General features: G+C 36.3%; 5 protein-coding genes across 5 annotated transcripts; 4 read left to right on the forward strand and 1 right to left on the reverse strand.

The window, feature by feature from the left end:
* Positions 1 to 6,799: 6,799 nt before the first annotated feature.
* On the forward strand, positions 6,800 to 7,799 carry LOC124942484 (vinorine synthase-like). Its single transcript, XM_047483006.1, has 2 exons — positions 6,800 to 7,518; positions 7,601 to 7,799. The coding sequence occupies exons 1-2, from the start codon at positions 6,800 to 6,802 to the stop codon at positions 7,797 to 7,799; spliced, it is 918 nt and encodes a 305-aa protein (XP_047338962.1).
* A 6,746-nt stretch (positions 7,800 to 14,545) lies between these two features.
* Positions 14,546 to 15,733, forward strand: LOC124942504 (stemmadenine O-acetyltransferase-like). Its single transcript, XM_047483028.1, has one exon. It carries the CDS (start codon positions 14,546 to 14,548, stop codon positions 15,731 to 15,733), a length of 1,188 nt encoding a protein of 395 aa, XP_047338984.1.
* A 6,745-nt stretch (positions 15,734 to 22,478) lies between these two features.
* Positions 22,479 to 23,666, forward strand: LOC124942515 (stemmadenine O-acetyltransferase-like). The gene has a single exon (XM_047483039.1). The coding sequence runs from the start codon at positions 22,479 to 22,481 to the stop codon at positions 23,664 to 23,666; it is 1,188 nt and encodes a 395-aa protein (XP_047338995.1).
* A 17,493-nt stretch (positions 23,667 to 41,159) lies between these two features.
* On the reverse strand, positions 41,160 to 42,281 carry LOC124942526 (RNA polymerase II-associated factor 1 homolog). The gene is made up of 3 exons (XM_047483051.1): positions 42,215 to 42,281; positions 41,397 to 41,566; positions 41,160 to 41,324 (listed from the first exon to the last, which is right to left on the reverse strand). The coding sequence occupies exons 1-3, from the start codon at positions 42,279 to 42,281 to the stop codon at positions 41,160 to 41,162; spliced, it is 402 nt and encodes a 133-aa protein (XP_047339007.1).
* Positions 42,282 to 62,561: 20,280 nt separating this feature from the next.
* On the forward strand, positions 62,562 to 66,936 carry LOC124942533 (autophagy-related protein 8B-like). Its single transcript, XM_047483063.1, has 4 exons — positions 62,562 to 62,696; positions 66,429 to 66,451; positions 66,610 to 66,728; positions 66,820 to 66,936. Exons 1-4 carry the CDS (start codon positions 62,562 to 62,564, stop codon positions 66,912 to 66,914), a joined length of 372 nt encoding a protein of 123 aa, XP_047339019.1. The 3' UTR covers positions 66,915 to 66,936.
* Positions 66,937 to 72,089: the final 5,153 nt, after the last annotated feature.

Below are 72,089 nucleotides of genomic sequence, written 5' to 3' on the forward strand. Positions count from 1 at the left end.
CGATGCGAGCTAAGAAAATTTGAACTTACAAGTTCTCTTTAATTTATTTTTTTACAGAGAGAAAAAGAGTAATATTACAAATCTATATATAATAATAATAATGCTTAATTTGAACTTTTTTGTTTATACAGATTTAAAAGCTTGGTTAATTTGGATATATATATATATATATATATATATTAATAAATGGATACTTGGATCGGATCGTGAGTTGATCCACATATAAATTTGAAACAGTAAAAAATAAAATTAAAAATGCTATATATATATATATAATAATGCTTAATTTAAATTTAGAAAAATTTTATTTAGACGTTTGTACTTATACAACTAGATAGTTAAAGGTATAAACTAATAAAAGTTCATTTAAATGTACATACTATCAAAAATGGGTTCATCTAGTCTCTTTTAACTAACAGAGTTAATTTATTTTTAAAAAATTAATATTTATTAATTAAATATTTAATTTCTTCCCTCTATTTTTTATTGATTGAATACTCATTTTACTACTTTCTTTGTTCTTTTTTTATTTTATTTTTGATAAAAAAAATAAAATTAATAATTTTTTATTTAATCTTTAATTCAGGATTTAAAAATTAAATATTTATTAATTAAATATTTATTTTTTCCATCTTTCTTTTTTTATTAATTAAATATTTATTTTATCTCTTTTTTTGTTCTTTTTTTTTTATATTTTTTTAATATAAATTAAAATAAAATTAATAGTCATTTTATTTAATCTTTAATTCAGAATTTAAAATTTTAGTATTTATTAATTAAATATTAATTTTCTTTCTCTTTATTTTTTTATTAATTAAATACTCATTTTATCTATTTAATCTTTGATTCATGATCTATAATTTTTAATAGAACTAAACATTATACAATAGAATCTCGATAAAATAATATTTGATAAAATTATAACCTCAATAATGTAATAAATTCTTATAATCCCGACTCGGGCCGAATAGCTAAAGCAATAAATTTGATAAATTTATTAAGTAATATAATTTTTTGGCGCATATAAGTCCCAACCGATATATAAAATTATAGTATACTATTTTTTTTTTATAATTCAGAGTGACTTAGTAAAATATGAGTCCATCGTTGTCTGCTTTGTATGAAAATTTATATACATTTAAATCTCATCCCTCACTTTTTGCAAAATTTTATGAAGTCGTGGAGTGCTTCTATCATATTATAGGAGAATATCACTAAGTTTTATTACTGTTCTAATTTCTTTTTTTGTGAGAAACAGGCTCCAAAATACGACTATCATCCTCATTGTATTTATCTTGATTGTTTTCTCTAAGACCCTCAATGATTTCTTCATCACTTAAAATCTCGGTAGTGACGTTTTCACCTGGATAATCCAAGATTTGATGCACATTAATTGCGTTACGATAGTGTAACTCCTTTATTGTTGACCATAATTTCCTAATGCCTTCTTCTTCTAAAAGTTGTGAAGCCATATTTTCTACCGAACGAAGTTTATATTGTTGAAAGAAATTTTCAATTGTGATCTTATTAACATCGTTCATCCAATCTGAGATAGCAATTTTGATTGGATCTAGAACATTGATCTTCTATGAATTTGTTTCTCTAGCCTTAAAACCCTCTAAAATAGAATGACAAAATCTGCAACGTTAATGCATCTTAAATGATCTTATAATTCCTGCATCACATGGATGAATTTTTGAAGTTTTATTGGGTGGTAAGAAGAACAATTCAACATTTTGTAACCCTTGAATTACCTTTGGATGGACATGACAATGGTCAATAGCCAATAAAACCTTTCGTCCATCCATCTTTTTATCGAACGATCAAATATATTCTTCAAAGAATACTCCATTCATCCACACTCATTTATTGGCACGATATTGTCAATTTAAACTTTGTAAATTAACATTTTTGAAGCAACATGGTTTTATACACTTACCGTTGATCCATAATTGCATTTTCTCTCACGCATCTTCATTGCAACAAATGATTATTGTCACTCTTTATTTGTCCTTTTTTCTTCCCTTAAGTTGTTTTTTTGTAGCCAATGAATGATCAGTTTCTAATCTATAAAACACCCCAATTTCATCCATATTAAAAACATATTTCATGGTAAACAACCATCATTTCTCTCTTGTTGTTGGCAAGCTGTTATCCTCATCTCCCATATTGACAGACCCGCTTTCGCCAAAACGCCTAAAGGACTTGATATCATGTCGTTATTTAAACCTCTCCACCCAACCAAGAGAGTAATCAAACTCTAAACCATTATCACCATAAAATATTTTCATAAAATTTGTTTCCTTCTCTTGAATTAACTCCCTCGATATAGTTACCCGCTCTTGATGTTGAAGAATTCATCCATACAAAGCATTTTCTAGATTTGGAAACTTTACGGATTTGTGTCGTATGTTATTAGGTTTCGTCAAATAGCCGAGAGATATTTCGATGACCGCTTAATTGTATTCCATATTGTCGCTTGACTAATCTGGATGTTAAATTTTTCTAAAACCCATTTTTGTAGCTCTTTTTGAGATGAAGCTGGATTCTCGCTTTTATACTCGCACAATGCTTTACGCATTTCACATGTCATGGTTGTATGCTTTACCCCTTTGAGATGGAAAGCCATTATAGATTAATACAATAAGAAATAAAAGAGTAATATAAGATTGATTAGAGAAGAGGAGAAGAAAGAAGATAGAAGAGTAGTAGAAGATTGTGTATTGTAAGTATGTACTCGAAGATGAATATTTTGAGATGAAAATCATCTTACAACATATGATATTACACAATTTACAGTACATATCAAATTACTTTGAGAATATAATTTTTTTTATAATTGATTATACTTTAACAACTTATACAATAAATGAACCCTACTATATAGAATTTGAATTTTAAAATTCAACAACATTCAATGAAATTATATTTTATTATTATACATGTAAAATAATAAATTATTACTTTATCGATTAAATAATATTTCGATAATATAATATTGTTTAGATGGTCCAACGTTATTACTTTATAGAGAGTCTACTGTAGTAAACATTGAACTACTCCAGCCATTACAATAAATCACTATAACATTTAAGTATTAGTCCCTAAAAAAATTAATTTTTTTGTAAAATAATCTATTTTGATATATAAATAGTCAAATATCAAATTGCCGACGTACATAAGAATAGACGAATAAGAAATAGATAAAAAGAGATAAATAAATTAATTAATTAATATAGAAAAGGAGAGAGAGAAAAAAAGAATATTTAATTAATAAATAATTTTTTAAAATTAACCATGTTTATTAACGAAGGCTAGATGAGCCAGTTTTTAATAGTACATATATTTAAATAACTTTTATTAGTTAATACGTCTAATTGTGCTAGTTATACAAGTACATATATTCAAATGAACTTTTCTCCTTTGAATTTACTTGGTTTGTTGAGTCTGAGATTCGTGGTTAATTTGGATATATATGTGAGAGTAAATGGATAGTTGAGTCGGATTATGGGTTGACCTGCCCATAAACTTAAAACAGTTAAAAATAAAATTAAAAATGTTATATATATGTTTCGAACTTTATAAAGAGACATTTGAAAAAAGTGTGAGTCACAAGATGTCGACTAAATAACAAATGGGTAATATATATTAAATACAAAATATATATACATACATAATATTATAAAGTTATTTCAATAATTTCAAGTGGTCTAGCGGTTAACGTGTGTTGATATTTTACGTTTCAGAACATAATTCAAATCCTAAAAACTGTAAATTTAAAAGTTAGTATTATAAATATTTTAGAGATCAATGATAAAGAATGCATTTTTGAGTATAATATATGGTGGCACAAATTTTAAACAAGGGATAAGAGGCATGTGAAAGTGTGAGGTCAGATTTCTTGGTTGGTTTGACGAACATTTTAAAATGTGAGGTCACGAGATGGAGGTCGGGTGGTGGGTAATTTATTAGCCCAGGAGATAAAGAGGCATATGAAAAAGTGTGAGTCACAAAATAATGTATAATTGGGGGTTAGTGATTGGTTTGACGAGGTATAAGAGGATGTAATCAGTTGGTATTGGTTGTTGATTTGTTGAAGTGGGGGTAAAACATGTCGTCTAAGATTGGTGGGTTGTTTGTAAAGTGGATAAAGAGATAAATGAAAAGGTGTAAGTCGCAAGATAAGGGTAATTGAGGATTAATGGTTGGTTTGAAGAGGGATAAGAGGTGTGTGATCGATTGGAATTGGTTGTTGATTTATTGAAGTGAGGGTAATGAGGTCGACAAAGATTGGTGGGTGGTTTTCCGAGTGTTAAGACATAAAAATATATTTAAGAAAAATAAAAGATTATATATATATATATAATGAGAGATAAAATATAAAAAGTAATATATTTTTATTATTATTATTATATATATTGTAGGAGAGAAAAAATAAAAAGTTAATTAGGATATCGGTAGTTAAAAATAATATGAATAAAATTTTGATTAACCGAAATGTGAAAAATGTGATAGGTCACGATACTAGAGGTCAATTGTTATTGGTGGTTGATTTGTCGAGTGTGATGAAATGCATGTTAAAAATATGAGGTCATGATATGAGAGGTCAATTGAGAATGGTGGTTGATTTGACGAAAAATAATAAGTGTATGAAAGTGTGTGTGGTCATAATATGATATATGAATTGTGTGATTGCTTGTTTGTTAAAATGGTGGTAAAAAAGGTCGCGGTAATAGATAAGATGTGGATAATAGTGTAAAGTACGTCTAACATTACTTTAAATAAGAGGAAAATTTATGATAAAATTTTAAGTAAATCTCTTGATCGATCTACCGTTATTAACAAGATAAACGGTGTAACTTGATTATTACGAAGAAGAAATCCATGTTTCTTTTAAGTATTTTTCAAACTCATAACATTATTTTTTTTGAACTTTAGATATTTAATAAATTTTAAAATATATGTTAACATTAAATTTTAGATTGAACATAATTTTTACAAACTAAAACTAATTTAAAATTAATTAAATTTAAATAATATTAATTTTATTTAAACTATTTATAAATAAATAACATTTTATTTATATTCTTATCCGTACAAACACATAGAATTCATGCTAGTTAAGTTTATTGACACAATTATTTGAGTTATATGTTCTTATGAATCTTAACAATTGGCTCAATAAATTGGATTGGAGGTTTGTTGTGGCCATCAAAATAGATTCCTAGGTAGGGGTGTTCAGTATTTGGTTTGAACCGAATATTCGACCAAATTTGAATTCACCGAATTCAAATAAACCGAATTCAAATTTCATTTTCAGTTTTTGAATCAAATTTCAAACCAATTCAAATTCAAATACGGTTTTAGAATTGGTTTTCGAGTTTGGGTTTCAACTCGAAGACTAAACCAAAAACCGAATTCATTTTTATTATTTATTTTTCCAAACTTAGTTTAAGAAAATTTTCAAAATAATCAAATTAGAATATTTTAAATTTGAAGATTTAATAATAAAAGAAAAAAGAAAGATAAGCACCAGTGGTCTAGTGGTAGAATAGTACACTACCATGGTACAGACCTGAGTTCAATTCCAGGCTTGTGCAATTGTTTTCGAACCGAATATAAAATCCGAATTCGGTTCGATTTAATTAGAATTTATTCAAATTCAGTTCAGTTTTCGAATTGGCTTAAAATGTAAAAATTTGAATAAATCGAACTAGGAAGAATGAATTCTACCCGGGATGTGTTAATTAGAAGAATGAAGAAGGATTTAATTCTCCTCCACTGGGTGTATTTTAAATATATCTTTGAGAAATTTGTAGTAAATAGTTAGCCTTAGCATTTTCTTTTCCATTTTTTCTAATTTTTTTGTCTCAATAATGTTTTTTGTGTGTGTTATTTTATCTGGAGATTTTTTTCTCACATCGGGCACGACCGGCACATCAACGCCGCCGGAGCTTTTAACGTCAGAATGATCTCAAATTTCTCCAGTAGGTGCGTCTCTTTCCCCCCTACAATCTGATCGAAGTAATTTCAATTGGAACGGAGGAATTGGGAGAAATCACGATTAAAGTTTCTAGATCGGATATTTAGGTCGTTTTTGGCACAATCGGCACGATCGGCACGATCGGCACAATCGGCACGAACAACACAAACGACACGGATTCTCGCCGCGACCGCGCTTCTACATCGGAAGTCGGCCGCCATCCTCCAGCACCTTCGATCGGTTTTCGTGCGCCCTCTGGAACGGGCTCTGTTGTGCAAGGAACGATCCCAGTCATCTTCTCTTACCGTTTACCGTAGCATTTCGTCAAACCCCCTTCTGCAGAGACTTGACGTCGAATCGGCGTCGGTGGCCCTCCTCTTCTCACTTTTCGTTTACAGGCTAGTTTGGACCTCGGTCGGGACATCAAACCACACCGCGAGGTGCGGGTAGGTCTCCATAAAACTTCTTTCTCGCCGTTTGAATCAAGTGTTCGGTCTGGAGGAAGCTTTCGTAGCTACAAACCGTTCCAAAATTGCTTAAACCCTTTCTTGTTTGAGCAATTATTTTCAAGCCCCTATTCCGGTGTGAATTGTTTCCAATCGTGCTATTTACGCCCACCCTTTACTGGATCAATTAATGCCTAGTTTCTTCATCCCCACAATTCTCTATTACCATCACCAGTTCCAAACCACTTCCATCGCACAACTTGAACTCATCTCTTCCCGCCTTAGAGAATCGCTCTCCCAAACCCTGACCATGTTCTACCCTTTTGCAGGGAGGCTCAATAGATGCGACAACTCAATAGACTGCAACGACATGGGCGTTCGATATTTGGAGGCGAAAGTCGATTCAATGATCATGGACGTGATCGAGTGCCACGAAACAGAAATGGTTGACCCGCTCATACCCATCTTGATGGGAAATGGTGAAGAAGAAGATGAGATTTTCGCAATCCAAGTTAACTACTTTAACTGCGGAGGTATCGCAATTGGCACCTATGTCCCACATAAGATTGCAGACGGGGTCTCATTTTTCTCATTCATGACATCGTGGGCTACCATATGTCGTCAACATGATAACACGATTAATACCTTGAAGCCGAGCTTTCCCTCATCATCCCTCTTTCCGCCAAAGGAGAAACACGACTACAATCCTCAATCCGAAGACTGTAAAGAGACCCTTGTCACTAGGAGGTTTGTTTTTGACGCAAGTAAGATAAGTTCAATGAGAGCAAAGGCGAAAATTGATCATGATCATCCCATTCCAACCCGAGTGGAAGTAGTATCGACTTTCATATGGAAGTACGCTACGGTCGATAAGCCTGACAAACCATACATCACATTTCAGGCGGTGAACCTAAGGAGCCGAATGGTGCCTCCATTGTCGGAGCATGCAATTGGGAATCTCGTTGTGCTGGCATATGCATATTGCAGCTACGAAGACTCGAATGATTTAACAGTGATGGGAAGGAAGGTGAGGGAAGGGATCCGGAGAATTGACGACGAGTACATAAGGCGTATTCAAGGGGATGAAGGGTATGCAGTGATGATGAAAATTTGGATGAAGGTAGAGGAGCTGAGAGGATGCCAATATCTTTAAATTTAGCAGTTGGTGCAGGTTTCCAGTTTATAATGTTGATTTTGGTATGGGGAAGCCTGTTTGGGCGAGCTTAGGCAGTTTGATCAACAAGAACGGCGCTATTCTACTGGATTCAAAATGCGGAGAAGGTATAGAGGCGTGGGTCACTATGAATGAACAAGACATGGCTCGTTTTCAGCATGCTTTTGTTAGAGCTAATACATCATCATCAACGTAAATTAACTTGCATCAACTAGACATCATTCCATCTAATCTTTCAGCTTTGAAATATAAATTTGTTGTTATGTATTTATATAATTAGTTAATTTACATATTTCAAAAAAATAATATATATATATATATATATATATATAATTAAATAAAATAGAATTTTCTTTTATAAAATATTAATATATTTACATGTAAAATTTGTCTGAATGGTATATAATATACTAAATTTCGATTGGTAAACAACTATTTTCTCACCTCAAAATTAAAATAAATCTATTTCGTCTAGTATGATAATACTTGATTACTAAACCAATAGAAAAAAAAAATCAGAAATAATTTTAAAGATCGACTTTAAATGATCATTTGAAACCGGTTTACATATCAATTTTTGAAAATACTCAGAATTCGGATAACCCAACACCTTCAGAATTATCAATTTGGATGATCATGAATTTTAAGTATAATATTGCTATTGGGAAAATTGTATATAACAACAATTACAAGGCTTGTTTACACCCAAACATCATTTTTCATAAAAGTCGGAATTTGGGAAATTTAATACGTTTAGATTAACCGGTTTGGAAAATTATGAACTTTAAATATAATATTTTTCTTTTCATGAATTTTGTGTAGAAGACTTTCAAAATGGCAAAAGAGTCAAAAATCGAGTCAAATCGAGCAGTTCAAAGCTAGGTCAACGGAAGTCAACGCAGCATTCTCGCACACCCAAAATTTCAAAACGCATGAGTGACTTCATCATGGCGTCAATAAGCGCCTCATTTGAAAAACTCTCAATAAGCGCAGCATTTGAAGTTTCTTTGACTAAAGGAAGATCAACAAGGATCCTTAATTTCAAAAATTCACTTAGACCTCTACACTTAATGGTTTTGGGTGTTTTGGGAAGTTTTGGAAAGCCTAAAAAGTCCTCTACAAGATCCGTTAAATGTTAGGATTTGTATCTCCCAAATCCGACCTGCTTGAAAACAATCTGTAAAAACAAAAGAAAGAAGAATACAAGAACACACAGATTTATAGTGGTTCACTCAAATTGAGCTACATCCATTTCAGCCACCATCAGATTTACTATGAAGAAGAAGAAGGAATACAAAGTTTTTGCCTCACACTTTATCTCTCTATAATTCCTACTTGACAATGTAAACCCTTAATAATCATATATTTATAGGGTAAACATTCAGGTAATAAACCTAAATAACTTTGGTCAGGCCCAAGCCCAAAACCAAAAAGAAAACCCAATAAACTCTAATTAACAATGTAGAATTTATTATAAGTGTAGGCTCCATAACTCAACACTCTCCCACTTGGAGACTAACTTCATAATCTCTCGATCGGTGGCGGCTTTCCATCCAATGTCTTAACGAAGAAGACCAACTGAAGTTGCACACAACTTCAGTTTCTCATTTGTCACAAATTTCGTCAACATATCAGCTGGATTCTCACTCCCGAGAATCTTCTCAAAAGCTAATACTCCATCTTCTAAAGCTGAACGGATGAAATGATAATGAACTTGTATATGCTTCGTCCTGCCATGATAAACAGGATTCTTTGCCAAATGAATGACACTCTAACTGTCGCATCGCAACACACTTCCCTCGTAGTCCTGACCCAATTCTCGCAAAAAGGGTTGTAACCACATCATTTCCTTAGCAGCTTCTGTCACAGCAACATACTCTGCCTCACAACTAGAAAGAGCAGCAATCTTCTGCAATTTTGAAACCCAACTGATTGCAGTACCTTCTAGAGTATAAATATACCCTATTGTGCTCTTCCTACTATCAACATCACCACCATTGTCAGCATCAACATATCCTTCCAAACCCATATTAGACTTTCGAAAACATAAAGCGAGACCGTGCTTCCTCTTAAGTATCGTAGTATCCACTATACTGCTTCCCAATGTTGTCTACCCGGATTGCTCATGAGTCTACTAACAACTCCCACTGCATGTGCTATGTCTGGTCTTGTGCAAATCATCGCATACATAATACAACCAATGGCAGAGGCATACAGAACAGTTGCCATGTAATTTTTCTCCTCCTCTGTTGAAGGCGACTGATCTTTAGATAGTCTGAAGTGACTAGCTAAGGGGGTAGTAACTGGTTTTGCATCATACAAGTTGAACCTGCTTAGAACTTTCTTCACATATTCTTCTTGTGAAAGCTTGAGAACTTCTTCATCCCTGAAAATTCTCATCCCAAGTATTTGTTTAGCAGCACCCAAATCCTTTATTGTAAACTTTTCAGACAACTCTTTCTTGAGCTTGTTAATCTCATACAAGCTTGCTCCAACAATCAACATGTCATCAACGTAGAGAAGAAGAATAATGTACGATTTATCAAACCTCTTGATATAGCAGCAATGATCAGCTTCACACCTCAAAATTGTTACTTTTCATGAAGCTATTGAACTTCTTGTACCATTGCCTTGGAGCCTGTTTCAAACCATACAGACTCTTCTGAAGCTTACACACAAGCTCATCTTTTCCTTTGATTTCAAATCCTTCTGGTTGTCGCATGTAAATCTCTTCATCTAAATCACCATGAAGAAAAATAGTTTTGACATCCATTTGTTGAAGATGAAGGTCTTCTTTCACAACCAAACTCAAATAGTTCTGATTGTGATCAATTTAACTACTGGAGAGAATATCTCATTGTAGTCAATACCTTCTTTATGTTGAAATCCTTTCACAATCAATTTTGCCTTGTACCTCATGATTTTATCATGTTCTTCTTTAATCCTGAAGATCTATTTGTTGTGAAGTGCTTTCTTTCCCTTTGGTAGCTCAGTGAGCTCCCAAGTCTGATTCAACATCAAAGAGTCCATCTCATCTTTCATAGCAGACTCCCACTTAACCGATTCATCAGATTGTATTGCTTCCTCATAACATTCAGGTTCACCTCTATCTGTCAACAATATATAGTTCAGAGATGGAGACCACCTCTCAACTGGTTTTCGATTCCTTGATGATCTTCTCAACTGTATAACCGGTGTTTGTTGATTTACCTCTGGGGCCACGTTCTCAACAGTTTCATCTCCAACAACACATTGTTCTTCTTCGACAGTCGGTATATATTTAGCTGAAAAATCTCTCAAATCGACTGTACCAGTCTCTTCTAACTTGGAATCACCATCTGATGTCTTCCCAACACAATCTTTGTAGAGAACATGTTCATTGAAGATAACATTTCTGCTACGAATGATCTTCCGATTTTGATTATCCCAGAAATGAAAACCAAACTCGATATCACCATAACCAATGAAAAAATATTTATTAAACTTTGGATCAAGCTTGCTCCTATCACATTCATTAATATGAACATATGATAAACAACCAAACACTTTCAAATAAGAAAGGTTTACCTTTTTATTGCTCCAAGCTTCTTCAGGAATTCTGAATTCAAGAGGAACATAGGGTCCCATGTTTATCAAATAAGCAGCAGTATTAATAGCTTCTGCCCAGAAGGTTTTAGGCAGCCCTGCATGCAATCTCATGCTTCTATCACGCTCGTTCAATTTTCGATTCATTCGTTCAGCTACTCCATTCTCTTGAGGCGTTCGGGGAATAGTCTTCACCATACTGATCCCATTCACAGCACAATACTCTTTGAAATCTGAATTGATATATTCACTTCCGTTATTGGATCTCAAGCACTTAACTTTCTGATTTGTTTCATTTTCAACCAAAGCCTTCCATTTCTTGAAAATAGCAAATTTTTCAGACTTATGCTTCATAAAATATACTCATACCTTTCTTGTCGAATCATCTATAAACGTCACATAGTATTGTGATCTGCCAATAGAAGAAACAGATGCAGGTCCCCACACATCAGTGTGTACCAACTCTAGTTTTTTTTTCTTGAGCTCCTTCCCAATCTTTAAGAAACTCACCCGTTTCTGTTTTCCAAGAATGCAATTTTCACATAACTGATGTTCAACAGACTTCAGTTCTGGAATCTGTCCATTCTTCAAAAGAATCTTCATCCCTTTTTCGCTCATATGGTCCAACCTGCAATGCCACAGTTCACTATTCTTCAAGTCATCAACTACAGCAGCAACTGTTTCTCTGCAAGTTGAAGTCGTGTACAACGTTCTAGTTTTGTGACCTCGAGCAACAACAATTGCTCATTTAGTCACCTTCCATGCACCATTTCCACAACTGAAATTGTGACCTTCTTCATCAAGTTGTGTAACAGAGATCAGATTGCGCATTAAACTTGGAATGTGTCTCACCTTATTAATCTTCCAAACATAACCATTTGCCATCTTCAATTTGATGTCCCCCATGCCAACAATATCTAGTGGCTCACCATCTGCGAGATAAACTTTCCCATAGTTTCCAGCCACATAATTCTCCATTAATTCTTTGTGGGTAATGGTGTGGAAAGACGCTCCTGAGTCCAAAACCCATGAATCTATCGGGCTATCAACAGACAGAAGTAACGCATCAGTGACAGATTCTGTAACAACGTTGGCTGCATCATTTTTATCATCACCATTTTTCTTCGGTGCTTTGCAGTTCCTCTTTAAATGACCCTGTTTACCACAATTCCAGCACTTAAATGTCCGCCCAGACTTGGACTGACTCCTCCTGCTCCTTGACATAGATCTGCTCTTACCTCGGTTGAAATTTCTATCATTATCTCTACCCCTATTTTCCACATTCAGAGCAGAACCTTTGAATATTTCACCAGAATCAATTTTACGAACCTCTTCAGCAAGAATACGATCTCTAACTTCAATAAATTTCAGTTTAGCATTTCCAACTGAATTACTAATTGCTGCCCTCATAGGTTCCCAACTATTTGGTAGAGATGCTAACAAAATCAGGGCACTAACTTCATCCCCAAAATCAATCTCAACAGATAGCAATTGATTCACAATTGTATTGAATTCATTCAAATGAGCAGTGATAGAAGTACCATCAACCATTCTTAATTAAAAGAGTCTTTTCATTAAGTGTACTTTGTTGTTAGCAGATAGTTTCTCATACATATCAGAAAGAGCTTTCATCAGACCCATGGTGGTATTCTCCTTTGCTACATTGTGAGCAACAATCTTGGCTAGCGTCAATCAGACAACTCCCAAAACTTGTCTATCAAGGAGTTTCCATTTAGTTTCATCCATCTTATCTAGTTTCGCACTCAAAGGAACATGAAACTTCTTTCCATAGAGATAATCTTCAATCTGCATTCTCTAGAAGGCATAATCTGTCCCATCAAATCTTCCAATCCCATGTCCTATACTGTTTTAATTTTCCATTGTTTCCAATGCTCAGATCTAGCCTAGCTGCTCTGATACCAGTTGTTGGGATTTGTATTTCCCAAATCCGACCTGCTTGAAAACAATCTGTAAAAACACAAGAAAGAAGAACATAAGAACACACAGATTTATAGTGGTTCACTCAAATTGAGCTACATCCACTTCAGCCACCACCAGATTTACTATGAAGAAGAAGAAGGAATACAGAGTTTTTGCCTCACACTTTATCTCTCTAGAAATTTTCTTGACAATGTAAACCCTTAATAATCACATATTTAAACCCACATAACTTTGGTCAGGCCCAAGCCCAAAACCAAAAACAAAACCCAATAAACTCTAATTAACAATTTAGAATTTATTATAAGTGTAGGCTCCATAACTCAACATTAAATTTATGTTTCAGATTGAAACTCTTAATCAAAAGAAATCGACGACACAAGACAAAGCGTCGGGAATATGATAAAACTTAACACGCCTACGGTTATAAATTCATTACTTGAGCCTCAAAGCTTCATTATCTTTTTTGCCTTTTGTGTTTAGGTTCGGCTTAAAAGTCTTTGATCAAGATTTTCAAAATAAAAAGATGTGTGTATGTGTTGAAAATCTTTTAATTTTAATTGCAATTTATAAATTTCATAATAAATTTGTAAGAACTAAAAATCTACATACCCAATTTCTAAATAAAAAATATTTTGATTTATTTTTGAATAAATAAAATTAAAATAATTAATTTGGACAGAATTAAAATAATTAATTAGTCTAATTATTGTGATAATTAAAATATAATTAATTAAGAAAAATGGCCAAACAAAAAATTAAATTATTTGGGATAAATGTTATACTTATTTTATCTTAAAATAATTTTAGAAAAATCAAGGATTAAAATAAATAATTTAGGATGAAATGAGGTACCCATTTCATCCCCAAAATTATTTATTTAACCCTAAAATATACAAAAACAAATAAATAAATTGGCAAAATATTTTTCATATTTATTTTAATATTTTGTGTATTTAAAAAGATCAAAATTAAATCCAAAAAGTGAAAGAAAAATCAATTTCAAACAAACCCTTAAAATTTTAAAATAAAAATAAAATTGTAATCGGGTGTAGCCGAAATCCTAGAAGAAAATTACAGGAAAAACCACGTTCATTGGATAAGAGTTGGATTTTCATCTAACGCATCAATGCACTCGCGGAGTAGCAAATCGACTAACGTGAGCGTTAACTCCGTCATCTAGAATGTGACGGAACAACTAAAATGTGGATGGAACGCTAATAGACCGCTCCATGTCAGCGTTCTCACCCGAAACGACGTCATTTCACGCCTTAATCGTCTTCTCCAACGCAATCACCGGAAGGATAAAGGATAAGAACAAATCCATCTTAGATTTTTCAAAGATGGAATTTTCTCCGCTGTCAACCAAATCAGCTAATTCGAAAGGTGAAATGATCACCCTATCATGGTGATCAATTAATGCCTAGTTTCTTCATCCCCACAATTCTCTATTACCATCACCAGTTCCAAACCACTTCCATCGCACAACTTGAACTCATCTCTTCCCGCCTTAGAGAATCGCTCTCCCAAACCCTGACCATGTTCTACCCTTTTGCAGGGAGGCTCAATAGATGCGACAACTCAATAGACTGCAACGACATGGGCGTTCGATATTTGGAGGCGAAAGTCGATTCAATGATCATGGACGTGATCGAGTGCCACGAAACAGAAATGGTTGACCCGCTCATACCCATCTTGATGGGAAATGGTGAAGAAGAAGATGAGATTTTCGCAATCCAAGTTAACTACTTTAACTGCGGAGGTATCGCAATTGGCACCTATGTCCCACATAAGATTGCAGACGGGGTCTCATTTTTCTCATTCATGACATCGTGGGCTACCATATGTCGCCAACATGATAACACGATTAATACCTTGAAGCCGAGCTTTCCCTCATCATCCCTCTTCCCGCCAAAGGAGAAACACGACTACAATCCTCAATCCGAAGACTGTAAAGAGACCCTTGTCACTAGGAGGTTTGTTTTTAACGCAAGTAAGATAAGTTCAATGAGAGCAAAGGCGAAAATTGATCATGATCATCCCATTCCAACCCGAGTGGAAGTAGTATCGACTTTCATATGGAAGTACGCTACGGTCGATAAGCCTGACAAACCATACATCACATTTCAGGCGGTGAACCTAAGGAGCCGAATGGTGCCTCCATTGTCGGAGCATGCAATTGGGAATCTCGTTGTGCTGGCATATGCATATTGCAGCTACGAAGACTCGAATGATTTAACAGTGATGGGAAGGAAGGTGAGGGAAGGGATCCGGAGAATTGACGACGAGTACATAAGGCGTATTCAAGGGGATGAAGGGTATGCAGTGATGATGAAAAATTGGATGAAGGTAGAGGAGCTGTCAACAAGAGAGGATGCCAATATCTTTAAATTTAGCAGTTGGTGCAGGTTTCCAGTTTATAATGTTGATTTTGGTATGGGGAAGCCTGTTTGGGCGAGCTTAGGCAGTTTGATCAACAAGAACGGCGCTATTCTACTGGATTCAAAATGCGGAGAAGGTATAGAGGCGTGGGTCACTATGAATGAACAAGACATGGCTCGTTTTCAGCATGCTTTTGTTAGAGCTAATACATCATCATCAACGTAAATTAACTTGCATCAACTAGACATCATTCCATCTAATCTTTCAGCTTTGAAATATAAATTTGTTGTTATGTATTTATATAATTAGTTAATTTACATATTTCAAAAAAATAATATATATATATATATATATATAATTAAATAAAATAGAATTTTCTTTTATAAAATATTAATATATTTACATGTAAAATTTGTCTGAATGGTATATAATATACTAAATTTCGATTGGTAAACAACTATTTTCTCACCTCAAAATTAAAATAAATCTATTTGGTCTAGTATGATAATCATACTTGATTACTAAACCAATAGAAAAAAAAATCGGAAATAATTTTCAAGATCAACTTTAAATGATCATTTGAAACCGGTTTACATATCAATTTTTGAAAATACTCAGAATTCGGATAACCCAACACCTTCAGAATTATCAATTTGGATGATCATGAATTTTAAGTATAATATTGCTATTGGGAAAATTGTATATAACAACAATTTCAAGGCTTGTTTACACCCAAACATCATTTTTCATAAAAGTCAGAATTTGGGAAATTTAATACGTTTAGATTAACCGGTTTGGAAAATTATGAACTTTAAATATAATATTTTTCTTTTCATGAATTTTGTGTAGAAGACTTTCAAAATGGCAAAAGAGTCAAAAATCGAGTCAAATCGAGCAGTTCAAAGCTAGGTCAACGGAAGTCAACGCAGCATTCTCGCACACCCAAAATTTCAAAACGCATGAGTGACTTCATCATGGCGTCAATAAGCGCCTCATTTGAAAAACTCTCAATAAGCGCAGCATTTGAAGTTTCTTTGACTAAAGGAAGATCAACAAGGATCCTTAATTTCAAAAATTCACTTAGACCTCTACACTTAATGGTTTTGGGTGTTTTGGGAAGTTTTGGAAAGCCTAAAAAGTCCTCTACAAGATCCGTTAAATGTTAGGATTTGTATCTCCCAAATCCGACCTGCTTGAAAACAATCTGTAAAAACAAAAGAAAGAAGAATACAAGAACACACAGATTTATAGTGGTTCACTCAAATTGAGCTACATCCATTTCAGCCACCATCAGATTTACTATGAAGAAGAAGAAGGAATACAAAGTTTTTGCCTCACACTTTATCTCTCTATAATTCCTACTTGACAATGTAAACCCTTAATAATCATATATTTATAGGGTAAACATTCAGGTAATAAACCTAAATAACTTTGGTCAGGCCCAAGCCCAAAACCAAAAAGAAAACCCAATAAACTCTAATTAACAATGTAGAATTTATTATAAGTGTAGGCTCCATAACTCAACACTCTCCCACTTGGAGACTAACTTCATAATCTCTCGATCGGTGGCGGCTTTCCATCCAATGTCTTAACGAAGAAGACCAACTGAAGTTGCACACAACTTCAGTTTCTCATTTGTCACAGATTTCGTCAACATATCAGCTGGATTCTCACTCCCGAGAATCTTCTCAAAAGCTAATACTCCATCTTCTAAAGCTGAACGGATGAAATGATAATGAACTTGTATATGCTTCGTCCTGCCATGATAAACAGGATTCTTTGCCAAATGAATGACACTCTAACTGTCGCATCGCAACACACTTCCCTCGTAGTCCTGACCCAATTCTCGCAAAAAGGGTTGTAACCACATCATTTCCTTAGCAGCTTCTGTCACAGCAACATACTCTGCCTCACAACTAGAAAGAGCAGCAATCTTCTGCAATTTTGAAACCCAACTGATTGCAGTACCTTCTAGAGTATAAATATACCCTATTGTGCTCTTCCTACTATCAACATCACCACCATTGTCAGCATCAACATATCCTTCCAAACCCATATTAGACTTTCGAAAACATAAAGCGAGACCGTGCTTCCTCTTAAGTATCGTAGTATCCACTATACTGCTTCCCAATGTTGTCTACCCGGATTGCTCATGAGTCTACTAACAACTCCCACTGCATGTGCTATGTCTGGTCTTGTGCAAATCATCGCATACATAATACAACCAATGGCAGAGGCATACAGAACAGTTGCCATGTAATTTTTCTCCTCCTCTGTTGAAGGCGACTGATCTTTAGATAGTCTGAAGTGACTAGCTAAGGGGGTAGTAACTGGTTTTGCATCATACAAGTTGAACCTGCTTAGAACTTTCTTCACATATTCTTCTTGTGAAAGCTTGAGAACTTCTTCATCCCTGAAAATTCTCATCCCAAGTATTTGTTTAGCAGCACCCAAATCCTTTATTGTAAACTTTTCAGACAACTCTTTCTTGAGCTTGTTAATCTCATACAAGCTTGCTCCAACAATCAACATGTCATCAACGTAGAGAAGAAGAATAATGTACGATTTATCAAACCTCTTGATATAGCAGCAATGATCAGCTTCACACCTCAAAATTGTTACTTTTCATGAAGCTATTGAACTTCTTGTACCATTGCCTTGGAGCCTGTTTCAAACCATACAGACTCTTCTGAAGCTTAAACACAAGCTCATCTTTTCCTTTGATTTCAAATCCTTCTGGTTGTCGCATGTAAATCTCTTCATCTAAATCACCATGAAGAAAAATAGTTTTGACATCCATTTGTTGAAGATGAAGGTCTTCTTTCACAACCAAACTCAAAATAGTTCTGATTGTGATCAATTTAACTACTGGATAGAAGATCTCATTGTAGTCAATACCTTCTTTATGTTGAAATCCTTTCACAATCAATTTTGCCTTGTACCTCATGATTTTATCATGTTCTTCTTTAATCCTGAAGATCTATTTGTTGTGAAGTGCTTTCTTTCCCTTTGGTAGCTCAGTGAGCTCCCAAGTCTGATTCAACATCAAAGAGTCCATCTCATCTTTCATAGCAGACTCCCACTTAACCGATTCATCAGATTGTATTGCTTCCTCATAACATTCAGGTTCACCTCTATCTGTCAACAATATATAGTTCAGAGATGGAGACCACCTCTCAACTGGTTTTCGATTCCTTGATGATCTTCTCAACTGTATAACCGGTGTTTGTTGATTTACCTCTGGGGCCACGTTCTCAACAGTTTCATCTCCAACAACACATTGTTCTTCTTCGACAGTCGGTATATATTTAGCTGAAAAATCTCTCAAATCGACTGTACCAGTCTCTTCTAACTTGGAATCACCATCTGATGTCTTCCCAACACAATCTTTGTAGAGAACATGTTCATTGAAGATAACATTTCTGCTACGAATGATCTTCCGATTTTGATTATCCCAGAAATGAAAACCAAACTCGATATCACCATAACCAATGAAAAAATATTTATTAAACTTTGGATCAAGCTTGCTCCTATCACATTCATTAATATGAACATATGATAAACAACCAAACACTTTCAAATAAGAAAGGTTTACCTTTTTATTGCTCCAAGCTTCTTCAGGAATTCTGAATTCAAGAGGAACATAGGGTCCCATGTTTATCAAATAAGCAGCAGTATTAATAGCTTCTGCCCAGAAGGTTTTAGGCAGCCCTGCATGCAATCTCATGCTTCTATCACGCTCGTTCAATTTTCGATTCATTCGTTCAGCTACTCCATTCTCTTGAGGCGTTCGGGGAATAGTCTTCACCATACTGATCCCATTCACAGCACAATACTCTTTGAAATCTGAATTGATATATTCACTTCCGTTATTGGATCTCAAGCACTTAACTTTCTGATTTGTTTCATTTTCAACCAAAGCCTTCCATTTCTTGAAAATAGCAAATTTTTCAGACTTATGCTTCATAAAATATACTCATACCTTTCTTGTCGAATCATCTATAAACGTCACATAGTATTGTGATCTGCCAATAGAAGAAACAGATGCAGGTCCCCACACATCAGTGTGTACCAACTCTAGTTTTTTTTTCTTGAGCTCCTTCCCAATCTTTAAGAAACTCACCCGTTTCTGTTTTCCAAGAATGCAATTTTCACATAACTGATGTTCAACAGACTTCAGTTCTGGAATCTGTCCATTCTTCAAAAGAATCTTCATCCCTTTTTCGCTCATATGGTCCAACCTGCAATGCCACAGTTCACTATTCTTCAAGTCATCAACTACAGCAGCAACTGTTTCTCTGCAAGTTGAAGTCGTGTACAACGTTCTAGTTTTGTGACCTCGAGCAACAACAATTGCTCATTTAGTCACCTTCCATGCACCATTTCCACAACTGAAATTGTGACCTTCTTCATCAAGTTGTGTAACAGAGATCAGATTGCGCATTAAACTTGGAATGTGTCTCACCTTATTAATCTTCCAAACATAACCATTTGCCATCTTCAATTTGATGTCCCCCATGCCAACAATATCTAGTGGCTCACCATCTGCGAGATAAACTTTCCCATAGTTTCCAGCCACATAATTCTCCATTAATTCTTTGTGGGTAATGGTGTGGAAAGACGCTCCTGAGTCCAAAACCCATGAATCTATCGGGCTATCAACAGACAGAAGTAACGCATCAGTGACAGATTCTGTAACAACGTTGGCTGCATCATTTTTATCATCACCATTTTTCTTCGGTGCTTTGCAGTTCCTCTTTAAATGACCCTGTTTACCACAATTCCAGCACTTAAATGTCCGCCCAGACTTGGACTGACTCCTCCTGCTCCTTGACATAGATCTGCTCTTACCTCGGTTGAAATTTCTATCATTATCTCTACCCCTATTTTCCACATTCAGAGCAGAACCTTTGAATATTTCACCAGAATCAATTTTACGAACCTCTTCAGCAAGAATACGATCTCTAACTTCAATAAATTTCAGTTTAGCATTTCCAACTGAATTACTAATTGCTGCCCTCATAGGTTCCCAACTATTTGGTAGAGATGCTAACAAAATCAGGGCACTAACTTCATCCCCAAAATCAATCTCAACAGATAGCAATTGATTCACAATTGTATTGAATTCATTCAAATGAGCAGTGATAGAAGTACCATCAACCATTCTTAATTAAAAGAGTCTTTTCATTAAGTGTACTTTGTTGTTAGCAGATAGTTTCTCATACATATCAGAAAGAGCTTTCATCAGACCCATGGTGGTATTCTCCTTTGCTACATTGTGAGCAACAATCTTGGCTAGCGTCAATCAGACAACTCCCAAAACTTGTCTATCAAGGAGTTTCCATTTAGTTTCATCCATCTTATCTAGTTTCGCACTCAAAGGAACATGAAACTTCTTTCCATAGAGATAATCTTCAATCTGCATTCTCTAGAAGGCATAATCTGTCCCATCAAATCTTCCAATCCCATGTCCTATACTGTTTTAATTTTCCATTGTTTCCAATGCTCAGATCTAGCCTAGCTGCTCTGATACCAGTTGTTGGGATTTGTATTTCCCAAATCCGACCTGCTTGAAAACAATCTGTAAAAACACAAGAAAGAAGAACATAAGAACACACAGATTTATAGTGGTTCACTCAAATTGAGCTACATCCACTTCAGCCACCACCAGATTTACTATGAAGAAGAAGAAGGAATACAGAGTTTTTGCCTCACACTTTATCTCTCTAGAAATTTTCTTGACAATGTAAACCCTTAATAATCACATATTTAAACCCACATAACTTTGGTCAGGCCCAAGCCCAAAACCAAAAACAAAACCCAATAAACTCTAATTAACAATTTAGAATTTATTATAAGTGTAGGCTCCATAACTCAACATTAAATTTATGTTTCAGATTGAAACTCTTAATCAAAAGAAATCGACGACACAAGACAAAGCGTCGGGAATATGATAAAACTTAACACGCCTACGGTTATAAATTCATTACTTGAGCCTCAAGGCTTCATTATCTTTTTTGCCTTTTGTGTTTAGGTTCGGCTTAAAAGTCTTTGATCAAGATTTTCAAAATAAAAAGATGTGTGTATGTGTTGAAAATCTTTTAATTTTAATTGCAATTTATAAATTTCATAATAAATTTGTAAGAACTAAAAATCTACATACCCAATTTCTAAATAAAAAATATTTTGATTTATTTTTGAATAAATAAAATTAAAATAATTAATTTGGACAGAATTAAAATAATTAATTAGTCTAATTATTGTGATAATTAAAATATAATTAATTAAGAAAAATGGCCAAACAAAAAATTAAATTATTTGGGATAAATGTTATACTTATTTTATCTTAAAATAATTTTAGAAAAATCAAGGATTAAAATAAATAATTTAGGATGAAATGAGGTACCCATTTCATCCCCAAAATTATTTATTTAACCCTAAAATATACAAAAACAAATAAATAAATTGGCAAAATATTTTTCATATTTATTTTAATATTTTGTGTATTTAAAAAGATCAAAATTAAATCCAAAAAGTGAAAGAAAAATCAATTTCAAACAAACCCTTAAAATTTTAAAATAAAAATAAAATTGTAATCGGGTGTAGCCGAAATCCTAGAAGAAAATTACAGGAAAAACCACGTTCATTGGATAAGAGTTGGATTTTCATCTAACGCATCAATGCACTCGCGGAGTAGCAAATCGACTAACGTGAGCGTTAACTCCGTCATCTAGAATGTGACGGAACAACTAAAATGTGGATGGAACGCTAATAGACCGCTCCATGTCAGCGTTCTCACCCGAAACGACGTCATTTCACGCCTTAATCGTCTTCTCCAACGCAATCACCGGAAGGATAAAGGATAAGAACAAATCCATCTTAGATTTTTCAAAGATGGAATTTTCTCCGCTGTCAACCAAATCAGCTAATTCGAAAGGTGAAATGATCACCCTATCATGGTGATCAATTAATGCCTAGTTTCTTCATCCCCACAATTCTCTATTACCATCACCAGTTCCAAACCACTTCCATCGCACAACTTGAACTCATCTCTTCCCGCCTTAGAGAATCGCTCTCCCAAACCCTGACCATGTTCTACCCTTTTGCAGGGAGGCTCAATAGATGCGACAACTCAATAGACTGCAACGACATGGGCGTTCGATATTTGGAGGCGAAAGTCGATTCAATGATCATGGACGTGATCGAGTGCCACGAAACAGAAATGGTTGACCCGCTCATACCCATCTTGATGGGAAATGGTGAAGAAGAAGATGAGATTTTCGCAATCCAAGTTAACTACTTTAACTGCGGAGGTATCGCAATTGGCACCTATGTCCCACATAAGATTGCAGACGGGGTCTCATTTTTCTCATTCATGACATCGTGGGCTACCATATGTCGTCAACATGATAACACGATTAATACCTTGAAGCCGAGCTTTCCCTCATCATCCCTCTTTCCGCCAAAGGAGAAACACGACTACAATCCTCAATCCGAAGACTGTAAAGAGACCCTTGTCACTAGGAGGTTTGTTTTTGACGCAAGTAAGATAAGTTCAATGAGAGCAAAGGCGAAAATTGATCATGATCATCCCATTCCAACCCGAGTGGAAGTAGTATCGACTTTCATATGGAAGTACGCTACGGTCGATAAGCCTGACAAACCATACATCACATTTCAGGCGGTGAACCTAAGGAGCCGAATGGTGCCTCCATTGTCGGAGCATGCAATTGGGAATCTCGTTGTGCTGGCATATGCATATTGCAGCTACGAAGACTCGAATGATTTAACAGTGATGGGAAGGAAGGTGAGGGAAGGGATCCGGAGAATTGACGACGAGTACATAAGGCGTATTCAAGGGGATGAAGGGTATGCAGTGATGATGAAAAATTGGATGAAGGTAGAGGAGCTGTCAACAAGAGAGGATGCCAATATCTTTAAATTTAGCAGTTGGTGCAGGTTTCCAGTTTATAATGTTGATTTTGGTATGGGGAAGCCTGTTTGGGCGAGCTTAGGCAGTTTGATCAACAAGAACGGCGCTATTCTACTGGATTCAAAATGCGGAGAAGGTATAGAGGCGTGGGTCACTATGAATGAACAAGACATGGCTCGTTTTCAGCATGCTTTTGTTAGAGCTAATACATCATCATCAACGTAAATTAACTTGCATCAACTAGACATCATTCCATCTAATCTTTCAGCTTTGAAATATAAATTTGTTGTTATGTATTTATATAATTAGTTAATTTACATATTTCAAAAAAATAATATATATATATATATATATATATAATTAAATAAAATAGAATTTTCTTTTATAAAATATTAATATATTTACATGTAAAATTTGTCTGAATGGTATATAATATACTAAATTTCGATTGGTAAACAACTATTTTCTCACCTCAAAATTAAAATAAATCTATTTGGTCTAGTATGATAATCATACTTGATTACTAAACCAATAGAAAAAAAAATCGGAAATAATTTTCAAGATCAACTTTAAATGATCATTTGAAACCGGTTTACATATCAATTTTTGAAAATACTCAGAATTCGGATAACCCAACACCTTCAGAATTATCAATTTGGATGATCATGAATTTTAAGTATAATATTGCTATTGGGAAAATTGTATATAACAACAATTTCAAGGCTTGTTTACACCCAAACATCATTTTTCATAAAAGTCAGAATTTGGGAAATTTAATACGTTTAGATTAACCGGTTTGGAAAATTATGAACTTTAAATATAATATTTTTCTTTTCATGAATTTTGTGTAGAAGACTTTCAAAATGGCAAAAGAGTCAAAAATCGAGTCAAATCGAGCAGTTCAAAGCTAGGTCAACGGAAGTCAACGCAGCATTCTCGCACACCCAAAATTTCAAAACGCATGAGTGACTTCATCATGGCGTCAATAAGCGCCTCATTTGAAAAACTCTCAATAAGCGCAGCATTTGAAGTTTCTTTGACTAAAGGAAGATCAACAAGGATCCTTAATTTCAAAAATTCACTTAGACCTCTACACTTAATGGTTTTGGGTGTTTTGGGAAGTTTTGGAAAGCCTAAAAAGTCCTCTACAAGATCCGTTAAATGTTAGGATTTGTATCTCCCAAATCCGACCTGCTTGAAAACAATCTGTAAAAACAAAAGAAAGAAGAATACAAGAACACACAGATTTATAGTGGTTCACTCAAATTGAGCTACATCCATTTCAGCCACCATCAGATTTACTATGAAGAAGAAGAAGGAATACAAAGTTTTTGCCTCACACTTTATCTCTCTATAATTCCTACTTGACAATGTAAACCCTTAATAATCATATATTTATAGGGTAAACATTCAGGTAATAAACCTAAATAACTTTGGTCAGGCCCAAGCCCATAACCAAAAAGAAAACCCAATAAACTCTAATTAACAATGTAGAATTTATTATAAGTGTAGGCTCCATAACTCAACACTCTCCCACTTGGAGACTAACTTCATAATCTCTCGATCGGTGGCGGCTTTCCATCCAATGTCTTAACGAAGAAGACCAACTGAAGTTGCACACAACTTCAGTTTCTCATTTGTCACAGATTTCGTCAACATATCAGCTGGATTCTCACTCCCGAGAATCTTCTCAAAAGCTAATACTCCATCTTCTAAAGCTGAACGGATGAAATGATAATGAACTTGTATATGCTTCGTCCTGCCATGATAAACAGGATTCTTTGCCAAATGAATGACACTCTAACTGTCGCATCGCAACACACTTCCCTCGTAGTCCTGACCCAATTCTCGCAAAAAGGGTTGTAACCACATCATTTCCTTAGCAGCTTCTGTCACAGCAACATACTCTGCCTCACAACTAGAAAGAGCAGCAATCTTCTGCAATTTTGAAACCCAACTGATTGCAGTACCTTCTAGAGTATAAATATACCCTATTGTGCTCTTCCTACTATCAACATCACCACCATTGTCAGCATCAACATATCCTTCCAAACCCATATTAGACTTTCGAAAACATAAAGCGAGACCGTGCTTCCTCTTAAGTATCGTAGTATCCACTATACTGCTTCCCAATGTTGTCTACCCGGATTGCTCATGAGTCTACTAACAACTCCCACTGCATGTGCTATGTCTGGTCTTGTGCAAATCATCGCATACATAATACAACCAATGGCAGAGGCATACAGAACAGTTGCCATGTAATTTTTCTCCTCCTCTGTTGAAGGCGACTGATCTTTAGATAGTCTGAAGTGACTAGCTAAGGGGGTAGTAACTGGTTTTGCATCATACAAGTTGAACCTGCTTAGAACTTTCTTCACATATTCTTCTTGTGAAAGCTTGAGAACTTCTTCATCCCTGAAAATTCTCATCCCAAGTATTTGTTTAGCAGCACCCAAATCCTTTATTGTAAACTTTTTAGACAACTCTTTCTTGAGCTTGTTAATCTCATACAAGCTTGCTCCAACAATCAACATGTCATCAACGTAGAGAAGAAGAATAATGTACGATTTATCAAACCTCTTGATATAGCAGCAATGATCAGCTTCACACCTCAAAATTGTTACATTTCATGAAGCTATTGAACTTCTTGTACCATTGCCTTGGAGCCTGTTTCAAACCATACAGACTCTTCTGAAGCTTACACACAAGCTCATCTTTTCCTTTGATTTCAAATCCTTCTGGTTGTCGCATGTAAATCTCTTCATCTAAATCACCATGAAGAAAAATAGTTTTGACATCCATTTGTTGAAGATGAAGGTCTTCTTTCACAACCAAACTCAAAATAGTTCTGATTGTGATCAATTTAACTACTGGAGAGAAGATCTCATTGTAGTCAATACCTTCTTTATGTTGAAATCCTTTCACAATCAATTTTGCCTTGTACCTCATGATTTTATCATGTTCTTCTTTAATCCTGAAGATCTATTTGTTGTGAAGTGCTTTCTTTCCCTTTGGTAGCTCAGTGAGCTCCCAAGTCTGATTCAACATCAAAGAGTCCATCTCATCTTTCATAGCAGACTCCCACTTAACCGATTCATCAGATTGTATTGCTTCCTCATAACATTCAGGTTCACCTCTATCTGTCAACAATATATAGTTCAGAGATGGAGACCACCTCTCAACTGGTTTTCGATTCCTTGATGATCTTCTCAACTGTATAACCGGTGTTTGTTGATTTACCTCTGGGGCCACGTTCTCAACAGTTTCATCTCCAACAACACATTGTTCTTCTTCGACAGTCGGTATATATTTAGCTGAAAAATCTCTCAAATCGACTGTACCAGTCTCTTCTAACTTGGAATCACCATCTGATGTCTTCCCAACACAATCTTTGTAGAGAACATGTTCATTGAAGATAACATTTCTGCTACGAATGATCTTCCGATTTTGATTATCCCAGAAATGAAAACCAAACTCGATATCACCATAACCAATGAAAAAATATTTATTAAACTTTGGATCAAGCTTGCTCCTATCACATTCATTAATATGAACATATGATAAACAACCAAACACTTTCAAATAAGAAAGGTTTACCTTTTTATTGCTCCAAGCTTCTTCAGGAATTCTGAATTCAAGAGGAACATAGGGTCCCATGTTTATCAAATAAGCAGCAGTATTAATAGCTTCTGCCCAGAAGGTTTTAGGCAGCCCTGCATGCAATCTCATGCTTCTATCACGCTCGTTCAATTTTCGATTCATTCGTTCAGCTACTCCATTCTCTTGAGGCGTTCGGGGAATAGTCTTCACCATACTGATCCCATTCACAGCACAATACTCTTTGAAATCTGAATTGATATATTCACTTCCGTTATTGGATCTCAAGCACTTAACTTTCTGATTTGTTTCATTTTCAACCAAAGCCTTCCATTTCTTGAAAATAGCAAATTTTTCAGACTTATGCTTCATAAAATATACTCATACCTTTCTTGTCGAATCATCTATAAACGTCACATAGTATTGTGATCTGCCAATAGAAGAAACAGATGCAGGTCCCCACACATCAGTGTGTACCAACTCTAGTTTTTTTTTCTTGAGCTCCTTCCCAATCTTTAAGAAACTCACCCGTTTCTGTTTTCCAAGAATGCAATTTTCACATAACTGATGTTCAACAGACTTCAGTTCTGGAATCTGTCCATTCTTCAAAAGAATCTTCATCCCTTTTTCGCTCATATGGTCCAACCTGCAATGCCACAGTTCACTATTCTTCAAGTCATCAACTACAGCAGCAACTGTTTCTCTGCAAGTTGAAGTCGTGTACAACGTTCTAGTTTTGTGACCTCGAGCAACAACAATTGCTCATTTAGTCACCTTCCATGCACCATTTCCACAACTGAAATTGTGACCTTCTTCATCAAGTTGTGTAACAGAGATCAGATTGCGCATTAAACTTGGAATGTGTCTCACCTTATTAATCTTCCAAACATAACCATTTGCCATCTTCAATTTGATGTCCCCCATGCCAACAATATCTAGTGGCTCACCATCTGCGAGATAAACTTTCCCATAGTTTCCAGCCACATAATTCTCCATTAATTCTTTGTGGGTAATGGTGTGGAAAGACGCTCCTGAGTCCAAAACCCATGAATCTATCGGGCTATCAACAGACAGAAGTAACGCATCAGTGACAGATTCTGTAACAACGTTGGCTGCATCATTTTTATCATCACCATTTTTCTTCGGTGCTTTGCAGTTCCTCTTTAAATGACCCTGTTTACCACAATTCCAGCACTTAAATGTCCGCCCAGACTTGGACAGACTCCTCCTGCTCCTTGACATAGATCTGCTCTTACCTCGGTTGAAATTTCTATCATTATCTCTACCCCTATTTTCCACATTCAGAGCAGAACCTTTGAATATTTCACCAGAATCAATTTTACGAACCTCTTCAGCAAGAATACGATCTCTAACTTCAATAAATTTCAGTTTAGCATTTCCAACTGAATTACTAATTGCTGCCCTCATAGGTTCCCAACTATTTGGTAGAGATGCTAACAAAATCAGGGCACTAACTTCATCCCCAAAATCAATCTCAACAGATAGCAATTGATTCACAATTGTATTGAATTCATTCAAATGAGCAGTGATAGAAGTACCATCAACCATTCTTAATTAAAAGAGTCTTTTCATTAAGTGTACTTTGTTGTTAGCAGATAGTTTCTCATACATATCAGAAAGAGCTTTCATCAGACCCATGGTGGTATTCTCCTTTGCTACATTGTGAGCAACAATCTTGGCTAGCGTCAATCAGACAACTCCCAAAACTTGTCTATCAAGGAGTTTCCATTTAGTTTCATCCATCTTATCTAGTTTCGCACTCAAAGGAACATGAAACTTCTTTCCATAGAGATAATCTTCAATCTGCATTCTCTAGAAGGCATAATCTGTCCCATCAAATCTTCCAATCCCATGTCCTATACTGTTTTAATTTTCCATTGTTTCCAATGCTCAGATCTAGCCTAGCTGCTCTGATACCAGTTGTTGGGATTTGTATTTCCCAAATCCGACCTGCTTGAAAACAATCTGTAAAAACACAAGAAAGAAGAACATAAGAACACACAGATTTATAGTGGTTCACTCAAATTGAGCTACATCCACTTCAGCCACCACCAGATTTACTATGAAGAAGAAGAAGGAATACAGAGTTTTTGCCTCACACTTTATCTCTCTAGAAATTTTCTTGACAATGTAAACCCTTAATAATCACATATTTAAACCCACATAACTTTGGTCAGGCCCAAGCCCAAAACCAAAAACAAAACCCAATAAACTCTAATTAACAATTTAGAATTTATTATAAGTGTAGGCTCCATAACTCAACATTAAATTTATGTTTCAGATTGAAACTCTTAATCAAAAGAAATCGACGACACAAGACAAAGCGTCGGGAATATGATAAAACTTAACACGCCTACGGTTATAAATTCATTACTTGAGCCTCAAGGCTTCATTATCTTTTTTGCCTTTTGTGTTTAGGTTCGGCTTAAAAGTCTTTGATCAAGATTTTCAAAATAAAAAGATGTGTGTATGTGTTGAAAATCTTTTAATTTTAATTGCAATTTATAAATTTCATAATAAATTTGTAAGAACTAAAAATCTACATACCCAATTTCTAAATAAAAAATATTTTGATTTATTTTTGAATAAATAAAATTAAAATAATTAATTTGGACAGAATTAAAATAATTAATTAGTCTAATTATTGTGATAATTAAAATATAATTAATTAAGAAAAATGGCCAAACAAAAAATTAAATTATTTGGGATAAATGTTATACTTATTTTATCTTAAAATAATTTTAGAAAAATCAAGGATTAAAATAAATAATTTAGGATGAAATGAGGTACCCATTTCATCCCCAAAATTATTTATTTAACCCTAAAATATACAAAAACAAATAAATAAATTGGCAAAATATTTTTCATATTTATTTTAATATTTTGTGTATTTAAAAAGATCAAAATTAAATCCAAAAAGTGAAAGAAAAATCAATTTCAAACAAACCCTTAAAATTTTAAAATAAAAATAAAATTGTAATCGGGTGTAGCCGAAATCCTAGAAGAAAATTACAGGAAAAACCACGTTCATTGGATAAGAGTTGGATTTTCATCTAACGCATCAATGCACTCGCGGAGTAGCAAATCGACTAACGTGAGCGTTAACTCCGTCATCGAGAATGTGACGGAACAACTAAAATGTGGATGGAACGCTAATAGACCGCTCCATGTCAGCGTTCTCACCCGAAACGACGTCATTTCACGCCTTAATCGTCTTCTCCAACGCAATCACCGGAAGGATAAAGGATAAGAACAAATCCATCTTAGATTTTTCAAAGATGGAATTTTCTCCGCTGTCAACCAAATCAGCTAATTCGAAAGGTGAAATGATCACCCTATCATGGTGATCATTTCCCCTACATATATAGGCAGAATCACTAATTATTCCGGAAAGTGGAATGAAGAACAACCAAAATGTCATTTATGTCTTTTGGCTTATTCGATCCACTTGAAGCCTTCACCAACTTCAGGAGGCTAAAAGTCATTGGAGACTCTAACTTGGTCATATCCCAATGCAATGGAACGTGGCAAGTGTAAAGGGAAAACTTGAAACCCTACCATGCCCGCCTGACCAAACTCACGAACAAATTCGATCAAGTATCATTTGTTCACACCATAAGAAGTCAAAATCGCTCTGCGGATGTCCTGAGTACTTTGGCAGCCATGACTTAAATTTGCAATGGAATTAAAGTCAAACTATTAAAAATCCAACAAAAGAAACAAATTGCTTTTGAATCGAGAGTAGTAATTTCATGTGAGAATGCTGCTAAACTTTGGTACGTTACTCATTAGAAGTATATCGAATACGGAGAATATCCTCCCCACTTCCGAGCTAAGGAATGACGGGCGCTACGTCAATATTTCTCCAACTACCCTTGGATCGTCAACAGGTTTTACCGTCGATCTTTCATTAGTCAATACATGCTCTTATAGATAATCTTGAATCCAAGAGGATCATGGAAGAAGTGCATGCATGAACATGCGTCCCATACATGAATGGAATGAATTTAGCCAAGAAAATACTCTGTTTAGGGTATTATTGGCAAAACCTTAAACAAGAATGTGTTAGTTATGTAATGAGTTGTTATCAATGTCAAATCTATGATAACCTGAAGCATACACTAGACTCGCTCCTCTACAATATGACATCCGACCCTTTTCAACATGGGACATTAACATCATCAGAAAAATCTATCCCCACGAGTTAAATGGACACGAGTTCATACTCGTCGCCTTAGACTACCTCACCAAATATGTTGAAGCAACCTCCTACAAGGTCTAGAAATCATCTTCAGTGACAAACTTCATCTGAACTAGTATCATCGCTAGATATGGAGTTCCTCACGCCCTGATTTTAGACAATTGTCGATACTTCCAAGGAAAAAGTGTTGCAATTGTTCGACGGGTTCAAGATCGATCATTTCAATTCATCGCCCTATAGACTCCAAACTAATGGTGTGGTCGAAGCGGAAAACAAAAATGTGATTATGATAATCAAGAATATGATCATCACATATAAGGACTAGCATGAGAAACTTCCATATGCCTTATTTGGATCTCGTACAACCGCTCGAATCTCGATAGACAAAACTTCCTACTCCTTGGTTTACGACATTGACGCCGTAGAACCCATCGAAATCGAGATTCCAATCCTAAGAATACTCTTAGAGAGCCATGTTATTTAAGAAGACTATCTCAAATCTCGATATGACTAACTAACGTTGATAGAGATTATGATCTTAAACGCTTTGTGTAAAATTCAAGTCTATCAAAAATGCATGTTAGATACCTTCAAAAAAAGGTAAAACAATGCATGTTAGATTCCAATCCTAGAAACCTTAAAGAAGGTGATCTAGTTCTCAAGCAGACCTAAAGCTCATAGACTCTAAGGGCAAGTTTCAACCCCAATGGGAAGGACCCTTCCTAGTTAAGAAAATCCTCTCTAGAGGTGTTGTCCATTTATCTAATTTAGAAGGCGAAGAGTTCATTGTACCAAAGAATATTGATGCGCATAAAAGATTATTGTAATATCAAGCTACATGTAGAATGATTTAAAGCTCGACCTTAAAGAAGCTTATTTCAATAGAATCCAATCCAAAATTTTGTATATCTTGTAATATGGACAGATGACTCATGTTCGAATTATGGAGACCCGATTCTTCTCAATACAGAAAAATAAAGGAGAGAAGATACATAGACAACCTAAATGTTTGCGGGCTCGGTCTAACAAAAAAATAAATAAAACCCCCTAGTCCATACCTTAAAAGAAAGAGATAATCTTTTGAGAAAAGAAGAAAACGTTGATCTCATGCTTGAGCCAATGTGAAGGATTTTTGGAAATAAGTAGCGGTAAAGCTAAGAACACCGCTTCCATTCGAGTGATATTCTTAGAAATAAAACGAGGACTTCACAATAACTCTGATTCAAGAGATATCGATCATAAGTTGTTTTTCGCTTGTAGGCGATTATACTAAGAGTAACCCTTCATGGAAGGTTTTTGAAGAAAAAGAATCGGAATAAACCCCATAAAAGCGAGGCCTAAAGTCCTAAATTGAGAAAGGACACCTCATCGTTACTTTTGTTAATAAAAGAGAGGTTTGAAAAACTCGATGCATTGAAAAAAAAACAAAAAATGAAAATGCCAAAAAGAGAACCGTCATAAGCCTATAAAATCTTTAAAAATTTAAAAAATGTTTCTATGTTGGTTGAGGTATTTAAATCACCATGCATGCTCACTCATACTATATTCATGATTGCTACGGTAAGAGCATAATGTATCAATTCTACTAGATACACCCCGGAAACGAAAAAAGAAAACGTCTCAAATGGTTGAGGTATTGAAATCACCATCTGTTGCTCACTCATACTCTAGTCTTGATTTTTATGGTAATGGCAAGGATGTAATGATTCTACCAGATATACCCGCGAGTCAATAAAAGAAAAAATGGTAAATGAAACCCAAAGTAGAAAGTCGATATACCTCTCTACAAAATGTGTTTTTACGATGAGTGGACTTCAAGAAATGTGGTTTACGACCGAGCAACTAAAAATAAGTTGTATACTTGTCAAAACGTCTAAGTTTTGACCATCTTCTTCGAGGTTTATGATTATGGGTAATCGTTTGTACACGAGATCGAATTTATAGTTGATATTTCGAAAGTTGGATAAAAAAGAAATGTTATTCCTTGATGAAAGAAAAATCATCACAAAGGAAGAAAACCATGTTCAAAGCCTAGCCCTGAATACGTTTTGAGTTTGAAAATGTCATAATTCATTTTGAAGGATAAAAAAAGGAAACAAGGATAGGAACTTGGCAACATAAAAATATTTATTTGTCTAAAAACATGAATCATTTATCCATAAATAAAACATGAAACCATCGACTAACGGATTTCAACTAGCTGTGAAGGACAAGATTTTGTTGAAATATTCCTTTAAAATTCATAAAGCCAAGACCGATACTGCAAAAACGAAATAAGCAAAATTGAGTCTCCACAACCCTATCTGTCGATAGGTACGTGAGATCATTCGTACACGATCTCGTTCAAACCATAATTCTATTTAGATATCCAACCCTATTTGTCGGAAATTACGTGAGATCGTTCGTACACGATTTCAAACCCTAATTGTAGTTAGGTATACAAACGCGATCTGTCGATAGGTACGTGAGACCATGAGTACACGATCCTGTTCAAATCCTAATAGTAGTTAAGTATCCAAAACCCTATGTTGGGTCAAATTATTTTGACTAGGTGTTGAAATAGTTTGACTATTGGAATTTTGATGATGTAATGATAAATGAATAATCTATGCGTCTAATTGTTTTTGATACAGGTGTATCGAAATCAGATTTCATTAGACTTGGTTCTAATGAGGTTCATTAGACCGATTTGGTATTGGATGCATGGTGTTAGACGTGATGTCTAACTAGCAAAGTTAGACGTGTAGTCTAACTAAATAGTGTTAGACGTGCAGTCTAACTCGTGGGATTAGACGTGCAGTCTAATTCATGGAATTAGACGTGCAGTAAAATAGATAAAGTCGTTTTTCATAATCCTTTATCAATCGCCAGACCCCGTCTCTATTGATAAAGCCGATCCTATCACCCTATATGTCGATAGGTATGTGAGATCATTCGTACACGATCCCGTTCAAACCTTAATTGTAGTTAGATATCCAAATCCTATATGTCGATAGGTACGTGAGATCGTTCATACATGATCCTGTTAAAACCTTAATTCAAGTTAGGTATCCAAACCCTAATTGTCAATAGGTACGTGAGATCGTTCGTAAACGATCCCGTTCAACCCTAATTGTAGTTAGGTATCCAAATTCTATATGTCGATAGGTATGTGAGATCGTTCGTACACAATCTCGTTCAAACCCTAATTGTAGTTAGGTATTCTAACCCTATCTATAGATTGGTACATGAGATTTTTCGTATATGATCCCATTCAAAACCTAATTGTTGTTAGGTATCCAAACCTTAGATACGTCAAATTGTTCATACACGATCACGTTTAAACCCTAATTTTAGTTAGGTATCCAAACCCTATATGTCGATAGGTACGTGAGATCGTTCGTACACGATTCCATTCAAACCCTAATTGTAGTTAAATATCCAAACCCTATTGGTTGATAGGTACGTGAGATCGTTCGTACACGACCCCATTCAAACCGTAATTGTAGTTAAGTATCCAAAATCCTATTTGTCAATAGGTACATGAGATTGTTCGTACATGATCCCGTTTAAACCCTAATTGTAGTTTGGTATCCAAAGCCTATTTATCGATAGGTACGTGAGATCATTCGTACACGGTCTCATTTAAACTCTAATTGTAGTTAGGTATCTACACTTTATATATCGATAGATACGAGGAACATTCGTACACAATTCTGTTATAGCCTTGTTTATTAACAAGCATAGAGATCATTTGTAAGATGGTCTATTAATAATAATGTATGTCGACAAAGACCTAAGATCATATGTACATGATCTAATTAGAACCCTATTTGTTGATAGGACGAGACATCATTTGTATATGATTCTTTTAAAAACCCTATCTATCGATAGGTACAAGAAAACGTTCGTACACAATTATGTTGTAAGCCTTGTTTTTTAACAAGCATATAAATAATTTGGAAGATGATCATTTAATAATCTTGTTTGTCGACAAAAACCTAAGATCATACGTACATGATCCAGTTAGAACCCTATATGTCGATAGGTCGAGACATCATTTGTATATGATTCCTTTAGAAATCCTATCTGTTGAAAGATGCGCTAATTGTTCGTACATTACTCCATTTGAAAATCTTATATGTTGATAGGTCAAGATATTATTTGTATTCAATTATGTTAGAAACCCTATTTGTTGATAGGTGCGCTAAAATAAATTTGTCCGGTTTAATATGATAATTATACTTGATTATTGGATTGAAAGAACAAAAATAAAAAACACTTTTCATGAATGATTTTATACGACCCTTTAAAAACGATATCCAATTAAAGAATATGACTGTAAAATTTTATTACGATGATATAGATATAGCACTAAAAATATTACGTGACAATAATCCATAATTTTTTTACTTTAAGAGTAATATGAGTTCGACTAAGTTGAATTATTTGAAAAATTAAGAATTCAAAATGTTCAGTTATCTATTGTGCGTATTTGAACAAACTCACAAATTACGAATTTATTCTCTAAATATTAGCTACTTGGGTTTTTCATGAAAATATTGTTCCACTACAAAATAATTGTCAAATCGCAACATATACAGCTGCAACATTTATTTCTTTAATGCAAGTTTTAAAGAACAACAATTCACATTGCAATAAAAGTTTGAAATATTGCAAATTTTTCAAATATATTTTCAACCAAAACGAATTTTTACCGAAAATATAATTTGAAAAATATTTAATTCAAAATATATCACTAGAAATAGAAAAATCTAATATTTTTTCTAAATCTATATTAATATAGCCTTATAAATAAACTAGTAATTAAGTAGCAATAGAATAATGTTTATAATATCACTAACATATATTAACGTCAATATTTATAAAATGTTTTGCAATAAAATTTATTTTCATTAATTATTGTAACAAATATTCTATAAATAAGGTTGTGATTATTGCAAATTAAAATCTCAAGTAATTGGGATAATATTGATAAACATTGCATTAACACAAATAAATAATATATTGACAACTGGTACTGCAATTCTATTATAATTTCTTACTGCAAATTATATCAAAATTTTATATAATAGTTTTGTAAATATTCTTCGAAATATTTGTAATATAATAGCATTAAATTATGCATTAATTACTATATATAATCTCTTCACAACTAGTTTTACAATGGTATGAAATGTTATTATTGCAAACTACATTGCATTTATATTTATTAGTTTTGAAAATTTCGTTTGACATATTTGTAATATACCAATAATACGTTTAGTAATAATAATAGTATATAATCTTTTCGCATAAACTTCTGAATTGTATGATATCATATTATTACAAAGTACATTAAAATAATATTTACTAATTTTGAAAACATTTATTAGTAATTTATTAGTAGTAGGTTTCCCATTAACATTTAGTCTTATCATTATAATGTGCATTAAACTATATGAATTTTTACATAAAACATAATTTTTAACATATTAATAAATATTCAATGCATGAGTAGTTGCGAGTCTTATTAAATTAAGTCTCCTCGGTTTCCATTTTACTATCAATTCGGCCAAACATACACGTCTTTTCCACTTCCACACACCATCATTAAACTCTCTTTATCATTTCATCTTTTCATGATTTCAAAAGATCTTCCAATTTTTTTAACATATTTCCATTTCTTCATCAAATTGTTTCTTCAACATATTTCTCTCTATACACTCTTTCTTTTCATCTTTCATCATGTTTTTAACACGATATACTCGCAAACAGCTTCTTTCAAGGACGCCAAGCTAATCTACTCCTTTCTACGACCTAAGCACCGAAGATGAGAATGAAACTACACTAGAGATAGCATCTACTGAGCTCCAAACCGTCAAGACGGAGCTTGCAACCTCTATTTCAAAAATAGGAAGCTTGGAAGCTAATAAAGGCTACGAATGATGGAATATATATTGTCCTTGTTGATATACGCAAAATAAATAATATAAATGTCAAGGTTGTCAATGACACGACCAAGAAGGTATGTCATATTTTGTAGATACTTTGATTTTTATTAAAATGTTCTTTTTCGAGTAGAATAAGTATTTTTAACGACCAATATTAACCACGACAAATGTTCGCCGTGGTTAATAATATGTTTTAGTGTTGGCCATGTAACGCCGTCATTAATAAATATTATTAACAACGACTTTAATTATATTCGTCATGGCTAATATTTTTGGCTTTTCCGTCACACTCCCGCCATTATTATTTGCCACAGTTCTATGATTAACGCCGTGACTAAAAGTCATATTTCCCTGAACTTTCCATGTCTTTTTTAGATTCTCATAGACTACCGATTTCCTTCAAACCAATATGCAATCCATGTTCATTTGAGATATTCTTCAATTTATTAAAAGGAAATTGAAGATATCTAAGAACGAACACGATTGTATATTAGTTAGAAGCACATTGATTGAAGATCACAAGGAGAAACCAATTTCTCTAGTCACTTAACACGTTCCTTACAGAATTTTCTCAATGATCATCAATCTTTTCTTCGAAATTTCCATCATCTTAATTAGTTAGAATGATTAATTAAAGATGTAGATTTCCAAGAAGAGTCTGATTGTCTATTGATGAAATCACTTTTCCTAAACTATTGATATTCTTCAAACCAACATGCTATTCGGGTTCATTTGAGATATTCTTCAATTTGTTAAAAGAAATTGAAGATATCTAAAAAGGACCCCATATCATGTTGGTTAGAAACTCATTGGTGGAAGATTATAAGGAGAAACCAATTCATGCAGTCACTTATCACGTCCTTTACAAAATTTTCTCAATGATCATGTTAGGATCTAGGTAGCCGCTGGAGGACCGGGGGTTAGACCGGTTAGCGGTTCTCACTCGAAGGGTGGTGATTAATCCGGTTAGAGATTAACATCGGGGTTTCAATACTACACAACCTGTCACAAACCCTTGAACTAGGTTCAAGCGCGGAAGAGGTTTACTTTCAGGTTGAAGCGGCACACTTGTATGATAGGCATAATCGGTATTGTATAATGGAGGTTTGAGATTTGATGGGTCGGCTTCGGTAATCTGGAAATTCGGCTTGGACAGGGTTAAGTCGGTTATAGCAGTACGGATCGGTTAAATAATGAAACCGGCAGACAGTAAATAACAAGACAGATTTTATGGATGTTCGGAGATAAAACTCCTACGTCACCCCTTCCTCTCGAAACCGCGAGAAGGATATTCACTAAGGAATACAAGTATAATCCGATCGAGACTTATTTCCTGCTCGATAACACTCTTACAATTTACACCGAAATTGTAAAACACACTTTAACTTTAGCACTTAGGCTTTCTTAGAATAACACAATCTTATCACTTGTAGAATAAATGCTCTTAGAGTTTCTCACTTGTTCCACTGTGTCGCACATTTACTCTTCTTCAACTGCCCCTTTTATAGGTGAAATATGCCAACGGTCATATTTCACTGCCTTGAATCTGATTGGCTGAGCAGAAGTGCAGTGATTCATTGTTTCAGAGATTCAGACCTACGGTCGTTTCCTCAGAACTGATGGTCATCCTCAGACTTGGCAGTCTGTTCTTCCGGTATGTAAGACAGACCTGCTAGGTTTGTCTTTTACTCAATGTAGGCACTGTCTGTTGGACAGTTGTCTGTACTTGGAAGATCTTTTTTCTGACTTATCCCGAAGTGGAAAGATCCGGTAGTACTGTCTTCTGCAGCCTGCAGACTTTCCTCAGACTTGTATGGATATAGAAGTATTCAGTCTGTTTCTTTGGTATCATTCTTAACAGATACCCGAATTGTCTTCTTGTACTGGTCGGTCATTTTGACTTAACCGAATGGCTTTCGGTATGAGTGATGTAATCGGTCTTCTTCCGGTTATTCCTCTGCCTTGTGGCTGATCGGCTGTTTGATGTTTCCGGTTTTAAGCTTTGGTCGATCCTTTCTTTGTGCGGTCAAGTTTCAGGTATTCTTGGTCGGTTTACTAGCTTGACCGGTTAGTTTTCTTTAGCCGGTTCTTTTGTTTATCCGGTCCGGTTCCTTGTTCCTGCATGAAAAGTTTATTTAAGTTAGGTTTATTTGAACCGGTCTTATTTTATCTAACAATTTCTCCCTTTTTGATTATTTTATTTAAAATTATCAAAATCATGTAAGTTTGCAACCGTAGGCCGGTTGTTTTATTTGTCCGAATTTTTTTTTGAAACTGACTTAGGAGAATTTTTCGAAAAATTTTGAGAAAATTTTTGGAAAAGTCTTATCTTTTATCAATTTCTCCCTTTTTGATTATTTTATTTAAAATTATCAAAACTAAGTAGAGATGCAAAAGAAGGCCGGTTTCAAAAATAGATTTATATATATGATAGTTAACCGAAAATAACATAATATAAAAATACTAAGACAAGTAAAGGAAAGAGAGCCCCTATTCCGAGTCCGAGAAGTCATATATGCTCCACTTTTTCTTCTTCGGTTGCGGTTGATTGGCCGGTTCAGAAACTCGTTGTCTTGTAGGTCGGGCCTGCAGGTGTTCTTCAACTTCATCCTCTTCGACTGGAGTAGTCTGCTGCGATGTATCCGTGATGACCGTTTCAGTGACCTCATTGAGCAGGTAGGTTATTTGAACTTTCTTTGGGGCTTCCCTCTTTCGCTTTTTCGGCGCTGAAGCAGAAGAGGCCGCCTTTTTCTTCTTGTTGTCGGCTGCGAAGCCTTCCAGCCTCCGTGTTTCCCTTTCCAACCGCTCAGCATCCTTCGCAGCTTGAGCGGCTGCTTTCTTAGCAAGTCCTGGGAACATGGCCTCTGACCTTCGAATCCGTTCGGCTTCCTCTTCTTCTTCGGTAAGTTGGGATGATCACGGTGCCTCCTTCTCTTTACCCGCTTCGGCATCCAGCGCATCCTGGACCCTCTTAGCCGCTTGAGCCTCAGCCGCTACAGCCGCGGCGTCCGCGTTCATCTTTACCCTTAGCAATTCGGCAACTTGTTCGGAAAGCGCCTTAAGTTCGGCCTCGAGACCCTCATTTTTCTTCTCGAGTTCGGAGACCCGTCCGAGTGTTGTGCCGACCAGGTCATCAGCCATCGTTGTCAATCGTTGATCGGTCTCTCTTTCAAGCCGATCGAAGTCTTTCTTTAACTCGGAGGTCAAGTCCTCCAGAATTGCGGTTCGCTTAACATATGTACTGCGCAGAGCCGCCTCTTCCTGCAGATCTTCGTCCATTTCTGAGAGTCGGTCCCGGTTGTTATTTAAGAGATACCTTGTGTTGTCGGCGAACTTGAGTGCCGAGCCAACGATTCTTTGGAATCTCTCCTTGAATGGCTGAACCGCGGAGTCTTCAAACTCTTGTATATGGCTATCAATCCGTTCTGCGGTTGAGTCTTCAAACTTTTGGAGACGGCCCTCAACCCATTCCTTTGTGAAGTCTGATGCGGAGACTTCCGGTTGTGAAGGAGGGGATTGCCCGGTGAGTTTAGGATCCGCTCTTCCATCGGATTCTTTTGATGTCGCATCCTCCCTTGGAGGTGTTGGACAGTGATCCGGACTTGTTTCGATCCGGGGAGCAGTGTAGACCGGTATTTTTCTTTGACTACATATTGCTTCTAGCCGGTCAATTTCTTGAATGAGGTCTCCTTTGGCTTTTTCAAGCATTTTTAGCACCCGCGGTGTTAAGGTGTCTTCCGGTCCCACCGCTTCGAACTCCTCCGTAATTTTCCGGATGCGTGTGGTTAGCTTCCGTAGTTGGACCTTTGGTATTAAGAGGCAGGTTCGGTGTAATACCTCTTGAATTGTGTTGGAGTTTGTGAGATTCATGATCAAGTCCTCCACTTCCTCTAGTCTTTGGATGCATTCCAAGTCTGTGTGGCCCGGTAGGATTTCCCTATACGGTGTGCCGAACCGGTGCTCGTGTCATTCCAGGTATAGCTCCTCAATCGACTCGGCTCGCTTTTTGGCGCCCTGAAGGAGTTTTAGAGATATCCTATCGGCCTCTGCTTCGTCGGCCTCCTCCTTGTCTTTGTCGCCGCCTTCATCGTCAGTTTCTTTATCACCTTCTTCACCATCCTCTTCACCACCCTCGGTGGTCTCAGGATTGGCGTCAGGACCGGTATTATCGGGGCTCTAGGCCGAATGCTCGTCCTCATTGACCGATCTTTCGTCCTCGGTCTTCTCTGTATCGGTTCTTTCAGAGTGGGAAGCCCACTCTTCATCCTCCGTCTGCTGCGGCGGTTCCGAGAAGGTTACTTTCTCTTTTCCTTTGCTTTCGGCCTTTGCTTTGGCTAGGGCCGCTTTCTTGTCGGCTTTCTTCTTTCGGCCACCTGTGGAACCGGGGGCCGGCTGCTTTCTTTCTAAAAATTGTTTCGATCTGATGAGGCATCTATTTGCGACGATGACGCCGGGACCGATGTTGAGATTGTGGTGAAGGAAGATCTTACCGAGGAGAACGGCGTATCCCCATGACCGGTTTGAATCTGGTTTCACCATATCCATTAAGTTGTTGAACACCGCTTTTGACCAGTTGACCTTTGTTCCCTCTATCAGGCCGATCAGCATCCTGATTTTGTCCCTTGTTAGGCTGCTATAGTTTCCTCCCCGTGCTAGAATCGCTCGTGCGAAGATGTCACAGATTGGGATATACTCCGGCTTCAACGTTGATTTGCTGCCGGATACTTTTATCGGCTCCTTAGTTGCCGAGAGTATCTGGCATGCCGCCTCAAAAGTCTTGATCTCGATGTCCGCCGTTGCATCCTGGCCGTTTGTTGGAAGGCGCAGGCTCTCTGCCACCGATGCCTCGGTGAGCTCTATTACAGTACCGCATACAGTTGCAGTGATTTTGTCATTGGAGATAGTTGCGATCTTGAAAAATTCTTCGACCGCATCTTTGTAGAGAACATGAGGACCGCCAAGGAAATATTCCAGACCGGTTTTGACTACCCGGTCAATAACCTCCTTTGCCTCGGACGTACCTTTCAGCTGGATTTCCTCGAAATCCACCTGAGATAGGTGCTTAAACAAAGCCGAATCGCGCCCCATCTTAGAGAGTTTGAGAGAGTTTGAGAAATAACCGCTTCAGAGACTTAGAGAGCTTAGAGAGAGAAAGCAGATTCGCGTGAGAATGAAATAAAATGACCGAGAGTCCCTTTTATAGATGCGGTTTGGAAGCCCAACCGTCCCATCAATATTGGGCGGGAGTTTTCCCTCCAAGCTGAAAGGGCGGCAAACCATGGGCGGGAATGGAGTAGGCGCCAATCCATGGGCGGGGGTTTTGAGCGGGAAGTTTCCCTCCAAAACTTTTGCTTATGCCATTGATGACGCACTCTTCTTTTTGAGACCGATTGATGGTGCAGTTTCTAAGTTTAACCGATTATTTTGAATGATCAGAGTGTTTGCAATCTTTTTATTTTAAGCGATTTTATGTGACCGGATAAGGATGCGGTTATAGTTTGAAGACGTTAACCGGTTACTTAGATAAATATTCAAAGTATTAAGAAGACCCGGTCATTTAAACTGAAATGATATTGAATTCAAGAAATATTGCAGAAAGGAGACCGACAGATAAATCGGTATTGGAATAAGCATACATAAACAATGGAAAAGTACAGTCTATGGAGGAAACATTCTGGAAATTCTTTCCTCCACCGAATCCTTGTCAAGGATGTTTGAAGGGGCGGCCGGTGTGCCCGGACGTTGGAAGATGACCGTGGACCAATTGATAGCCTTGTTGCTGAAGATGTTGGTCATCATATTGTAGTTATTCTTTGAGTACCGCTGATTAGGGGACTGACAAAGAATGGACCGAGTGACGATCTCAAGAAGAAGTTGGGCATGTCTGCCTAGAAGGTTTTTGGGCCCATGGTCTTCCACCGGTTCCATGGTTCCAGAAAAGACGAGTGAGTAATAGAATTCGTCAAGCCCCTCCAGAGGTGGAAAATCGGAGAACCCTTCTGTGGGCAGGTTGAATAGAGTGGCAAACTCGGCTTCATCGAGCCAAAATGTGTGGTCCCTCACTGTGGAGACAATGTAATTGCCCCTAATACAGGCGCTTCTGAAGAACGCTTTAACGTCCTCAGTCAGAATCGGACCGGATTCTTCGAGGAATGGTCGAAGGCCGGTAAGAATGAGTGATTCGAACATGAGTTTCTTTGCGGGCAACCCGTCCCATTCCTCCATGCATGAATCGAAATCGATGCTTAGAAAGTTTCCCAAAGTTCGGCTCGGCATGATTACGGTATTGAGAGAGATGGAATTCAAAGGATTTAAGAAGTGTTTTATGCTTTCGGATGTGGTAAGTTGATTAGAAGATGACTCCTTATATAGGATCGGTTTTGGAGGGAAAACATAACCATTGATTGTTAGTTTTGTTTTATTAGACAAGAGAATCTTTATGTTTCCAAGGTGTATTGGGAAGAGGCAGATTGCGGAGTCCGAGGTAGGTATTAGTTGAGAAGTAACCAGGTTGGTTGGATATTAAATGTTCAGGTGGTTGGGGGTTATCTCATTAATTAAGGATTCCTTTTTCATTAATTGCAAGAACATAACCGAGATTAATCAAAGGAGACCGAAAATAACATAAATAATACCGAAAGGCACATATAGAGCCGAATAGGGGACAAAGATAACACCGAAGAAAAACATGATAGAAGCCGACGTGATCATGATGATGTTGGATAAGAATACACCCGGTACGTGCAGCAAAATGACTGGGTGCAGGAAGGAGTGACTTAATGTGCGCGGGAGTTGATGACACCGGTAGGGTTGTTACGGCGGTTCCTTCTCCTCCAGGCCCTCTCAAACCGCTCATAGAACGAGTCGGTTACTTCTTTAGTCAGCACTTGGGCTTGGTTCAAACCTTCTCCGGGACAGGTTGGAACACCAAGCTCCATAAGAAGACAGCTTAGTTGGGGGATGAAGCCGACTGATCGGATGCCAACCATCCAGATAAGTATGTCAAACAGCACCTTGGACCAGTTCACCGATGTTCCGGTGATTATAGCCGCCATCATGTTGAAGCTCGAGATACTGTAGGTATTTGTGACATCCTTTCCAAAGATGCTCTTACCGATCACATCATTGAGAAGCTGATATTCAGCTCTCAAGTGCGATTTTGTACCGTGATCCTCAACCGGTTCGTCAGACCGTGCGAAGGCGATGGAGATCTCAGCCTTTATGTCGGCTGGAACTTCTAGATTTGTCAACCCGTGCTTTGGCAGGCTAAAGCACCGCGCGAAGTCCCTCTCGGTGAAGTCAAAGACGATACCTCCCAGTTTAGATTGAATGTGAGTTTCAAAGTGAGGGGTCCCTCTGAACACCCTGGCGTGATAGAAGAACTCTAGAATGGATTCAGGATAAATGGTGTGCTTGTCGTCCAGGAAGTACCGAAGACCGGTATCTTCCAGGGATTTGATCATTTTGTACACCTCATAGTGTTCTGTGCTTGAGCAGGATTGAAAATCAACCTGAAGGATGTTGGGGAACTGAGACATTTTTGTCTTAGTGAGAGGATAATCTTTTGTCTTGTAAGTGTTTTGGTGAATGTTTGCTTCACTTAAATACTAGTTTAGGGATTATCCTATTGTCCAGGTTTTTCATGAGATAGTATCTATTAACTGCAGGATAAATATGTATTGCATGAAATAGGTATGTTTGCAGTCTAGGGTGTTGGTCATAGACCTGGACTGTGAAAGATATCAACAGATCTTCACGTCTTTTTAGGTGTGACCAGTTTACTTTGAAAGGGTAATGTTTCAGAACAGATGTCTTTAAACACTGATAATTATTCCACTTCTGTTTGGAATTCAAATAATCTAGGATGACCTGCTTCCAAACCGGTCAGTCATCAGTTGTTCATCCCGATGCGGTTATTTGGTGCATGCACCAAGTAGCCGGTCGGTTTACTCTATCTGATGAGCTGGGCGATTCTTCCATAGGTAACTCGAAAATTTGAGGTCCAACAGTTTAGGAGGAACTACCGGTTTTATCTGTTCGAACCGGTTTCCCTTTAAGCATCCTTAGGAAGGATCTGACTAATGTCGGTTAAACCGAGAGTAAGTCTGAATTGAGAGAACTTAGCTTCCTGTAGAGGCTTAGTGAAGATATCGGCTACTTGTTGGTCAGTTGATACGTATTCCAGCCGGATATGCTTCAGCGTGACATGTTCCCTGATGAAGTGGTGCCGTATGTCGATATGCTTGGTCCTAGAATGAAGAACCGGATTGTAAGTTATTGCTATGGCACTCGTGTTGTCACAGAAGATCGGGGACTCTTCGGCTATGACACCGAAGTCCTTCAGCTGTTGTTGGATCCAGAGGAGTTGAGAGCAGCAACTTTCGGTCGCCAAATATTCAGCCTCCGCGGTTGATGTGGCCACCGATGTCTGTTTCTTGCTGTGCCATGACACCAGTCGGTCACCTAGGAATTGGCATGTACCACTTGTGCTTTTCCTGTCAATCTTACACCCTGCATAGTCTGCGTCTGAGTAACTCGTTAGATTAAAGGACGAGTCCTTTGGGTACCACAGACCGACATCAGGTGTGCCCTTTAGATACTTCAGTATCCTTTTTGTGGCTTTGTAGTGGGATTGTTTTGGATTTGCTTGGAATCTCCCACATACACCAACTGCAAACAGGATGTCCGGTCTACTCGCTGTCAGGTATAGTAGAGAGCCGATCATCCCCCGGTATGCAATCTGGTCTATCGATTGGCCCTCATCATCCCTGTCCAGTTTAATCGATGAGCTCATTGGAGTAGCCGCCGAGGAGTAAGTGTCCATCCCGAACTTCTTTAGTTGGTCCTTGGTGTATTTAGGTTGGCTAATGAAAGTTCCTTCTTTGAGTTGTTTAACCTGAAGACCTAGGAAGAAACTTAATTCTCCCATAATACTCATTTCAAACTTGTCAGTCATCATTTTTGAAAACTTATCACATAGCTTAGGATCGGTGAAACCGAAAATAATATCATCTACATATATTTGAACAAGCAGGATATGTTCCTTCTTTTCAAATTTAAACAATGTTTTATCCACCGAACCGATGGTGAAGTCATGTTGTAATAGAAATGCGGTTAGTGTGTCATACCAGGCTCTAGGTGCTTGCTTTAGACCGTATAAAGCTTTATTTAGCCGGTATACATGGTTTGGAAATGCAGCGCTTTTGAAACCGGGTGGTTGTTCAACATACACTTCTTCACGTAGGTCACCATTCATAAATGCACTTTTAACATCCATTTGAAAAACCTTAAAGTTTTTGAAAGCAGCAAAGGCTAGAAAAATTCTAATGGCTTCAATCCTAGCTACAGGGCAAATGACTCTTCAAAATCAATACCTTCTTCCTGTTTGTAACCTTGAGTCACTAATCTGGCTTTATTCCTCGTGACCAAACCGTCCTCATTGAGTTTGTTTCTAAAGACCCATCTTGTTCCTATGACCGATTGATCCTTCGGTCTTGGAACTAGGTACCAGACTTTACTACTCTCGAACTGGTTTAGCTCTTCTTGCATTCCCAAGATCCAATCCGGATCTGACAATGCTTCATCTATTCTTTTCGGCTCAATCTGGGATATAAAAGCGGAATTAAAGTATCCGTCCAGAAGTTGACCCCTAGTTCGAACAGGTTCTGAAGGGTCACCTATAATTTGCTCAGGATGATGTTTACTGTTTCTTCTGAGATTCAGTTCAGGGATGTCTACCAAATTACCGTTTACTTGATCAAGGCTAGACATGTCGGTAGGCTGAACAGGATTGTCAGATCGACCGACTTCCTCGGATTGGACCGAAGTGTCAGCTTCCTGTTGTGGAACAGCTTGATCCGGCTGGGTTTCAATGTTACCCATTTGGTCATGGACAAACCGCCTGAAGACCGGAGTCTCATCTTCACTATCAGAGTGAATATTGTTATTTTCCAATCTGTTGTGTAGATCAAAGCATGAAGCAGTATTGCTTTCAACGAATTCATCGAAAACAACGTGAATTGTTTCCTCCATGGTTGCAGTTCTATTATTATATACTCTATATGCTTTACTTACTGCTGAGTATCCTAGCATGATCCCGGTATCGGTTTTTGCATCAAAAACAGTGAGTTGGGTCTTACCATTTATATGTATATAACACTTACAACCGAAAATCCTGAGGTACTTAAGTTTGGGAACTCTGTTAAAATAAACCTCATACGGTGTTTTGTTGTGAAACTTGTTAATTAAAGACCGATTTTGTGTATAGCATGCAGTGTTGATAGCCTTAGCCAAGAATTTCTGAGCAATGCCGGAGTCGGCTATCATGGACCGTGCGGCTTCCTTGAGAGTCCGATTTCTTCTTTCGGCCAGGCCATTTTGTTGAGGAGTCCTAGCACTAGACAACTCGTGTCTAATGCCGGATTCATCAAGATATGCGGTTAATGTACTATTGGTAAATTCAGTACCTCGATCACTTCGAATGCTATTAATGCGAGTTCATTTTTCATTTTGCAGGCGCTTAAGAAGTGTAATCAGGTTTGATACGGTTTCACGTTTAGATGGTAGAAATATTACCCATGTAAATCTAGAATAATCATCAATAACTACCATGGTGTAGAGAATACCTCCTAGGCTAATGACCTGAATCGGTCCAAATAGATCCATGTGAAGAAGATCTAAGAATCGGCTAGATTGGATATTTCCTTTACTTTTAAAGGTTGACCTAGTTTGTTTACCCATTTGACATGCTGAGCAAACCTTATCTTGATTAAATACTATATCAGGAATGCCCTCAACTAGCTTTTTACCACGAATGTAGTTTAAAGTTTTAATGTTTAGATGGTTTAGTCTCTTATGCCACAGCCAGGTTTGGTCGGTCTTAGCTATCATGCATATAGGATATTCTACTCTAGTTTTTCAGTCTACCTTGTAAATGTTACCTATCCTATTTCCGGTTAGCAGTACAATACCTTGAGAGTTCTTAACTAAGCATGCATGTTTAAGAAATTCTACCGTGTATCCAGCATCACACATCTGACTAATACTAAGCAAGTTAAAACGTAGGTTTTCAACTAGAAGTACATTATCAATGGTTAGGTTACCATGGACAATCTTACCCTTGCCCACAGTTTTACCTTTTGAGTTGTCACCGAAGGTGATTAGAGCACCGATTACTGTTCTGATATCGGTTAGCATATTGCTGTTTCCGGTCATGTGCTTGGAGCAGCCGCTATCCAAGAACCATTCAGAGTTTCCTAGCCGTTTCTTTGGATCCTGCAAAATGTACATATTTACAACTATTTGGTACCCACATTTACTTGGGTCCACATGCGATTAGTCCCTTAGGTATCCAAACCTTGATAAACCGGACGGTCTTCTTTGCTAGGGTTTTAACTGTCCTTTTGGCACTCGGTCTTGTGTATCTCGGTTTTTCTACATAGGTCTTAAATGGTGATGGTCTTCGGTTCGGTAATCTTTGGTTTGACCTACGCGGTTCAGGAAAGGCTTTCATATGTTTGAGGATTTCGGCTTTTCTTTTCACAAGGTCAAGCCATTTCTCAGATTCGGTTGGACCAACATAGTCGTATTTTAGCTTTTCTTCCCTATAGTATGATGTCTCCTCTTCTTCAGCGGTCTAGGAGCTTTTAAGGAATTTTATAAGGGGAAGGTTACCTCTTGTAGACCTTACTTTCTCTACGGGTTTTCGGTCTTTGGAGCTAACCTTAGTGTATCCTAGGCCAAGCTTGCAACGAGGATGTCTGTAATGACTACACATTTTCTTTACTATATCACTGGATCTCTTATATGCGGCCATCTTATATTGAAGTCGTGCATTTTCTTCCTCGGTTAATTCTCTAGTCGGTTCACTGGATTGTTCGGTCTTAGGATCTAACTCGGTTTCTAAAGTATGGGTATCATCAGGTTGTACGACCTCCGGTTCGGTTATAATGAGTACCTCTGGTTCTGTCAGAATGGGTACTATGGGATCGGTTCTAATGTTGAGGTGCTTAGGTAGCATGGCTAGTAGGTTCTTATATTCTTCTACCATGTCATTCAATGCATTGTATAATTCATCTTTAGTAAATTCTTCACAAGGAGAGTCAAATACCTGTTCCTCATTTGCCATGAGACATGTGAGTTCATCATCACTGTCACTGTGAGCCCACAAACTTCCTCCATCGTTGGCTATCAGTGCTTTCGGTACTTCACTTCCTTCACCGGTTTGTTGATAATTGTTTCGGTCATTTTGATCATCCGGTTTCTGGGTATCCCTCCTCGGTTTCCCACTTAAAATGTCCCAAACAGTTACAATTATAACATCTTACATTGGATTTATCACCATAGTAGTTGTTCGTCGGTTGGCTTCTTTTCATCAACCTCCCAAACTTCTGTGCAAGCATTGCCATGGCATCCTCGGTGAACTGTTCGGCGGTTCTGATCGGTACGGGTGCAGGGGCCGGTGCCGGTGCAACTGGTTCTGTAGATGTGATTAGTGCTCTGGTTGATGTTGAGGCCGAGATTTCTTCTTCAGTCCTAGATCTCATTTCGAACTCATATGCCTTAAGATCTTCGAATACATCGTGTAGTTTCATCTTACGTAGGCTCTTTGATTCCCTCATAACATTGTTTTTATGTCCCAAGTACTTGGAAGAGATCTCAAAGCTTTCATAATGACCTCTTTGTTGTCATACTTCTTGCCCAGAGTTGCTAATTCATCCAACACACCAGTGAACCGGTCACTGTATTCCTTCATAGTTTCTCCTGGTTTCATTTTGATGCTTTCAAACTTCTGTGTGGCCACCATTATCTTGTTCTCCTTTGTTCTTTCATTTCCCTCAAAGATCTGGATAACCGTGTTCCATGTCTCCTTCGCGGTTTGGCAGTCTCTGATCTTGCAGTATGTGTTTCTGTCCACACTGTTGGAGATCCGGTTTCTAGCATGATTATCCAGGTTGTTTCTTCTCCTATCTTCAGCCGTCCATTCCTTTCTGTCCTTATCAATGAATATCGGTCCTTCGGTCAGAATGGACTCCATTTCATCATCCAAGGTGACTAAGTGCAGGTGCATGCGTGCCTTCCAGTTGGCAAAGTCATCACCTTCTAGCATTGGAGGCCTATCCTGATACATGCTTGCTTGAGTATTGAAACTAACTGCGCTGATACCAATTGTTAGGATCTAGGTAGCCGCTGGAGGACCGGGGGTTGGACCGGTTAGCGGTTCTCACTCGAAGGGTGGTGGTTAATCCGGTTAGAGATTAACACCGGGGTTTCAATACTACACAACATGTCACAAACCCTTGAACTAGGTTCAAGCGCGGAAGAAGTTTGCTTTCAGGTTGAAGCGGCACACTTGTATGATAGGCAGAATCGATATTGTATAATGGAGGTTTGAGATTTGATGGGTCGGCTTCGGTAATCTGGAAATTCGGCTTGGACAGGGTTAAGTCGGTTATAGCGGTACGGATCGGTTAGATAATGAAACCGGCAGACAGTAAATAACAAGACAAATTTTATGGATGTTCGGAGATAAAACTCCTACGTCACCCCTTCCTCTCGAAACCGCGAGAAGGATATTCACTAAGGAATACAAGTACAATCCGATCAAGACTTATTTCCTGCTCGATAACACTCTTACAATTTACACCGAAATTGTAAAACACACTTTAACTTTAGCACTTAGGCTTTCTTAGAATAACACAATCTTATCACTTGTAGAATAAATGCTCTTAGAATTTCTCACTTGTCCCACTGTGTCGCACATTTACTCTTCTTCAACTGCCCCTTTTATAGGTGAAATATGCCAACGGTCATATTTCACTGCCTTGAATCTGATTGGCTGAGCAGAGGTTCAGTGATTCATTGTTTCAGAGATTCAGACCTGCGGTCGTTTCCTCAGACCTGATGGTCAACCTCAGACTTGGCAGTCTGTTCTTCCGGTATGTAAGACAGACCTGCTAGGTTTGTCTTTTACTCAATGTAGGCACTGTCTGTTGGACAGTTGTGTGTACTTGGAAGATCTTCTTTCTGACTTATCCCGAAGTGGAAAGATCCGGTAGTACTGTCTTCTGCAGCCTGTAGACTTTCCTCAGACTTGTATGGATATGGAAGTATTCAGTCTGTTTCTTTGGTATCATTCTTAACAGATACCCGAATTGTCTTCTTGTACTGGTCGGTCATTTTGACTTAACCGAATGGCTTTCGGTATGAGTGATGTAACCGGTCTTCTTCCGGTTATTCCTCTGCCTTGTGGCTGATCGGCTGTTTGATGTTTCCGGTTTTAAGCTTTGGTCGATCCTTTCTTTGTGCGGTCAAGTTCCAGGTATTCTTGGTCGGTTTACTAGCTTGACCGGTTAGTTTTCTTTAGCCGGTTCTTTTGTTTATCCGGTCCGGTTCCTTGTTCCCGCATGAAAAGTTTATTTAAGTTATGTTTATTTGAACCGGTCTGATTTTATCTAACAGATCATTAATCTCTTCTTTGAAATTTCAAAGAAGAGTCTAATTGTCTATTGATGAAACCACTTATCCTAAATTACTAATTTCCTTCAAAAAAAATTTGCAATCCGGGTTCATTTGAGATAATCTTCAATTTTTTATAAGGAGATTGAAGATATCTAAGAAGAACCCGATTGAATATTGGTTAGAAGTTAATTGGTTGAAGATCACAAAGAGAAACCAATTCCTACAGTCACTTAGCATGTTCCTTACAGATTGATTTTTTGAGAAAATGAGATGTTACACATTTGGAGATTATTTTTTTTTGAAAAACACATAATTAACGAGATATTAAAATGATATGATATGGTGAAGGATTCAATGATTCTTTTGTTGATTCATAAGATGTAAACATTTACAAATAATAAAAATTATATGATGTCACAATTTTTTCAATATTTATCAAATTTCTTTAGTTAGAATGAATTGAATTTTCATTAAATTATCATCAAAGTTTGTATGATGAAAATATTTCTTTAATCAAACATTATTAACCACGACATTAGGTAATGTCGTGGTTAATATGTGCACTTTAACCACGATATTTTGTAATATCGTGATTAATATGTATTCACCAAAAAACATTAACCACGACATTAAGTAAAGCCTTGGTTAATGTATTTATTTATTAACCACGGTTTTACCTTAACACCATGGTTAATAATGTGAACCTACTGACAAATAAAACATTTTATTAGTTAACAGACATTAACCACGACGGTAGGGTAAAATCGTGGTTATTGTGTTTATTTATTAACCACGGTTCTACCATAACGCCGTGGTTAATAATGTGAACCTACTTAAAACCAAAATGTTTTCTTGGTTAACACACATTAACGTTGGTGTAAGGTAATACTGTGGTTATTGTGATAAGTTATTAACCATGGTTTTACCTAACGTCGTGGTTAATAATGTGAACATCCTAGAAAATAAAATATTTTCTTGGTTTACACACATTAACAACGACGTTAGGTAAAGTCGTGGTTAATGTGGTTAATAATGTGAACCTACTAGAAAACGAAAACTGTGGTTAATGTGTTTATTTATAAAACCATGGTTTTCCTCCTAAAGCCGACGTTAATAATCATTAAATGATTATTAATATCGACACATAATAACGACAACAATAATTATTTTAAATATAAAACTGTGACTTCTTCTTTTTCCCTTCTTCTTTCCATCTTCCCCGATTCTGTCGTTCCCTTCTTCTTTCCCTCTTTGATGAATCCGTCGCCGATGTTACCTTCTTATGTCCCTACCTTTGATAATTTCACCACTGTTAAAGTCGTCCGCCGTCGATAATATCTACGCCGAAAGCCGCCCTTCATCCCTGCCGATCCGCCTCCCCCACCGCCAGGTAATACGCATAGTTTAAATATGTGATTTAGGTTTAGTTTGGTAAGTTAGATATGTTTATATTAGTGATTTAAGTTTAGTTTGGTAAGTTAGATATGTTTAGATTAGTGATGTAGGTTGATAAGTTAGATATGTTGTTTTATTGATAGATTTAGGTTTCTTGATTTAGGTTGGTTTGATTTATTGATAGATTTAGGTTTTTTGATTTAGTTTGTTTGATTTAGGTTTTTATATTTAGGTTTTTATTATTGAATGATTTTGGTTAATTAATGTAGGTTGATTAATTTAGGTTTATTGATTTAGGTTATTTGATTTGGTTGATTAATTTAGGTTGTTTTTATCTATTTTGTTGATTGATTATTATTGTTTTTTAATTTCAATTTTACCGGTCGAAATCAACTAAGTATCATCATTTGGTAAGTTCTAAAAATTTGGCTATGATTAGGGTTCCATGTTTATAGAAATGACTTACTTGGATGGTTAGAGTTGCATGTTTAGAGAAATGACTTCCTTGAATTGTGAGGGTTGCATGTTTAGAGAAATGACTTCCTTCAATTGTTAGGGTTGCATGTTTACAGAAATGACTAAAGCAGATGTTAATTTTGTTATAATTGGTTGTTCATTTCTAGTTGAAATTGAAGTCCCTGATAAACATTTGATGACTCTATCCCAATATAATCAAAAATATATCTTAGGGGTTAAAATATTCATAGACTTCGCAATTATGTCTATTAATAGAACTTCAATTGCTTGTCCGTGTGTAAAATGTGCAAATCTAACCTACGAGAATAGACAGTGGTGAGATATCATCTAATTGTGTTTGGAATCCATCAAAATTAAATTTTTTTGTACTGTCATGGAGAAAAAAAATCTTTGAATGTAAGTGTTAGATTAAGTTAAATAAAGAAAATGGAAAATTAATTAAAAGAGAAATAAATAATTAAGGAAAAATGTCTTAATAAGCTTAGGTGAATAAGTTTAAATCAATACGACATAGTTTTAATGATGTGTTCATGTACAAAACTAAGTTGTTTAATTTTCTATGCGTAGATACAGCTCAAGAGACGTATGCCTTCATTATACGTGTTGTCTGAAGCAAGCGCGAGCAGACGTCTCACTTCATCAGACATGTAGTTTAAAGAAGCTCGAACAGACGTCTCACTTCATTAGACGTGTAGTTTGAAGAAGTGCGAGCAGACGTCTCATTTCATCAGATGTGTAGTTTGAACAAGCGCGAGAAAACGTCTCACTTCATCAGACGTGTAGTCTGAAGAAGCACGAGTACACGTTTCACTTCATTAGATGTGCAATCTGAAGAAGCGCGAGTAGACATCTTACTTCATCAGACGTGTTGTCTAAAGCAAGCGCGAGCAGACGTCTCACTTCATCTGACATGTAGTCTAAAAAAGCGCGAACAAACGTCTCACTTCATTAGACGTGTAGTTTGAAGAAGTGCGAACAGAAGTCTAACTTCATTAGATGTGCAGTTTGAACAAGCGCGAGCAGACGTTTCACTTCATCATACGTGCAATCTCAAGAAGCGAGAGTACACATTTCACTTCATCAAATCTACAATCTGAAGAAGCGCGAGCAGATGTCTCACTTCATTAAATGTGTAGTCTAAAGAAGCGCGATCAGACGTCTTTCTTTAGGAGATGTCTAAAGAAGTGCGCGAGTAGACTCTTTGCTTCAACAACCGTCTGAAGAAGTGCACGAGCAGACGCCTTGCTTCACTACCCGTCTGAAGAAGCATTTGTCTTTCCGCTCATCTTATCAGCATAGCGAACAACAACCTTCGTTATCAACCGTCTTCCTAGTCAGCTCAGTACGCATAACCACTTATCTTCCACGTAATCGAATATTACCCTGGGATGTCTTGTACCTTCCATTACACCACGATCTACCGAATATTCTCCAGTACAATCCGGTACGCCATGATCCAACGAATATATTCTTTTGTACGTTCCCGTACACCTAGCATACGGTTAAAGGAAAGCTGACATGTATCTAGTAGAAAGATTAGACCATTGTTGAGACTTTAGTATAAAAGGCGATCAGAATACAATGGCAAATCTCTCCATTTCTCTTAGTCTCTTTGATTAATTACACGAATTACGAACTGCTAAGTGTTGTGATTACTCTTGCTCTAAGATTATTTTATAATTCACCTGCTGCTCTTTCTGTGTGAAATTTCAGTACTATAAGTTGAATAGGTTTGTATGTTCAATAGAGTGTTAACTAAAAGTTCAGAAATAGACAACTGTTAAGTTCTGTGTTTTTGACTGGGTTTGTGTAGTTATACGAATCAAAGTCTCCTAGTAAAAAAAACCTTCTAGAAACAGAAGAAGAAGTGACGTAAGAGTTTTATCTCCTAACATCCATACAACTCCTTGTGTTATTTCATTTCTACACCTTCCAATCGTTTATCTACCACTTCAAATCGAGCAAGCATTTCCACACTTGAAGTCGTTCAAGATCTTGCAAAGATTTGTGAAGAATAGAAACAAATTTTTATCTCTAACAAAAATTGAATTGAAAGTATTTAAGTTGTCAACTATATTTAGACCCCCCCTCTCTATAGTTGTCACCGATCCTAACAAGTGGTATCAAAGTCCAGTTTTCTATTCTCAAACAAAGCAAATTCCTAAATCATGTATATCCTAAACAAAATCCCAATGTTCTCAAAGGAAGATTACGACGATTGAAAAATCATAATGTAGGCTCATATGTCTGCTCTCGATGATGACATGTGTTATGTCATCAACGATGGTCCAATGAAAACCATGAAGGCTAGTTCAGCCACAACCACTGATGGTGCTCCTAAGATAAAGGAGAAACCAAGTTCTAAGTGGACTGCAGAAGAGAAGAGGAAGAATAACCTCGATAATATGACCAAATACATTCTGTACAAAACGCTGGACAAGAATATGTTAGACAAGATAAAGTCATGCTCTTCTACCAAAGAAATTTGGGAGAGTCTAACTCAGTTGTGTGAGGGAAATGAACAAACCAAAAAAACAAACTCATGGTTTCCACACAACCATTCGACTGCATCAAGATGCATCCCAGAGAGAAAATGAACGAGTTCAATGAAAGATTCAGTATAATTATCGTTGAACTCTCCACTCTAAGAAAGACATATAGCAATAGAGAGGTTTCAATCAAAGTCATGAGAGCTCTTCCTAGAGAATGGGACGTAAAGACGATGGCCATGAGGGAATTTAAAAACCTCCACAAGATGGAATTGTATGATCTGTTCGCCGATCTGAAGGTCTTTGAGTTTGAGATAAACTCAAGGAACAAAGAGGAGACATCCACATCATCCATTTTAACCAAGGCGCTAGTGACTGCTGAGGAGCCACCTACCGCGACACCGCGACTATTGTGAAGTCTGCTGAGTAGATCAACAGCGATGTCATAACTCTCTTGGTCAAGAAGTTTGGTAAATTCATGAAGAAGACTCATTCTAACTCAAACTCTTCAAATAATAATAATAATAATAATAATAATACGAGTAATTATAAGGCTAACTTGAAGTGCTTTAACTGTGACAAACTTCATGCAGAAAGTCAAAAAAGGATGAAAAGAAGAACAAGAAGGAACAAAAAGCTCTCATGGCTGAGGAAAACAAAAGCAAGAGCAAGTGGGCTAAGAGCGACTCAGACGACAACTCTTCAAGTGATAGAGACGATGAAGGCGTCAAATGTTTATGGAAAATGACGATAATGTATTTGACTTCTCTTTTGACGAGTTCACAAGAGATGATCTAACCACTACACTCAATGACATGGTCATTGAGTATAAGAAGCTGTCAGACTCTTTTAATGAAATGAATTTGAAAAACAAATATGACAGTACCACATCTTCATCTCAAATCTCTAAACAAGAAGTTTTGAAAACAACCGAGCTCTCATCTGGGAAAGAGACGCTCAACGAAACAATTCAAACTCTTTCTACTAAAAACTAGAGGTTAACCTACGTGGTTAGTTCTTGGACGAAATATGGGGATACAGTTAGACAGATGGTTAGTCAGCAACGGCCTGCCGGATGCAAATCCGGTTTAGGATTTGATAATGACAACCCAGACAAGTCCAATAAAAAGTTGAACCCAGTAAAATGCAAGCTGGCCATAAACTTTGTCAAGGGACATTTAACTGATAGTGGAACTAATCATGACTGTGATAACTTGACTTTAAAAGATGAGATAAAATATGTTAATCAAGCTTTAAGTTGGCTTAAGCCCAAGAAGAGGGGAGCCAGCAAGTCTGGAAAGCAAAAACTTGATAGAAAGTTAAGAAGTTATTCTCAAAACTCATCCACTAAATCTAAGTGATCAACAACAGGCAGAAAAAAATCTGCCAAACCAAAATCTTTTGCTTTATTAACTATACAAAATGGGAGATCCATCAAGACAACCCAAATATGAATCCCCAAGGGACTGATCAACCACGGACCCAAGTGAATATGGGTACCAACTCTGTAAATATGTTTATTTGTAGGTAAATTAGGTTAGCTTCTTTGAGGAATCTGTTTGGTACCTAGACAGTGGATGCTCCAGACACATGACAGGTGACAGACAACAGCTGACCGACATAACCAAAAGCTTAGGACCTAAGATCACTTTTGGTGATAACAACAAAGGTAAAACTGTGGGTAATGGTAAAATTATCCATAGTAACCTCACTATCAAAGATGTGCTGCTAGTAGAAAGCTTGTGTTATAAACTGATCAGTATTAGCCAGATGTGTGACAATGGATATACTATTGATTTTCAAAAACATGCATGCTTAATTAAAGATCATCAAGGTAACACTCTGCTAATAGGAAACAACGTAGGAAATTCTTACAAAATGAACTGAAAAAATAAGACGTCTAATCCTTTATGCATGATAGCCAAAAATGATCAAATGTGACTATGGAATAAAAGATTAAACCATCTTAATTTTAAAACCATTAACAACCTTTATTCAAAAGATTTAGTTTCTAGAATACCTAAACTTAAGTTTTCAAAATATAAGATATGGCATGCTTGTCAGATGGGCAAACAGGTCAGATCAACTTTCAAAAACAAAGGGAATATCCAATCCCACAGGTGTCTAGAGTTATTGCACATGGATCTATTTGGTCCAATCTCAATCACCAATTTATGGGGAATGAGATACACCCTTTTCATTATTGTTTATTATTTTATATTTATTTAAGTTATATTTTTTAAATTTAAGGATAAGACTGCTGAAAATCTAATAAAGATCCTTAGAAGGATTCAAAATGAAAAAAATCTTTAAGCATCATAAAGATAATAAGTGATAGAGGAACCGAGTTCACCAACAAAACTTTGTCTTCCTTCCTTGAGGAGTTTGGTATTAGACACGACTTGTCTAGTGCTAGAACTCCATAATAAAATGGTGTTGCTGAAAGGAGGAACAAGACAGTGAAGGAAGCAGCAAAATTTATGCTAGCTGACTCAGGTGTCTCTCAAAGACTTTGGGCAGAAGCTATAAACACAATATGTTATACATAAAATAGGTCAATGATCATTAAACGTATTAATAAAACACTTTATGAATTTTTTTATGGAAAAACTCCTAAAATTTCATATTTTAGGATATTTGGATGTAAGTGTTTTATTCATAACAATGAGAAAAATCATTTGACTACTTTTGACGCTAAAGAAGATGCTAGAATTATGTTAGGCAATTCTTCAGTTAGTAAAGCTTATAGAGTGTATAATAAACAAACTCTAACTGTTGAAGAACCTTTCTATATTGTCTTTGATGAATCTGTTGAAAGCAATTCTAACGAAATCATTCAAGTTGCTAACAGGATGGAGGCTGCTACTCTTTAATATACTCTTTAATCTGAGAGTGATGATGAAGTTCCAGTAAACAGAAATAGCACTTCTGAACACTCGGCTAATCCGGTTGATATTCAACGAGACGACCAAACTATAAGTCAATAGGTTGCTAACAGTACGGACGTTGTAGAGCCATCTGACCAAACGTCTAACCTTTTGGGACTGAACTTCAAATAGAATATAAATCATCTATTTGAACAAATAATAGGTAATATTAATGCACATCTTAGGACAAGTAAACAATTAATAGATGAATTTGCAAACACTACTTTTATTTCTCAAATTGAGCCTAGGAAAATCGATGAAGCCTTGCTTGATCCAGATTAGATCAATGCTATGCAAGAGGAGCTGAATCAATTTGAAAGAAACAAAGTGTGACATCTTACTCCAAGACCGAATGATCAATCAGTTATTGGAACAAGATGAGTTTTTAGAAACAAGCTAAGTGAAGATGGATTAGTTATGAGAAAAAAAGCCTGATTAGTAGCTCAAGGATATCGGCAAGAGGAAGAAATTGACTTTGAGGAGTCATTCACCCCTGTGGCTAGACTTGAAGCTATCAGAATCTTCATATCTTATGCAACATTTAAAATGTTTAAAGTTTATCAAATGGATGTTAAAAGTGTTTTTTTTAATGGTCTATTAAATGAAGATGTGTATGTTGAACAACCTCCTAGTTTTCAAAATTATTCATTTTTCCTCATCATGTCTTTAACTTGGATAAAGTTTTATATGGTCTTATGCAACTCCTAGATCTTGGTATGAGAGTTTGACTAACTTTTTGTTTGAGCATGATTTTATCATTGGAACAGTAGATAAAACACTCTTCAGATTTACTAAAGATTCACATATATTGCTTGTTAAAATCTATGTGGATGACATCATATTTGGGTTAACTAACCCCAAACTATGTGTGAAATTCTCTAAGTTGATTCAGGACAAATTTGAGATGAGCATGATGGGTGAGCTGACGTTTTTCCTTGGTCTTTAAGTTCGACAACATGAAGATGACATCTTCATCAATTAGGCGAAGTATACTAGGGAGCTGCTAAAAAAGTTTGGCATGGAGAGCTGCTCAAATGCCTCAACACCCATGAACTCATCCAGAAAGCTGGACAAGGATGAAGATGACCAGTCTGTCGACATCACTGCTTATCGAGGAATCATCGGTTCATTGCTATATCTAATAGCCAGTCGACCATACATCTTGTTTGTTGTCGCCATCTACAGAAGATTATAGACTAATCCTAAACAATCTCATTATATTACTGCTAAGCGTATTATGAAATATTTAAAGGGAACTCAAAATGTGGGACTGTGGTATCCGAATGATTCCAGTTTCAATTTAATCAGCTATTCTGATATACACTATACATTTTGCAAAATCGATCGGAAGAGCACTAATGGAACTTATAAGTTCCTTAGTGACCGTCTGATCTCATGGTTTTGCAAGAAGTAGACATCTATCGCCACTTCTATAGTAGAAGCAGAATATTTTGTCGTAGGCAGTTGTTGTGCTCAGTTGCTCTGGGTTCAAGAGTAGTTGAGAGATTTTTGCATTCAAGAAGACGAGTCTCCTATCTTTTACGACAAAACTAGTGTTATATCGATCACATATAATCCGGTGTTGCATTTCAAAACAAAGCGTATCGACATCCGACATCATTTTATCTGGGATCATGTTGCTCAGAAACATATTCGACAGGAATATGTCCCAACGGATCAATAAATGACCGACATCTTCACGAAGCCACTCCTCAAGACTAAGTTTTCTTACTTTATAAATGTTTTGTATCTTTTTGATCTAAATTAATTTAATTAAGTATGCACAAATTGAGGGGAAATTTGTTGATAAGTTGACTGGACAGACGTGTTAAGACGGATGTCTCAAATTGTGTTGAACAGATTAGTCGTCTGATGACATTGTATATCAGACGGGTTGTGCTTAAGTAGCTTCCATTTTAAGTCTGGTCAGATGCTAAAATGTGAGGCAGACGTCTGCTGATACGCCTATTGCTATGACTCAGCAGACGCCTTCCGAACATACGTCTTACTTAGCTTAAACGCAAGGTATGCAGATAGCACAGATAGGTGTCTGTCTACAAGTGTCCTTCAGACGCCTCATTTTAAGACGAGTGGAACAGTTGTCCAAATTGATTAATGCACTATCATTTTATATTCCCTTTCAGAAAGTATAACGGTCACATTTCGAAATATTTGGAGGGAAAATATTTATGAGATTAGATAAAATCTTATAAATATCCTTAAATAACGAATAACATGAAGACACGTGTCTATCATTGTTAAAAATGTGACATATACATCTGACGGCTCATTACCACATGCATTATTTTTAATGATGACTTTTATGTTTATTTTAATGACGTGTTTTAATGATGGCTTTTAAAATCGTCTTTATTTTAAATAATGACGGTTTATTTCAATGATGTCTTTTGACACGTGTTGAGTCTATAAAAGAGTGTCTTGCATGCCTAAAAAATCTCATACTTTCTTTGAGTTTTCTAAAACCCAAAAAATCTCTCTTTCGTTTCTCTAAAAAAACATCTTCTTCATTATTTATTCTCTAAACCTTAAGATGACTAAGAAATAGTTTCCTTCGCTCAAAACACAATGCATGTCGATTTTGCATCGATGTACACTTTAGGGTTGTTCGAGATGGTATTGGTGACAATGTTCATATCTCTCTGGAGGCTTCCAGCCTTAGGAAGTTTCTAGGTGGCCCGTTCATTCTTCACGAAGTAGAGGTGCGTGAGTTCTTTGATTCAGCAAAGCTAGTCGGAGAATCCATCTTAGCAACAGTGAAGGGTTCTGAAATCTCTTTATCCGAAGATCTTTTTGCCCAGGTTCTTGGGCTTCCGACGGAAGGCCTCACTTCATTCGACGAGATTCTGGCCATGGATATCTTAGAGATGCAAGCCTTATTTTCAGACATCGATGGTCCCTTCGCGATCAAAAGAAAGAAGAAGTACCTCAAATTTGAGTACTATTTTCTTAACAATATTGTTGCCAAGTCTCTTCAAGGGAAGGTAGGGTCTTTCAATGCCTATACCGAGGAGAGATTTGAGATTATGGTGGCCATAACGAAGGGGATGGCTATAACTGGGTGTCCGTCCTATTTTCCACCTTATGTCTGATCATTTGTATGCTAAACAAGCAGAGTGTGAGCTTTTTAGTCCAACTCAATTGGGTTCTAGAGCATTTGCAGGTGCCTTTAGGCAAATATGCTTTATTAACGTTAGCAGGGTAATGACAAGTTCCACTGTTGGGAACTATATTATGCGAATGAAGGTTTTCAAGGAAATCAAGTCCACCTCATCCACCCAACAGACGAGTGGTCAGTTGACCACTCTATCCAAGCGTCCTATGACCTCCTGTCGTAAGATCCCTGCAAAGAAAAGAAAAATGTCGACGATGGAATTTGCCGCAAGTTCCACTAGTCGAAGCGGGCATCTACTAGAGAAACTATAGAGGTTGACTCCGTTGCGAATAAGGTCAGACTGGAAAAAATTCCTGCAGAAGAAGTTCCTTCTTTGGTAGCATATGTCCTACCTCCAGACGTTGTGTCTACTAAGGCCTCTGTCGAGCCTACTGGACAGACCGTTTTCAAGGTACCCTCCTTATTTGTTTTGGTCGTAGATTGAATTATGGTTCCCGTTGTGGAACAAGTTGATGAACCAACTATAGAGACAGTTGGAAAATATGTTGAGAAAAGACATGGGGAAGACGATGTTGTCTCCCCTTCCGTACCAGTGGTTGTTAAAGTTGCTGGTCAAGATGGTATTTTTACAACTATTCAGATGGCTTCATCTCATGCCAAGGAGTTGTCTACTACTCCTGTAGCAGAGTAGGAGGCTATGTCTTCATTTGATGCTGCTGAAATTGAAGGAACTGTGGGGAAGACCAATGAAACAACACCTATTCAGACGGCTACTGGTTCTGCTGCAGCTATTCCAGCAGATGCTCTTCCTAAGGTAGCAGCTCCCATAACTGGTGCCTCTCCATTCGCTATTCTAAGACATGTACGAGCTGCTTAGGGAATCTCCTTCAAGGAACCTATTCTAGCTGTCGCACCTGCCGAAGTTGCATGGAAAGGAAAAAGACAAGTTTGTTTACATTCCTGAATTTTTTTATGAAATAAATACGACAATCGACCTCATTCTTGAGGAGGTGGAGCTTGCTGCCTCAGAAAGAATCACACTATACGATAAGTGGTGCAGTATAAGGTTCCACACACGGTTCGAAGTGGTCCTCAAAAGCTCAAACTTATCAAAGCATTGCAAGGAGTTGCTGAATATGGAGAAATCTGTCCTAGACTGGACCCGCACCAAGGAAGTCAAAGTAGCTCTTAAGAGAAGAGAGATCGTTGCATCAATTGATAGAGGGCGCACTCTCCTACCCATCATCAGTCAAAGGGAAGAAAATTATAACCCTTTGGAAATAACAGTAGAAACAAATTGGAAAGTTATCAAATATCTGCAATTGATCATTGATTCCTACTGTTCCACGGCTCTATGTTTTGTTCATGGAACAGAGTCGTCCAAAATTGATGCACTTCGGAACAAGGCGTCTCGAGCAGAGATGAACTGCTCAGACGATGATGAGAAGATGTCATTCATTGATGAGATGTCGTTTAATCACGATGATCCGCATTCTATATCTACTGTTGAGCAACTGCTCTCGGTGGTTGAAGAGTAGGAAGCTCTTCACATCATCGAGCAACAGTAGATGTCCGTTGAAGAAAGATAGTTCTTAGCTCTTCACTCTACGGAGCAGCAGCCTCCGTTTTGATAGATGGAACCATCTGAAGTTGCTCCACCAGCATCTGAGCAGAAGAATACCCCGTTTATTGAGCGGAACCCTCTAAAGCAGCTGAGTAGCTCTCAGCCCCTATTTCTAAGAAGGCATCTGAAGCAGATGTTGATCAACTGTCTTCTTCAGGCGTCCAAGGTCGTTCTGAAGATCTTGTTAGACGAGGAGATATCTAAAGAGAAGTCATCCTCCCACAAGTCCAAACATTCCTCTTCTTCATCATCCAAGAAGTCTATTCCTGATAAAACACTCATCTCTAAAGATATATCATAATTTATCAAGGATTTGCGCGACGAAATTGAAGGAACAGGCGGTGAATCTCGGGAAATGGTCAATGTCCCTCGAGTCTCATCTCCTGATAAAGAACTTGAGCGATCAAAATGGTCCCTAGAAATGTTGTAACGTCTAAAAATGGTCAACAACTTAAAGTGTAATTTTGACTCAATAGTTTTAGCCTCATAACTTACATTCTTATCGAATTTTGAATGGATGAGAAATCAAAATGATAGGATAAACTAGAGTCTAACTTAATGTCGATTTCATTAAATCTCGAGGATTACCTTCCTCTCGATCCTAATAAAACGAAATGAGATTACGAATTCCTTAAAAGTCGTCTAGTATAAAATGAGGTGAGGAATCGAAATATGATTTAATGATATCAATTATACTAGATTTAACTCTTTAGAGTCGTCACACAATTTTCTCTTTAAGAAATTGGTAAAAGAAAATATTTGTGCATTCTCCAACGCGAATAACAGAGATTTTTATCAAAGTTTGGGCTTGGCTACACATGAGAAAGTACAACAACTATGTGTCTCTTATGCCCATCAAATGATGGTTTCTATTATAAACTCTTGGCCACTTTATACAAAATATTTCTTTTACACTTCGTTTATTTAATTCAATCTAGTACATACTTTTAATGATGAATCCAAACATAATCATGCAACTAAAGGTTTGTATCAATCTGTTCTTAGGACATGCATCTAGGTTAGTGATAAAATCAAATATAATTCAAACAAAACTTAGGGAAACAATTTTTTTTATTTTTGTTGGAAGATATTTAATTAACTATTTTTTATTATTTTTTTTTATTTTTTTAAAATGTATTCATGGCCTTAAAACAGTTAAAAAGAAGGAATTTACTGAACCGTTTAAAAACAAACGGGTTCTAACCTAATGGGCCAGGTTTAAACCATGGGTCATATTAATGATGTAAACAATTTTTATTGGAGCAATAAAGCAATTCGAGGATGGAGCTGGACTTCTGATCTGACACATAGGAATTGCCCATCAAAGGGATGGTCCATGGATGGGCAACATCACCACTTATACAAGGATGAGGTCTCAATTAGAATGTCCGGAGATTGGCTGCTTGTATTTTTTTTACTCAACTTATTTAAATAATAGAGTAATATAACTTGCAACATCAAACCTTATTATTTTTTATAACAAACTCAATAACTAAACCACCTAGATTTCAAATGGCTGAACCAAGCTCTATAAACTTTTGATCAATGGCTCTACACACTTATGGATCACATACAAATCAACTACATATTCTTAATAGTTATGTAGGTGACAACAAACAAGATTTTCTCTTTTCTGCTTCCAAATAAAACCTCAAAAAATGTTTTTACCGAAACTTTAGCATGTTTTTAGAAATCACACAAGTATCATCGTACTTCATCACGAATCATTCTAACACATTCTAGACATCACAATGAACAATTATATATCAACATCTTCAAATATAAGCATGGAACTCTCGATTTCAAATTTTGAATGTTTCAACCCAAATAGGCTTTTTTTTATTCGTGGTGAAATAATTAGATTTGTTTCAACTAAAAGCTCCACAAACGCAGATAAAAAAATTTCTCATTCCAAATATCAACACATTACATAAAAATTAAAGTCACATTTTCTCAATATCATAAAATAAAATTTTTATTCATAAATGAAGTTACGCAAAGAATGACAACATACCAATCATTAACTCACACTCTTATGATCCTTTGGAGCTAATGGAAGCAACCACACCTTTTAAAACAACTCTACCCGATTCTCCTAAATTTCTTGAGAGCTTTCAAAAGCTTAAATGACAAAATCTCATCTTCAGCCTATTCCAATCATTGGCGGCAAATTGGGCATCAACCCACCTCCTAAAGTAAACTTTGCAAAAATAATTTTTTTCAAATAATTCTAACCATTTCACCCTTACTTTTTTTCCGTTTCTTTCTCTTTACCCCTCATTTTCTCATTTATTCTTTCTCTCTTCTCCTCCGGGCGAATGTTGCTCTCCATTTCCCGCTTCCCTCCCCTCGCTTCCCCGATTTCCTCCCTGAATCCCCTACTCCCGACGATCGCCAAACAACGTCGGAGGACGCTTTTCCGCGAGCCCTGACTCCAGAAGCTTACCGGACCACGAGATCACGCATGCAACTATAGCAATGCGACTGTAGTAAGGCGACTGTAGTAGCTGATACAAAAGATGTGTTACATAAGCCGTGTGGAGGACCATGGTGTCGAACATGTCACTTCACTGGACTTTTTCTCATACTAGAAGGTAATGCAGCAGTTGAGGTAATTTCAACTGAAGTGATCGTATTAACATCAGGAAATGGGACAGAATCCCTACTATAAAAGTCAGTTTGTGTCGGTGTAAGATGCGGTTTGCGTCGGCGGTTTGCGTTCGGCGCAACATTCCTAACATTGACAAGAAAAAGTTAGTTGTTTTCTTAGCTTATTATCATTCTATTGTATAATGTTGTCGTGGATCATAATAAAGATGAAATTGTGGCTCGATGGTTGAGTTTATTCAAATCACGTGTTCAATTCTTGGTATTATTCAATTTGAGCAAGTTTATTATTCGATTTGTATAGGTACTTGGTTCCTACAGATCTTAATGTTGATCAATTTGTGTATGTGGTGAGGAAGAGAATCAAATTGAGCCCTGAAAAGGCAATCTTCATTTTTGTCAAGAATATTCTGTCACCCACAGGTTAGTTACAAACTTACGATTGATAACTACTATAATGAGTTCTATTGAATCTCTAAATAGGTTATTGTTGAATTATTGTATTATGGTGCAGCTGTTATGATGTTTGCGATTTATGAGGAAAATAGTGACGAAGATGGCTTTCTTTACATGACTTACAGTGGCGAGAACACCTTTGGGTTGTTTTAGAACTAAAAGGAAGAAGAGATGAATTTTGAATATATCATTACTCATTTGAAATGTTTTGTTTTCAGTCTATTTTAATTTGTTTCCTGTGAAGATGAGATTTGTTGATATGATATAGAGGAGAGTATTTATGAAACTTTCTTCAATCTTGTTTTCTGACCAGTTTGTGATGTGATTAAAGTTAATTTAGCAATGATATTCTTGATTAATGATTCTTTTACTTTCCTCTTTCATATCAATTACAAATTAAGGGTTTGTTTGATGTTGGTTAATTAGATTAAATCTAAATAAAAAAAATTCCAAATAACTTGAATCTAATAGGAAAAATAAATTTGGACATAAACTTTGTATTCATTGAATAAAATGCAAAAAATAGAAATTATATTGAATTCCAGTATCAATCAATATAAGGCTCAGTCAGTCTCACCAAATCAATCGATTCTCTTTTTATGGTCCTCTTTTATATGCACTTAGTTTAGCCAGTCACCCAACCAACTCTTCCATGTTCACTGAGAATTCTCGATAAAATGTCGCCAGTCAAATAGATCTTTAAATTCGATGCAAGTAAAAAAAGGAATGTATTATTAAGAAACTAAAAATCATGAAAATATTACACCAACCATATCACATATCTACATTCTAAATTGTTTGGTTATCATCTTTGGAGTAGACATTATCAAAGAAAACGAATATATTATCAAAGAATAATACATTTAGAGGGGAACATCTAATGTGGTTTGACATTAGATTAAGAACCTTTTATAACCATATTCACTTTATAATCCCACAACAAAAGTGAAAACAAAGGAGAAACAAGCCTCTAAACTTACAACTTCCTGATGAGTTGCCAAATTAAATTTGATTCCAATTATTCTCCCATCTCAAGAAATAGTTAAACTGTCATGTTACTTTTCTTCATGATGAAAGTCATCCTTACTAAAACATTATTGATAAGTTCAATTTTGATTTTATCTTGGAACAAGATAATAGTTACATAATAAAGGCCTAATACTTATATAAGGAATTAATCAAACCAAATTTCAGCAGATCAATTCTGGATAAACTGCACGAAAATAAAAGAGAAATAGACATCTGTTTTAAATCCTTAGTTAACAAACAAACAAATCGACATGGAAAAAGATATACAAAATATACTAATCGCATTCACAACTTATGAGTAAACTATCTCATATATGGACATAAACAATGAAAACTGAACAATAAATGTCATATTCATGCGAAATCAAAGACCTCAAAATCAAGAAGACTAATCCTAGTTCTATCAAATATAGCTATAGAATGTCAGAAATCATCGAGATCAAGACAGAACATGAAGCGTTGGCCAAAGAATAAGAAAGCATGGCATGTATTTGTAACCCTAAAACCTTACTTTTACTATGTAGTACTTTTACTATGCACTTTGCGTCGGTACAAACAATCTTTTCATTTTTCCTGATCCCAAAAGGCCAATCATACAAAAATTTAACATCTCCAACATTCATTAAGAATCAATTTTGTTCCTATACAAAACAAAATTCGAAAAATTACCTTTGGAGAGAACAGATGTTTGGCCACTCAGTTGCTCCAACACATGTAGAGAGTAAAAATGGAATCAAATATGAAATCGACCGACGAAAAAAGATAAAAAGAAGTTGAATGGAGAATTAACATTTTGCGTCGGCGCAAAAAACACTTATGCAAACTGTGCACTTTGCGTCGATGCAAAGTACAGTTTGCGAATGTAATATACATATTCAGTCACATTCAGAATGGACACAATTTGATAGGATCGGCTTTATCAATAGAGACGGGGGTCTAGCTAATGATGAAGGCTTATGAAAAACGGTTTGATAGAAATTCTGTTTGGGATTAATATCTCTTTCTATTCTACGCAAACTTGTGTAAACACTTGAAACAGATTCAAGGCGGAATTGTTTACTTGGGTTTGAAGCACAAGATGAAATATGAAAAGATGACAAAAGAAGAACACAACAGTTTGTTTATGGATGTTCGGAGAAACTCTCCTATGTCACCACTTATTCCAACCACCGGAAGGATTCACTATATATGAGAATCAAATACAGTTTACACACACACTTAGCTCACTATTGAACAGAACACTTTCTGTTCAATTACAAGAAGATGAAGAATATCACTCAGCTAATGGTGTTTTGATTCTAGCTCTCTCTCGATTCACACACAGTACAATCAAAAAGAAACTTCACAAAATAAGTTCGGTAAGCAAGATGATTGAGTAGTCTCTCTCTGCAAAATCAGAATGCTTGTTCATAAGATTGGTTGATGCTAAAATCCGGTGTTACGTCCGTTGCTCTAAGGATTGATTAAATACTGCGCAGGAGCTAACGGTAGAATCTTCAAGAATGATACGTGGCGCTCTTCCATTGGAAGGCCTCCGTTGTACATAGCAGGTTCTGAGCACAAGGATCATGGCCGTATCGAACTGGTAGTGCGCCGAATATTCCATCAGAGATGTACCTGCAAAACGGGTAATGTGAGGAAAATTCTCTTACGTGGCATTCCTTAATTGGATGCATATAACTGTTGTACTAATCTTCACTAGAAAGTGGAGCAGGAGTAGGGTACAACTATAGCACATGGGTAGGAGAAATGCTAGATTCAAGCGTACTGCTTGAACAGAGCATTAGACGTATTTCAGTTAGACGGATTTGAGAAAATCAGTCTAATGAAATAAGTCAACTCCTTCTAATGAAAAACGTTTATTAGACCGCCTGGTCTAATATAATTAGACTCGCGTCTAATTTTAATAACCATTAGACGGGTACGTCTAACTCCACTGAGTTAGACTGCCACGTCTAATTCCGGTTCTACCTCAGACTTGTCTGAAGGAGTTAGACTTACGTCTAACTTTCACTAATTAGACGACTCTTCTAATTATAATAACCATTAGACTGGCACGTCTAACTCTATTGAGTTAGACTGGCACGTCTAATTTCGGTTCTACCTCAGACTTGTCTAAAGGAGTTAGACTTACGTCTAACTTTCACTAATTAGACTATCCGTCTAATTATAATAACCATTAGACTGGCACGTCTAACTCCACTGAGTTAGACTGCCACGTCTAATTCCGGTTCTACCTCAGACTTGTCTGAAGGAGTTAGACTCACGTCTAACTTTCACCAATTAGACAACCCGTCTAATTATAATAATCATTAGACTGGAACGTCTAACTCCACTGAGTTAGACTGCCACGTCTAATTCCGGTTCTACCTTAGACTTGTCTAAAGGAGTTAGACTCACGTCTAACATTCACGAATTAGACTCACGTCTAATTCCGTGTATTCATTAGACTACCCGTCTAATTCTTTACGTCTATTAGACTTACACGTCTAACTCCGATGAGTTAGACTGTACGTCTAATTCTATTAGACCCACGTCTAATTCCGTGTATTCATTAGACCATCCGTCTAATTCTTTACACATCTATTAGACTTACACGTCTAACTCCGGTGAGTTAGATTGTACATCTAATTCTATTAGACTCACGTCTAATTCCTTTAGACTCTCGTCTAATTCATACGTCTATTAGACTGTCCGTCTAACTCCGATGAGTTAGACTGTGCGTCTAATTCTATTAGACTTGCGTCTAATTTTATGCGGAATGAAGATCAAAATCAGTCTAATGGCCCTAATTAGATCCAAGTCTAATAACATGTTATCTTAATACACCTGTATCAAAACTCATAAATTATTTCATCATCAAAATATTAGTGGGTAAATTATTTCAACACTTAGTCAAAATAATTTGACCCAACACAATTAATTTTCGTCCCACGAAGAATGCAATTTGCGTGGGTTGTAATATATATAAAGATTCTCACACATTCAGTCAGAATAATAACCTTTCATACTCATTCAAACCACATACAAACCATTCAGAAAAATATTTACCTAGAACCCTAAAAACCTAAAACCCTAAAACCTATCATACTCAGCATGCAAGAGGGGAAAAATAAAAACTCACCTAAATATGCAAGCGGTGAATGGTGAATGCTAATGCGGGGAAGCGTCTGGAGTTGCTTGGCCATCGTCGGGGAATGATGGGCGTTAGTAGCGGGGGAGAGAAGCAGGAGCGCAACGGTCGCCCAGGGGAGAAGAGGGAAAAAATATAAGAGAAAATGAGGGGGGGAAAGAAAAAGAAACGGAAATAAAGAATATATATTAAGGGTAAAATAGTCAATTTTTTTGTAAAAATATTAGTTTTGCAAATTGTTTTGGAGCTAGGTTATTTTTTAAATAAGACCCCTTTTCAGGATCATTTAATCAAATTTCCTCATATAAGAATATTTTAGAATTAATTTTGTTAGTTCGTGATTATTTAAAATTGTAAATTGGGAGGTTAAAATGAGTGTCTACACGTATATCCATTTCACTATATACTATACTATTGCATTTATTTCTTGGATTGGAGACCTTGTTGCGGAGATCTATTGGCTTTAAATGGGTCACCTGACCATAAAACCGATGTGTTAATTAGATTAAACAAAGAAGAAAAATGTTTAATTCCTTTAATTTTATGCTTAAAATAAACATATTTACTGAGATTCGAGAGGTCCTCTATTAAGTGCCCTAAAAAAAGAAAAAGAAAATTAAAATTAAAGAATTGCAACTTATTTTTGAATGAAAACAAAATATATTTGACCTTCTGTAACAAATTTATCAACAAAATTTATGTCGTTCAAAAAATTAATAAATTTTAATCTTGCTAATAAGGTTACTAAAATTTGGAAATTAATTTATGTAAAACTTTGAAAAACTATCATATTTTTTTCCATTTTACTAACTTTTGAACTCATTGATGTTTTTTTTGGTGTGTTTTTTATTTGGTTGTGTTCAAAAGATCATTTATCACATTTTTTATGTAATAAATATAAGTGTGTATGATAATCGGGCTACACTTAAAAATATTTGTTTTTTTTGGAAAACTATATTTAAAAATAGATTAAATTAAATTATTCAAATTTCATGTTATACACCCCTCTCAAATCTCGAGTGAGATAAGAAATCAAAACAAATTAAATTAAAATTTTTAAAATTTATCAATTTAAAATAATTTTAACTATAGAGTTTACAAATAATTTTTCTCACAAAACTAGGAAAATAAAATTTAGTGTGAAAACAATATTTTGAGATTTATTC

This window comes from Impatiens glandulifera, chromosome 1 (assembly GCF_907164915.1).
Source record: "Impatiens glandulifera chromosome 1, dImpGla2.1, whole genome shotgun sequence".
Classification (NCBI taxonomy): Eukaryota; Viridiplantae; Streptophyta; class Magnoliopsida; order Ericales; family Balsaminaceae; genus Impatiens; species Impatiens glandulifera.

Coding starts and splice junctions, on each gene's coding strand:
- LOC124942515 (XM_047483039.1), top strand. CDS start 22,479: ATGCCTAGTTTCTTCATCCCCACAATTCTCTATTACCATCACCAGTTC.
- LOC124942526 (XM_047483051.1), bottom strand. CDS start 42,281: ATGGGGCGCGATTCGGCTTTGTTTAAGCACCTATCTCAGGTGGATTTC. Junction 41,567..42,214: donor CGAGGAAATCCAGCTGAAAG/GTACGTCCGAGG, acceptor CCGGTTCCACAG/GTGGCCGAAAGAAGAAAGCC. Junction 41,325..41,396: donor AGACCGAGGACGAAAGATCG/GTCAATGAGGAC, acceptor GAGACCACCGAG/GGTGGTGAAGAGGATGGTGA.
- LOC124942504 (XM_047483028.1), top strand. CDS start 14,546: ATGCCTAGTTTCTTCATCCCCACAATTCTCTATTACCATCACCAGTTC.
- LOC124942533 (XM_047483063.1), top strand. CDS start 62,562: ATGGTTCCCGTTGTGGAACAAGTTGATGAACCAACTATAGAGACAGTT. Junction 62,697..66,428: donor AAGTTGCTGGTCAAGATGGT/ATTTTTACAACT, acceptor GTTCGGCGCAAC/ATTCCTAACATTGACAAGAA. Junction 66,729..66,819: donor GAATATTCTGTCACCCACAG/GTTAGTTACAAA, acceptor ATTATGGTGCAG/CTGTTATGATGTTTGCGATT.
- LOC124942484 (XM_047483006.1), top strand. CDS start 6,800: ATGGGCGTTCGATATTTGGAGGCGAAAGTCGATTCAATGATCATGGAC. Junction 7,519..7,600: donor CGTATTCAAGGGGATGAAGG/GTATGCAGTGAT, acceptor CAGTTGGTGCAG/GTTTCCAGTTTATAATGTTG.